The sequence below is a fragment of the Hippopotamus amphibius genome, chromosome 12, assembly GCF_030028045.1.
Source record: "Hippopotamus amphibius kiboko isolate mHipAmp2 chromosome 12, mHipAmp2.hap2, whole genome shotgun sequence".
Classification (NCBI taxonomy): Eukaryota; Metazoa; Chordata; class Mammalia; order Artiodactyla; family Hippopotamidae; genus Hippopotamus; species Hippopotamus amphibius.
In genome coordinates, this window is record NC_080197.1 from 100,898,465 (window position 1) to 100,970,553 (window position 72,089).

At 44.0% G+C, this 72,089-nt stretch overlaps 1 protein-coding gene across 4 annotated transcripts; it reads right to left on the reverse strand.

The window, feature by feature from the left end:
• Nucleotides 1–4,525: 4,525 nt before the first annotated feature.
• LRIG3 (leucine rich repeats and immunoglobulin like domains 3) lies at nucleotides 4,526–53,997 on the reverse strand. 4 transcript variants are annotated; one of them, XR_009048327.1, is made up of 20 exons: nucleotides 53,663–53,997; nucleotides 48,281–48,352; nucleotides 47,998–48,072; nucleotides 26,904–27,035; nucleotides 26,204–26,347; nucleotides 25,030–25,173; nucleotides 24,571–24,714; nucleotides 24,011–24,154; nucleotides 23,022–23,102; nucleotides 21,632–21,703; nucleotides 19,385–19,456; nucleotides 18,731–18,894; nucleotides 16,300–16,620; nucleotides 14,213–14,494; nucleotides 12,782–13,234; nucleotides 11,845–12,003; nucleotides 10,098–10,241; nucleotides 9,732–10,007; nucleotides 8,111–8,501; nucleotides 4,526–7,785 (listed from the first exon to the last, which is right to left on the reverse strand). XR_009048327.1 is itself a non-coding variant. In XM_057701006.1 (19 exons), exons 1-19 carry the CDS (start codon nucleotides 53,872–53,874, stop codon nucleotides 8,257–8,259), a joined length of 3,336 nt encoding a protein of 1,111 aa, XP_057556989.1. In that variant the 5' UTR covers nucleotides 53,875–53,997; the 3' UTR covers nucleotides 7,807–8,256. The 4 variants fall into 4 exon arrangements, 3 of the variants coding, with proteins under 3 accessions (XP_057556990.1, XP_057556989.1, XP_057556991.1); XM_057701006.1 differs by lacking the exon at nucleotides 4,526–7,785 and having other exon boundaries at nucleotides 7,807–8,501; XM_057701007.1 differs by lacking the exons at nucleotides 4,526–7,785; nucleotides 10,098–10,241 and having other exon boundaries at nucleotides 7,803–8,501.
• Nucleotides 53,998–72,089: the final 18,092 nt, after the last annotated feature.

The following is a 72,089-nucleotide window of genomic DNA, read 5'->3' on the forward strand; positions in this document are numbered from 1 at the left end:
GCACAGAGTGACTTCCCTGATGGTGCAGTGGTTAAGAATCTGCCCACCAATGCATGGGACACGGGTTCAATCCCTGGTCCGGGAAGATCCCACATGCCGAGGAGCAGCTAAGCCCGTGCGCCAGAAGTACTGAAGCCTGTGTGTCTCGAGCCCGTGCTCTGCAACAAGAGAAGCCACTGCACTGAGAAGTCCATGCACTGCAACGAAGAGTAGTCCCCGCTTGCCTCAATTAGAGAAAGCCTGCGTGCAGCAACGAAGACCCAACACAGCCATAAATAAATAAAAAATAAATAAATAAATAAATAAATAAATAAATAAATAACTTAAAAATTGCACAAAAAGATTGAAAATGACAGTACTGGAGAAGACTACACCAAAGAAATAAAAATTAAGTTGGTGTAGAATAAATAGATTGACATTAGGCACTTCAATGAAATTAAGCTCTGAGCAACATTGCTTTTTAAGGAGTAGGTCAAGGAGGAAGCTTCAACGAAGGAGACTGAGAAAAAACTGGTCAGCAAAACACAAGGAGAACTAGAAGAATGTAGAGATTCAGAAAGGAAGGCTCACGCAACAATGTATTAGTCCAGTCAACAAGGACTATAAACACATTATCAAATTTGGGAGTTAGGGGTTTTCGTGATCTCTTTTGGTGATCTTGGCAAAAGCAATTTCAATTAAATCTGAGCAAATTCCTATCTCCCACGTTGAAGAGGAATTATGCTTTTGAGAAGTTTGAGGAAAAATAGGAGAGAGGATTACCTAGAGGTGAGGTTAAGGAAGGATGAATATTGCTTTATGGGACTCATATACCCATATTTATAGGTTGAGGACAAAGAGATTAAGATGGAGGGATGGCAACTTCTCTTTTCAGATACATCTCGTTAGTCCCCCTACGTAAATCCCATTCTCTTTAACACGAGGCCACTCACTGGTACCTGAATAACCTTATGTCGTCCCCTCTCTTTGATATGGGTTGCTGTTTCCAGAGCCTAGAATTCCTTTCCCTCTTTTGCCACTTCTTACCCATCTCTTTAGACTCAGCTCAAATATGCTCTTCTCTGGTAAATCTCCGACCTCTCGGAGGAGAAACAAAACCTCCTTCTATCGTATTCATCGAGTTTGTAAAAACAGTCTTTTCTTCTATAATAAGATTAAATGTTATTTATATATGGAATATAATTACAAAGAGTTTCTAAACATCCTACTAATTTTATTATGTGTCATTTCTAGATATGATTCCAGCGGTGGATTTTTCCAATAGAGTCATATTTTCCTGCTTCTTTGCATGCCTGGTAATGTTTTATTGTATATCAAATAGTGTGAATTTGACCTTGTTGAGTGCTGGTTATTTCTGAATTCCTACACGTATTCTTGAGCTTTGTTTGGAAAGACAGTTAAGTTCCTTGGAAACAACTTGATTCCTTCAAGGCTTGCCATGGAAGCTTTTACATATTGAACAAGAGCAAGCTTCAGCCTGAGGTTAATTTTGCCCCACTGCTGAGACAGTGTCCTTAGTATTCTACCTGCTGCCCACTGAACCGTGAGGCTTTCCACTCTGGTTGGTGGGAACAACTACTGCCCCTGTGGGAGCTTCGAGATTTGTTCCTGCTAATCTTTCAGATGGTTCCTCTTTCCCTGGCCACGTTTCCTCACATGCAGGTGCTGACGGGTACTCAACCAAAGACTCAAGGGGACCCTCTGCAGATCTCTGGGATTTTCTATCTGTGCAGCTCTCTCTTACGTCGTGCCCTAGTGGCCTTGGCCTTCCCAGACTCTCAGGTCTGTCCCCTTGACTCAGATAGATGGCTGGCTCCGTTTTCCTTCTCTTCCCTGTGCTACCGCCTGGAACATAGGGCTCACCTGGTATCACAGGGCCCACCTTGTCTGTTTCCCTTTTCTTAGGTATCGCTGTCCTGTGATGCCTAATAGCATAATGTCTGAAAACGATTGTTTCAACAATAATTATGTTGCAATGAGGAAGATAAGGGGAGGGCTAGGCGCTAGTCTGTTTCAGATTAAAAAAAAATAAATGTCAATAAACTTTTTAAGTTATAAATGTATAACTATAAATTTTAAATATTATGGAGAAAATTCTAAATTTTGATCACAAGGAGATTTTGCACAGATTTAGTAACTTTTCTTTTCCTACACTGCTGTTCTTATTATCAGCATAGAGTTTCTTGGATATAAGCATCCATGGAACATATGTGAATTACAAGTCCACCCAAAGGAACTATGCTCTGTGGGCAAAGCACTTTTTATTGTTTTTTTGAGCAGTGATCAGTTGTGTCATAAGAAAGGCAAATAGCATCCACTAATCAATTGACCATATTAATATCTTTTATTATGACACACCTAGCCACCTGTTTACCTTTAGTAGATCTGCAATATGTGACTGCATGTGAGCTGATATTCCTGATGAGTGATAGACCAAAACATCTGGTGCGTTAAAAAAATAATCCACTGATCTTATAACTTACTTTATTTCTTCCTAGAAAACGTCCTATTGACATACAAGTTAATGGTTCTTAGCATTTCTCATACAATGACATCACAGCTGGCTCTGTAATTAACAGCTTCCCTGTGGTTTTTCTCACGATGGTTCATAGACAGTCCTAAGGGAAGAAGTTGCTATGCTTGGGGTAAAAGGAAAGGCTTGGTTTTGAAAAAGGAGCTGGATTCTGCCAGATAAGAGAAAGAACATTCCAGGGTAGTAATTTTGCCGTCCATCTAGGAGCTTCTTGGGGGAAGAATACCTGTTTTAGTGGTATTACAGCTCAAGCATCTAAGACAGCGCCTAGCGTAGCAGTCACTCAAAAAACGCTGAACCAAAGATAAAATACGTACACAGACAACTGACAGTGTTGTCACCAACGTCCAACTCTGAGCTGTACATATTTCAAAATAAAACCACCGAGAGGCACAGGGGCTGGTCACAGGTACTGTGTGTACACAAGTTGGGAGCTGAGGGGTGGGGAAGGGGGCATGGTTTGAAGGGTGGACTGGGATCAACATGTGAAAAGGCCTACACCCTGTAACTAGGACTGAACCTTGAGCCATTGCAGGTGTTTACACAGAAAGGTGACCCATTCAGATCTATGTTAGAAATATAATTCTGGTAATAGGGAAACAATGAATTGGGTAAGAGAGAGACAAGGGACAAGAGACAAGGGACCACGGCAAGAGACAGACAAGGGCCTGAACTTGGCTGTGGCAATGGGATACGAGGGGAGATATAAACCGCCTTGAGAAAATTCAGGTGCAAAACAACAGGCATGGTGAAGACTAAGAATCACACAAAAAAGGGGGCACCAGGTCGGGGATTGTTTTGGGACGCAGGTGGGAAAACCAGGTACTCAGCTTGTTCTAGGACATGCTGCGTGAGTGCACGTGACACGTGCAGGTCGTTCCGTGAGAATTAGACAAGCTCAGTGCCAGTGACAGGTTCCCTACTAATCCACAGCCTTTAACACACCGAATTATAAGAATTTATTTACGAATCTGCTTCCTGTCCCACTGGTAATTAGGACAAGGATCATTTTGTTTCACGTCACCTATGCAAAATATACAGCTAAATACATAAAGAAGTTTGACAACTGATAGTATGTTGTTACCAAATTCCAACTCTGAGATGTAGGTAGGTCAAAATAAAGCCATACTGGGGGCGTGGGGGATAAATTAGGAGTTTAGCACTAACATATACACAACTATTATATATAAAATAGATAACCAACAAGGACCTACTGTATAGCACAGGGGTCTATACTCAGTATTTTGTAATAACCTATATGGAAAAAGAATCTGAAAAATATTATATACAAAAACAAATATATGTATAACTGAATCACTTTGCTGTACACCTCAAACCAACATTGTGAATCAGCTATACTTCAGTTTAAAAAAAATTTTTTAAAGAGATAGCTCTAGATGATATGTTAAAAAGTATGGGATGTACATCTATTATATGCAGTTTTACTCTGTACTGTTTATAGAAAAATACAAATAGAAAATATAATGGGTGGGGAAAAAAGTCATATGCAGAGATATTAAAATAACCACCAAAACAAAGACAATACTCTTAATGAAGGCACTAGGTGTCATATTCAAACATAATTTAAGGAAAAAGTTAAACTTGTTCTTTAAAAGCCAAATCGACCATGAAACCCAGTAAAGACAGAAGAAAAAAATAATCATAGAAGAAATCCAAGAATGAAATTGTAACAGTCGTGAGTTACTTTGCCTTATGCTTTAAAATGTTTTCTCAAAAATCTTTAATTAAAAAAATAATTCTAATAAAAACCTACATGTGAATATTAGTTATAATTTCTGTGTAATAAACTACAAATAGAACTACCATATGATCCAGTAATCCCACTCCTGGGCGTATACCCAAAGAAAACCATAATCCCAAAAGAAACTTGCACCATAATGTTTATTGCAGCACTATTTACAATAGCCAGGACATGGAAGCAACCTAAATGCCCATCAACAAATGAATGGATACAGAAGATGTGGCATATATATACAATGGAATATTACTCAGCTATAAAAAGGGATGAGATGGAGCTATATGTAATGAGGTGGATAGAACTACAGTCTGTCATACAGAGTGAAGTAAGTCAGAAAGAGAAAGACAAATATTGTATGCTAACTCACATATACGGAATCTAAAAATGGTACTGATGGACTCAGTGACAAGAACAACGATGCAGATGCAGAGAATGGACTGGAGAACTCGAGGTTTGGGAGGGGGCGGGGGGTGAAGGGGAAGCTGAGATGAAGCGAGAGAGTAGCACAGACATATATATACTACCAACTGTAAAATAGATAGTCAGTGGGAAGTTGTTGTATAACAAAGGGAGTCCAACTCGAGGATGGAAGATGCCTTAGAGGACTGGGGCAGGGAGGGTGGGGGGACTCGAGGGGGGGGAGTCAAGGAAGGGAGGGAATACGGGGATATGTGTATAAAAACAGATGATTGAACTTGGTGTACCCCCCAAAAATAATAAATAAATAAATAAATAAAAAAATCTTTAAAAAAATAATTCTAATAAAAACCTACATGTGAATATTAGTTATAATTTCTGCGTTCATAGGTACCAATCATTACATGGGAGGATATGTAATTCAGGATATAGAGTTCAGATCCTTGACACTAAAGAGAATAGAAATGGGAAAAGAACTTGAAATATTTGCAATAATAAGAATGTGTTTGGTAAATTGTATACCTTTCAATCTATAATAGACTTTTGTGTGTGTTTTATCTTGATAATACACCTCAGGTAAAATCAAACATCTTCATTAAAAGACACCCTACCAGTATCAGATTTCTCAAAACAAAAATCAAAAGTCAAATGGCCCCAAATATTGGGATAATTCAGTAAATATTGTGGGCAAATCCTCTTCTCAGTTAAAAGAAAATACCTACTGAAGTACCTCCCAACCGTTTTAGGTGAAATCTGCAACCTCTCCAGACTGTTTCAGTACTCTCTATACATGAGTTTAAGAAATGCCTCACAGAAATGATAAGTTCTGGTAACGGGATATTTCTGGAATTTTGAAGGTATTCAATTCATGAAGAAACTGTACCCCTCTTTGAAGACTTTAATAGCTTTCTTGGCATGACACTGTGTTATTCAATGTGTTAACAGAATGCTGTCTTAAAAAATAGTGAGTTCTAAGTTATCCCATTACACAAGTCCAATCACCGCAGATTCCAAGAGTAGGAGAGGCAGAGCAGGCATTTTGCAATGACATTTGGTTCGCATTCTCTTTACAAAATACCAGGGTAGCGCATCTATTGTAATGTTGGTTATAAAGTACTTCCTGTCGCATTATATCAAAAGGACTAAAAACCGTCAAGTGTGTACAAATCCCAAACCACCTCTCCTTTTCGCTATCAGGTTTTAAAAGTGGTACCTACCACTGGCTTTACTCTGAGAAATAACGTGGTTTCTTTCTGTAGGAACACTGTGAAAATAAACGGTGGTGTTCCACAGAAATATGATTTTTATAAAATGTTGCCTACCACAATTAAGGAAAATGTATTCCCTAATACCTTAAAAAAAAGAATAAGATTATACACAGTAACGATCCTATCATTTAGTGTCAATTTTGGAAATGAGAAAAAATATACAAAAGTTTTGTGAACATCTATTAAGATATGTTGTAAAAGAATTAGTTTCGTATCAGAAAGCACAGAAAGGTTAAACTGAAAATTTTAAGCATTCCCTCTCATAAATAAGACAAGTGACTTGATAGTTACCTACATTTTTAATTGTCTGTTATTTTAGGCTATCTTAATACCTACTAGACTCACTTTGTCAATGCAATATGGAGTCTCAAAATGATATACAGTCTTTTCTTACAAACATCAAAGGGAAATTAAGCTCCTGCTGTTCCTCCAAACAGCTAAAATTATATGTCATCCGTAAGTTTCCGCACACAAGAAGAATAAAAGAGAAAAATCATGTTAACGTAGAGAGAATCTAATTTTTGAATTTCAGGTGTTAATGATTTAAGCCTTTGCACTTAAGTCTGGAAACACTAAATCCTTTAGAAGAAGTTCATAATCCTGAGTAGACCCCTTATCGATGCCTGGATCACATCTGGCAAAAATGAAGACAAATCCACACGATTTTGAAAATCGGGCAATAGGATAAAGCCAAAGCATACAAAACCGCTTCTCCGCTCTGAGTCACTGGTGGTCCCAGGGAGCATCAGCTTCCTGCCGTGGACTCTGGTGTCTAAGTTAAAGGAGGAAAATCTTACCGCAATCTGGGTTCCAGGCTCCTGGCTCACTAACAACAAAGCTCTAAACTCACCAAGTAGGAAAACTTTACCCACGACATATCCTCTAAGGAGAATCTGCGTTTCTAATACGTGCTTTTAATTTAGTTCAAAGAACTGTCAATGACATAAACTCACACCTTCAACAGGTTAGTTGATTTTAAAGTTTAGTGTACTGTATTAACTTCTTCAATGCCAATTTTAAAGATTTACTAAGGGAAAAACACCAGTTTCATCATCTACATTATTAAACTTAATGTCTGTTTCATTCAATTACTTCAAACTATGTCACTTAATTTTGGAGATGACTATATTCTTTTTTGTATGTGTGTATATATGTCAGTCATGTAATGACATTTTCACCTAAATACTGCTTAAAACAAGTATTTTAAATAATTGTATATGTTTAAGTAACAGATTTGATACTCAGTTTTTCACAAGTAGAGTTGTGATGACCAAATTAGGAAAACATTTTAATTCTTAAAGAATGTTGCGGAATAGCTTAAGAGGACCTTTTTTGGTAAGATCTGCTCATCCAGCAGAAAATCGATAAGCACAGCAACAAATTCCACCAGCATCCCGTTATAACCTGGGACAGAGGATGGAACCCCACATCTGCTGCAGACTTTTAACTACAGAAATGTGCAGTAAGCCAGTATCTCCTTATAATTAAAGGGATGGTGGATGTGCAACTATTTGGAAAAGCACAAAGCATTAGACGACATAAAGCATTACTACAATTAAGGAAACATGGCGTGAGCAGTGATTTAAGCAACAGCACATCTTTTTGTTTGTAGAGTTAGGAATAAATTAATGTACCTCGAATCTCTGCAGCTCCCTCTCACTTACAATGTGCTTTCACAGACCCTCATCTGGTGTGAGTCTGTATTACAACCACCCTGGGAGGTATGCAGAATGGTCATCTGCTCACATTTTAATGTGCTGAATGTAATTTTCACCCATGTGAGACACGATCATATGAAATAATGAAGCCTAAAATGTGTTGGAAACAATAAAGATTGTTACTGTATAGATGGGGCTTGGGATCAAAATGACACATTTTATTAAATGTAATGTGCAAAATAAAATGAAGTGACCTGTATTCAAAAAACGTACAAGACAGTTATTGTTTAAAATGCTTTAGTACTCATTTCCAATAAAAAGGAATCTGGCATTATAAAAATACATAAAATAGTCATGGATTTATACCATTAATTTACATAAGATATTTTCTGCATAAAGCAAAGTTATAAAATAGTAAAATAGTTTTAAAAGGTATTCTTATATGAACGTTACTCCCAGTATAAAATTTTTATACCTTTTTGTAATTTTGGTCCATCTGTATAAATAAGACATTTTATCTTTTTAAAATTCATAGCTCCACTTAAAAACATAGGGTTCTCTCTTTTAAATAAAAGTCCACTTGAGGTAGTACGTTAGAACGCTTCCTTGGTCCCCTTCAGTCTATGTGTCCACGTCATAAGACTGAAAATTTGAAGTCCTGTGGTTTTCTAAGGTCTGTTTATAGGCACACGTGTGATTTTCTTGCTGAAAATCTGTCCTTTCTTTCCTATCTTCCTCTGACTCATAGTCCAAGTTCGGGGAAGAACGAGCTTTCAAGTGAAAGGCTCTGGGCTGGCAATCCGATGAGTGTCCAGAGCTTGAAAAGGCATCCAGGTGAGGTCTCCTCAGAGGCTTTCCAAATGTTCCTGAAAGAAAGAAACGCCTTGAGCACGTGGGGCCTCTTGGGCAATCAACAAAACGCATTCCAATAGAAGGCGCACCTTCCCCCGTGACCGTGGACGCCCCACGGATGTCTCCCGGTCCACATATGGCACTCGGGTGTGCGGCTGTGCATCTGTGCGAGGAGCAGGGCCTTACAGAAAGGAGCTGAGGGCACGCGCACCCCTCTTCCGCACCCACCCACTGAAGACAGGCAGCCCTTCCTGACCGCGTCTCAGGACCTACAGCGACGGGCATCGCTGAGCAGTGAAGCCCCCCAACACAAGTTCTCCCGGATCCTGGCTGTGTTAACCCGGAGCCCCCGATTCCCCAAAAAGCGCACTTGGGTAGCTACGTACAAGTGAACTGTTTCGGAGTATAGAACGTTTCTCTCAAAATAATTCGTATGTCTTACCTCTTCTTCCTTAGTATCAAATTAGTATTCCACTGACTCAAATTCTTGCCTCAGTCATATAAACAATATTATTTTCATTTTCTCAGGAAGGAATATAAAAAATTATACCATGACAAAACATAAAAATTTCTTCAAAGCTGGGTAAAATATTTTAAAATGCTATTAAAAAAAAAGTTGTGGTTCATTTTTCCATATTTCCACGCAATGAAAAGATGATCCCAGTTCCTCCATCCCGTGGTCCCCACGCACTGGACTAAAGAACCCACGAACGCATCTCGGTGCTAGCCGGTGTCCTCCATCGCCACCGCGGGCTTTCGGGCTCCGACAGCCTGCTTCTCGGGAGCTCGTCCAGCCTGGCTGAGGAGCAGCTGTGGCCAGGTAGGACGCCATCTGCCCTTCGGCTGTGGGTCTAGTTGCAAGCCACCAGACATTCCAAACCACAGTCAGGCCGTGCACGCAACTCCACCCCAAAGGCTGCTGCAGCCCAAAACCACTTCTTCCACATGACTGACACACGGAGCTCCTGAGTCGCTTCCAAAACTCCTGCCTTCTAGATGATGCCACACACGGAGTCGCCCAGAAGGTCCCTGAGGCTTAGCGCTGAACTGAGGACATAACCAAGTACAATCCCTCACGTCTGCCTTTGCTTTTAGAGACAAGGATGCTAATAGGATGTCACAATAGCATCATTTAAAGAAAACGCCAAAAACTATTTTTCACCAGTCTGGCATCCAAAGCTCTCATGGCTCTCTCCCCTGCAACTCAGAATGAGCCAAGGTATCTAATAATTTAATAAACTTACCCATGAAAGAATTACTCAAAGTAACAGATGCTGGCTCTGGACTTGGACTAAAATCTACAGAAGACTTGTTCAGACAGAAGCTGTTCATCCCGGGTCCTCCGCGTTGAGCGTAAGAAGAGCTGAGTAACTTCCGCACGTGGGAAGGCCAGCCTGTATCACGGCCACTGTGCTCGCAGGATTCTTCTGAAGGATGAGGACATGGGCAGCACTCCTTCTTCTTTATGTAGCTGGGCTCACAGTGGTCCATTAAAGCTGTTCTCGGGTCAGGACCACAACCTTTTAAATTTGGGGACGAGATCAGGAGACAGAGTTAATGCTTTTAGAGGCGTCTCCAGGAAACGGAACGTAGGTAGGAAAAGCACATACCTGCGTGGTAGGCTTCAAAAGGGTCCGAGCCATACACACTCCCCTTCAAATACATCGGGCCTGTGGGTCCCAAAAAGGGACAAAGGAACGGGTCTGTGGCGGCTTCCACATCGGCCTCACTGCTGTTGTCAACGTGGCATGTCCCTTTAAAACACACATCCTAGTCACTGAACCAACTCTGTTCAGCACCATTCAACGTCTCTCCACGTTTGACAGTTTCCACAGTCACGGATGAACATGTAGACAGGCTATCGTGCAAAGGAAACCCTGCGGGAATTTAGGGTCGAGTTTCTTCCAACCTTTTGAGGCCTGTGGGTTAGCCGCTGGGTAGGGTAAACGTGCGGCATCTCAGTAGCAGAGGGGCTCAAGTAAGCCCTGAACTGGGTGCGCTGGCCTCGCGGCCGGCCCCGCCCGCCCTCCAAGAGAAACCGATCCGCGCGTGGACGCAGCCGCTGGGGCAGCCACGGTCTGGACCACGTGACGCCGCCAGCACGGCCCGCTTGCTCCAGAAGGTCAGGGCAAGGCACTGGCACTTCACCCATGCCCTCTTCACGCCCAGCTCGAAGGTGAGCTCGGCCAAAAACACCAAAACAAACACACGAAAAACAACCAAGAAACCCTATCGTGGTGTCTGAGCGACACGATCCAGCGCGGCCGTGCCGGGCAGCAGCGGACACGACGGCCCGCGGAGGTGAGCCGCAGGCCCTGGGCAGCCAGAGGGTGGGCGGCAGGCTCGGCGAGACGCCAACAAGCGCGCAGGGCGCCTCGCGCGCTGGCGGCCTCCAGGGCGGGGCCCCCTCCAGCCCCGGCGTGCAGGCGGCACGGCACCATCTACCCTGGTCCAGCTCTGTCCCTTCGGACCTTTGTGAACGTCTTTTCGGTAAACCCGGCTCCATGTGAACGCGCTTCGGCCTCTGCTCTCTGCGACCACGGGAGCCTAACCAGGACGACGGCTTTTACGCGCAAACCTTCTATCTCCACACCCTCCACCACTGCCTTGCCAAGCACTCGGCAGTTACCTGTGGAATTTTTGGACTCACCACTGACTAAACTGTGAACCTGAGAACCAATACTCCTCCCTCCCAACGACGGGGTCCACCGCAGAGCGGATATTCAATCGACACTCGTGGGAAAAGCGCGTAAGATGTTTGAAAATAATGTCAACAGCTTCTAACTCCCGATCCCTCCGTATGTGTCATTTTCCATCATCATTTTGTGTAATGTTCCCAACAACCTAATAGGGAAGGAGGACAGGTGCCCACGGCACACAGGGAGTAAGTGTCAGCAGTGGGTCCGGAACCAAGCCGATGCTCTCGTGTCATCCGGCCTCCGTTACTATTCTTTAAATTATACGGTTCTTAAAGTGAGAGTCAGAATCAGATGTCTCTCACAGAAAGATTTTGAAATGATCTGACTTTTAAGACCGTGCGTGAAACTAGTTAACGTCATTTAGGTAAGAAGAACGCGCGGGGCCAAAGAACATGTACAACGTAAAGGAGATAGTACATCGCACAGAGGAATTAAATTTTACTTAACCCACCTGTCTTCTTTCATTGCTAGAAACAAAGATTTTTCTAGTGTTTCAGAGAATGGCATAAAACTATTTAATTCCAGCTTTGCTAGGGATTTTGGGCCAGGCCCTAAATATATGAGTGTATCAATTTTTTGTGAAAATTAATATTACAGTTGAACTTTCCATCGGGTCATCTCAAAACAACTACAGCCCATGTTCACTGTAAACACGTACCGTTACTGTCGTGTTGTGGTAAGAAAAATCCGCCTCCTGAAGAAGTGACGAACTGGTGGTGGCTTCCACTTTCTGAGGAGACGTACCCATCCTGTCTGTCAGCTAATGTTCCCTGAGATGACAAACAACTTGGGATATCAGCTGGCAGGTTGGTCTCATCTGCAATCAAACAACGTATTCCAATAACCAAGAAGAATCGTAAAGGCCACACGCGCTTCCCTGATGAACAGCACGCACTGTCTTGTTCTCTGTTCAAATCAGATCAATCTGCTCTTACAAACCCATCTTGACGTAAGGCAAGCCGGGGCCCTGCTGTGCTGGGGCGCCTGAGCAGATTCTCTGCTTCGTGGCCTGTGGGATACTCCACCCAGATTTCAAAAGCAACAAACGCTGACGAAGATAAAGGTAAGTTTCAGGCGATAGTACCTAAGCTTTTGAATTAAGCTTGACGTCTGCCATATTCCCAACTTATTCACCGATATAGGAGTTTGTGCATATAAATCCAAGCCTCTCTCCCCCGAATAACTAGACTCTTCCCTGGATGCCTGTACACACATGCACACATGCACAGATGCGCACACGTGACAAAACAAGAAACCACGGCAGAGTGTAAGCCTCTCGACACAAGGGCTGTTCCCGGTCCTCCATCACCACCTCATGAAGGAGTCAGACTGGTCTGCGCTGTGATTTGGATCGAGCCTCACAGCCAACAGGAAACTCTGATGAGGTTTGGTGGAAAGCACTCATCTTTAACCGTCAGCTTTATTTTGGGCCGGGGTGTTATTTTTAGCTAACCGAAGTTCTGCAGCTTGAAACAAATGAGTCAGCCTGGGGACGCGGCCTGAGACTGTGAGACACACGCTCGGGAGGACATCACGGCGGGACCGCAAGCACACGCGCGAGCCCCGTGCGCCGTGCCAGGCACCTGCTGACACACCTGTGTTGGTGATGCTGCAGTCCTCGTTCCTCCGCCGTGTGTGGTATATGATGACCACCCACACGAGCGACGTGCCCACCACACAGCACACCACCGCGATGATCACGACACCCGCGGTGGCCCAGCCGTCCTCGCCCAGGGACGAGGCGGTCATCTGAGGGGAGTCGCAGGTGGGCCTGGGGATCACGCTGAGGCGCACGTGGCCTCTCTCGGTGCCCAGCGTGTTGGACATCTCACACGTGTACTTCCCGGCATCGCTGACATCAGAGTCCACGATGATCAGCAGCTGGTTGCCTGCTGCAAAAAAGTGCCTTTCCGTGACCACCAAGGGGCTGTCGTCCTTGGTCCAGTTCAACCTGGGAGGAGGGCTCCCTCCCGCGATGCACTGCAGGACGGCCGTTTCCCCTTTGGTTACAGTTCGATCTAACAGGGGCCGCAAAAACGATGGCGTCTCTGAAATGACACGTTACGTGTTTAATCTCCGACACGAAATGAGGGTTTGCACAGTGTAAGACCTCACAGTTAAATGTATTCAAATGGGAGCTGAACATTGTATTCTCCCACAACTTCACGTCCATGCCTCTTTAAGACCCTGAACATGTATACAGCATCTGGGATTTCATTTCATCCTTTGGCTGTCATTTACTTGCAACACCAGTTAAGGATAATAGTTACTTTTCCTTTCTCTCAGTCTCCCTCACTCTTGGCAAGGCTGGGGAATGGTGCAAGTGGGACAAAACAAACCATTTTAGACATTTTTTAGAAATAGAAAATGTATAAAAACAATTTCGAGCACAAGGATGTGCTGGTGGAAGAAAAAAATCAGAATGTTTAAGTTTTTAAAGGGAAACTTCCTAGTGCTAGATGTCCCAGCCTATATTAAAATTCTGAACATAATTTACTTTTATTACTTGGTGTTCATTGGTTCCCCTGATTTACTCTTTCGAAGATACACATATGATTAACATGCTCATATTTTTAAAAAGCATCTGCTTAGGTAAATGATAAGGCATGAACTCTGATTTCCAGACGGGTACTGCAGGCTGAGAAAAGAGGTCCCTCCCAATGTCTTCATATACTTATTTTCTTACATTCTTTATATTGTTGAGACTATTAGCAGAGATTGCATGATGGAAAGAGCGGAGAAAGGTGATTCTTGCAAAAGGGAAAGCATCCAAGCATTTACTTTTTCCCCTCCTCAGAAGGGAGGAAGCAGATTCGTTTCGCTGGCCACAGGCCTGAAGATGTAACGCACTCCCCACTTCAAAGCTTCTGAGAATCCATGTCCCCTCCAGGAAAGGGCCATGTCCTGAGGATCATCTCTCACCCTACCAACTTCCGACACAACGTCTCACAACTTCTTAGGGTCTTTGGGTGAGCTGGTATCTTTAAGACTAACGTATGTCACAGAATCTGAAAATATCCACTTACCGAGGACAGTCAGAGTTGCGTTTGCAGAAATGCTTCCTGCGCTGTTTTGAGCTGTGCAGCTATACACGCCGATGTCCTCTATCTTCACGTCCACGATAAAGAACACGTCATCCTCAGGCATGACGTGCATGCGTCTCTCCCTCGCAGCCGGGAAGTCCGTGCCCCCGTCCTTCTGCCAGGCTATCTGTGGGGCCGGGTGTCCCAGGGCAGCGCACTCCAAGCGCGCCATGGCGCCGGCACGGACGGTGAGGTCCATGGGGGTCTTGGTGAACGACGGAAGCACTAAAGTCAGAAACACGACGTGGGCATTAGCGTCCTGGAGACTGAGAGGTTCATTTTCATAGCTCCCCCCACTTTGATCCTTACAAATGTCCCTGACATAGGAAGACAGAGGTTATTTCCAGCTGCAAGCTGAGATGGAGCAAGTAAGGTACTCCTTCAGGGTTACCCAGGTACAGAAACGATGGAGGCAGCATGAAACGGGTCGCCTGAGCTTCAGATGGATGGCCCTGCTATTTTTCCAGTCACTTTTTAGTTCCCTCAATAATTATCTGTGAGACCTTAGGCAAATCAGTTTCTCTCTTTGTACCCTGACCACTCCATCTTTTTTTTTTTTTTTAAAGTCCCTTCTGGCTCTAACATTCTATGATTGTAGACATGTGTTTTGTCCTACAATTTTTGTGTTCTGTGTGTCAGGCCTCAGCAATCATTTGTTGAAGGAATGCACTGATGAATCATATCTTCCACATGGAAGATACAAACAAGTAAATGATACACTTACAACTGTCTGCCTGCCACACAAGCACAGAATGAGATACTTTTATGAACAGCAGCTGACACTTACTGAGCTCACCGAGCACTTATTCTATTCCAGGCATTCTGCTAAGTCCTTTACACAAATGGTTTTATTTAACAAGTACCATACCTCTGTAAGGTAGGTACTAACATTCCTAATTGAAAGATGTGGAAATGGAGGCACAGAGAGGTTACGTAACTTGCGGATAGTCCCACAGCTGTAAGTGGGAGTGGAGGGACTAAAACCCAGATCTCTGAGTGAAGGCTGGTGTGCTTTCTGTCGGTGGGAATGTAAACTGGTGCAACCACTACGGAAAAGAGTGTGGAGGGTCCTTAAAAAACTACAAATAGAACTACCATGTGACCCAGCAATCCCACTGCTGGGCATATACCCAGAGAACACCATAATCCAAAAAGACACATGCACCCCAATGTTCACTGCAGCACAACTTACAACAGCCAAGACATGGAAGAAACCTAAGTGCCCATCAACAGACAACTTGTTTAAGAAGATGTGGTACATGTATACAATGGAATATTACACGGCCATAAAAAAGAATGAAATGTTGCCATTGGCAGCAACATGGGTGCACCTAGAGACTATCATACTAAGTGAGGTCAGACAAAGACAAATATCATATCACATATCTGGCATCTAAACAATAAACTAATATATACATACAAAGCAAACAGACTCACAGACACAGAAAACAAACTTAACGGTTACCAAAGGGGAAAGGGAGAGGGGGAGAGAGAAACTAGGAGTGCGGGGTTCACAGATACAAACTACTATCCATAAAGCAGATGAGCAGCAAGGATTTACCGTACAGCACAGGGAACGGTATTCAATATCCTGTAACAGCCTATAACGGAAAATTATCTGAAAATATATATATATGTAACTGAATCACTTTGCTGTATACCTGAAACTAACACAATATAGTAAATCAATTATACTTCAATTTAAAAAGAAAAAGGTGATATCTTTCACCTCTATAGTTCACGGCCTCCCACATCAGACCACTACACTGTGAACTCTCAAAAAGCAAAAAGTGCCTGGTTCACCCGGGTTACCCAACGTGCTAACACAGCTCCAACACAGCACCTGCTTGCTTAGATACAAATAACCAAGCATATTAATACTGTGGAGTGAGAGGCAGGGAAAGGAACGGTTAGGTGGAGGACTACACGTGCAGAGGACAGGGCCAGCAATAAGAAAAAGAGAGCAAACCAGGTACTTTCTGTTTCTAAAACGTGTCTTTAAATGCAAAAGGAAAAGTCAGATCCCATACTGTTTACTGTGAGCTTGGCTTTGACAGAGTAGGATGAACCAAAGTGATTGGAGATGACACACTGATATTTCCCTTCGCTGGCGAATTCCACGTTGCGGAGCTGAAGGATGGTGGTGTACTCCATCACCTCGCCACCCTGGGCCCGGAGGTGCGCGTAATTTTCCATCTCAGCATCGTGCAGGAGCTCATTGTCTTTCTTCCAAGCAAAAGTCATTGGGGAGTCGCTGCTGCTGGCAGCCGAGCAGATAAAGCTCAAATTGGAACCTTTTATTGCCGACTGCGTTTCTGGCTGAACCGTGATCTGGGGCTTAGGAAAATCATCTGTCCAAAATGGAGAGGAGGAAACAATACAGTTTTAAAGCCTGAGAGTCCAATGTTACTCAGATTCAAACACCAAGAAACTCAAAACAAACAGTGGCTGAGGTTTTACCCTCTGTGTGTCTTTCACAGATAGACTACCAGGCCCAGTGTTGAAATGACAGCCTGAGAGTTTATAAAGTAATTCATCCAGTTCCAATGGAGTCTGAGACCTATTTATTCACCATTAAACTAAGAGGAGACTGATATTTTGGAATACAGTTTACTACAGACCTCTTGTGCTTTTTTTTTTTTTTTAACATAAATACAAGAAGAAATTGATTAAGATTAAGACACTTCCAGGCTCGTGGATCATCTTTAAATGCTACTATTAGGAACTGAATCTTTCCCCTATGTTCTCCACAAATAAGAAGAAAAATTAAGAAATCAAACATCAATAATGATAGTCGATATCACTAAAGACAGCAATTAACACCCCATTTACCAAAAACAGAACTCTTAGCATAGAGCAGTCATTTTTAGGTAGAGCAGGAAAAAACAACCCTGTAGTGAAAGAAAGAGCACCCCTCCAGCTCCCTGTGAGCCCCTGGTTCCAGCCTGGAGTTCAGCGCGGACGGCCCATCAGGCCGCGGTGCGGCACTGTCAGAGCTACATTATAATTACAGCTGAGCCACTCTTTCATTCCAAACAGTTATTTTTACTTCTCTGTTACTTTTTGGAAAAGTTACCTTTTTAAACTTCAGTTTCTCTAAGGTGGTCTAAACCCAGAAGCAAGCATCTTAAAGCAACCAAATGCATGATTTGGGTGCTATGAAAAACTAATGTGCACGTGTGTGTGTGTGTGTGTGCACACGTGTGCATGTGTATGTGCATGTGTGTGAGTGTGTGCGTGTGTGTGAGTGGCGTATGGGGGGGCCCTCTGATGACCCCAATGCAGCTAGTTTCCACTGTCACGCCTGCACGCTGTCATCAGGATAGTTTCTTCTGTATGACTATTCTAAAATTCTCTTCTGGTAAATCAATGTTCCGATTCACAATGGAGGGAGTGAAAACTCTATGGATATTATATATACACATCTAGTCTCAAAATAATAGAGAGTTCATATCTTGAGACTAGAGAACTGAGAAATAAAGACCACAGAAAAGGAATAGCTCAGGCCATTATAGATGAATGCCAAATGCTTATTTAGATCCAAAAGCTACATAAGATGTTTTATTTCCAGAAACTATTGGCACCATTTAATGCTGCAACCTAAAAAGAGAATATGTCTTTCTTGTACTTAACTAAACAATCATAGGCAAAGCAGTTTTAAATAAAATTGTAAAGGCCAATCTAGAATTAGGTTCTGTAATATCTTAACACACATACTAAAATTCAAGTGAATTTTGATTTCATGTTTTATACACACATTTAGTTTTACAAAGGTCTCCATGGCAGCAAACAGTAAACAGCAGTGTCGTGTAGCAGACAGAAGACTGCAACAGAGAGATGAAAACTTGGGGTTTTGAGCCAGATCTGCTAACTAGATACCTGATGCTGGGTAAGCAGATTTCCAACACTGAGATGCTTAGATGCTAAAACAATGGACCTTAAATTTATTCATAACAAACTGAAACTTTTTGCTACTTGTAATGTTTTACCCACCAATAGTAAAATTTTTAGCAGCCTATAAATCACTAGCTAATAATTTTCTCTTTCTAGTCACCATAAACAGCATTTGCACAGCATTTAAGTCAATCTCTTCGCTGAGCTCACGAGAGCCTCTCAACAGCCTGGAGCTGGGGAGAGCAGACAGCAGCGTTCCCATTTCATAGATTCAAAGACTGAGATTGAGGGAACCACAGTGAAGTAGCAGGGCTGTGACTATCCTTCAATTCTCCCAAGATCCAAGGTCATTCTCTTTCCACCCTGAAGCCAACACAAAGAGGAAGAAATTATAGAAAAAAGATTTTTTCATCAGTAAACCTGTGATCACCAGCGAACTGCAGATACATTCTCAACTACCTCAGCAGAAATAAGAGCTTTATGAAGGGAACACAGCCCATTATTTGGACAAATGAGTGAAAAAAAAGAAGAATGAATAGAAAAGGCTAAGGCCATAGTTCCACTCACCACACACAAAGCCATCTGGACTCACGGCAAAAATACTTCTTCCCTTCAGCAACTGAGGATGGGCGCAGCTGGCATTTACGAAGCTCTGAAAGTTGTTCTCCGCCACCCACCTCGGGAGCCATTTTAGCTGGCAATCGCACAGCAGGCTGGATGTATTTAAGTGCCTGAGGAAAGTCATTACATGCAATTTGTCCTGCAGGAAATGCAGATTGCTACAAGTATAAACTCAAGTAAATATTAACAAAGCAACGAATGGGGAAACCAAATCCACACATCCCATGGGATAAATACCCTACAGTCCATCTTAAAACGCAAGGCACGGAGCTAGCAGTGCTTTCTGTGGGCGGTGTCCTCACCGATGGCGCAGACAGACGTGCTGACGTGCTGACAGTACCTAACGACCCAACGCCGGCTGCTAGGAGGAGGCACTGTACTATATCGCGTCCCCATTTGTAACAGAAAGAAAAACAAACTCCTCTTTTCAACAAAGGCAACGAAAAACCGACTCCTCTTGCTTTCTGGCAATAAAAGTTAAGGAATGGGCCGAAAGCGCCAGACACTTTCTATGAATACATCATCCAGGATGACCCACACCACGACAGGTTCCCCCTCGATGCCCTATGTGAAACTCCCGGAAGGAAAAGAAGCGCTTACAGTTGTTGAAGTTTCTTCATCTGTGAAAAGGCATTGCCTTGTAAGGACATGATCGCGTTGTCACTCAGGTCTCTGAAAAAGCGACCAAATCAAATACGTTAGAGGCCGTTATGGTCCCTCTGTGTCCTCAGATAAAGGCTGCGCCCGCACTGCCCACCCCCACGCTCCACAAAAATACCCTGTGTGCGGAAAGGCACCCCTGGGGGTGGCTGGAAGAATGCGTGAGGGAGCTCGGATTCAGAACAAGGATATTTGCATCAGAGGCAGGTTCTGTCATGTGAGAGAGATGTGATATCACCACATACAGGTTTTCTGACTCTTAAGGGCCTAAGCGGGTCTGCCGCGTGTATTGCAGTTCTCATTATTCAAATGAGCAACCATCAGTAACTTTTAAATACACAAATAAAACGCCTCACAATGATGCTCTTAACAAACCATCACGTGCAGAATACCTTCCAGGACATGCAACCCCGTGAAGCGATTTCCATTCACCCGTTATCACATTTACTCCCCACAGAGACCCCAAAGAAGATGCTATCACCACCGTGGCTCGGCACGAGAGGGCCAGATGAGATCTGAACTCCATTATTTTCCGTTTCAAAGCCCATGCTTTCAGCCCCTGGCCTATGCTGCCCCACACAGCTCACCCACGGGGCGACAGGCAGGTGCTCGGACAAGAGGGACTCACGGCAACAGACCAGCACACAGCCGCCCAGGCGGGGCGGTCAAGAGAGGCCAGCGCAGGCCGGGCTGGCTTTACTCTTGGGTGGTGCTTACGGGCAGCGTGAGTTAAAGGCCTCTCCACGGCGGTGGCCGCTGTCCCTTCCTTTACAAGGGTCAGAGCGGACAACAGGGATGCTGAAGGAGACAAGGGGCGACCGATGACGGAATCAAGGGGCCAACCGTGAGCAGAGAAAGAGGGAGGCTGAGAGAGTCGTGAAGGTGTAGGAAACTGAAGCAGAGGCTGACACTGCACGGAGCCAAGAGTTCCGCCGTCCGGAAATGGAACGGGTCAGATGACAAACCCTTCTGGCCAGTTTCCCTTTGAAAATAATTTCTTTCGGTAAGCCCAGCGATACCCGCCCGCCCTTCCCGACGGTGCTTTGCAGAGTCACCCCGCTACAGCCTGCCCTGGGGCACGGCCGGCGCGGCTGGGGCGGCAGAGCTGCCTGCGCCCGGGGCTCCGTCGGAGGACGGTGAGGTGGTGGTGCCCGGGAACAGCCCCCCACACACACGGCACCGACGACGGGACAGAGCCAGCCTGTACTCTACATCACGGCCTCCTTTGTCCAGATGAACAGATCACAAAGCTTCTGGCTGTAAGCGTTCTTTAATAATCAGGGTGGACACACTCCATGCTGCCTCAGGCCCCCACGGAACACATACACGTGCACCCATGGTTCTCCGAAGCGGGTGGGCTCTGCGCTCCTATAGGCGTTGGCTCCTGTCACGGCTGGGTAGCGTGTGCTCCTAGTGTCTGAAAATATTCAGTCCCTAAGTGTGCCGGGAGTCACTGGGCGCAGAGGTTGTGAAGGCGAGAGGCGCTGTGAGAGCAGAGGCTGCCGCGAGCCCTGCTTCTGCCAACTGCTAAGGCGTAGGTTAGTTGCAAAGGAGAACGAGGAAAAGAATAACGGAGGAAAAATGGGCTGTCTGCTTTGTAATGAAACAGCCCCAACAACAAACAAAAGTTCCCCACGTAGTGTTAAAATTCTCCTGTCATCTCTCAAGGACTGGGGGGTGGACCGTCTTTTTCCATCGTTGAAATGCAAGTCACCTTCTTAACGGTCCAGCGGGGTCCATGGACCCTCAGAACTACCCCTTCTTAACTTACACGTCAAGATAACACTAGCTATTAAACAGTCTTCTCATGAGGATAAAATGAGAAAATATAAATAAACCCCTGGCATAATGCCTGATGTGCAGTGGGTGTGTGATAAATGGTAGTTTTTTAAACAATTAAATACACCACTGCTTGAGAAAAATAACTAAAAGAAAACTCAAAGGTGATGTATAGCAATGTTCTTAAAGGCAAAAGAAATATGTACCTATACACTTACACTTTCACAGAGATACACAGACAGATACATAGGTAGCTAAGTAGACAAGGGACGGATAGCTCTGTATGTATTTTATGGTACTGAGAGGAAACCAACAAAATTACAGGCTAGTTTGTGTTATCTTTCATGACATATAAGTAGATAACCATCTCAAGACTGCCTTCAGGCTAACTAGATTTCTGCTACTCACAGATGTTCTAATGCATCCAAACCAGTGAAGGCTTTTTTGGTAATGGATCGAATCCGGTTTCCCTGGAGTATTCTAAAAAAAAAAAAAAAAAAAAATTATAATGGAACAGTTAGTAACAGCCATTTGGAGTACAATTCTCATGAAAAGAACTGCTTTTTAAATCATTTGTGAATATTCTATTTTCTTCAATTAAACAATATATCCCTAAAAAAATGTATCTGTGTCTTCTATTTCAGTAATATAGTTCAGCATGGTGACAAAACATTTGACAGAGAACCCAGCAAAAACTGGTATTCGAGAAGTTACCCTGATGGTTAAATTAAAGCAGTGATTTTTCAAAGAGACAGAAACTTTATTCCAAGTAAAATGCCTCAGAACGCTAATAAATAAATCAGGTACTAGGGGAGACTTTCTCCTCACCCGCCCACCCCCACGGATACCCACAGAGGTTTAGGACTAAATGGAAGTCAGTTTGAAAATCACGCACTGAAAACACAGACTCTGCACCTGCAAGGCCGTACTGTGGCTAAACAGACCCATGCTTTTATCCTGAATTGCCTGGAACCCGCAGCAGTGTCACCGCTGGTCACCGGATCGCTTCACTTAAACACTTCCGCGAGGGACGTGCAACACTGGACGTCTCAAAACGCTGAACTGAGGATGTGTGCCAGCCTGCACACAACGGTACTCCCAAGCGCCTAAGCACGCGAAACAACCTGAAATTCTTATCCGGATGCTAAGAGCAGCGGCGCTCACCCAGGTGTTGCGTGAAACCACTGTACCCAGGGCAGGAAATCTAATTAATACACACCTCGCCTAACAGCGGGCATGAGGGCAAACGACAAACGGCAGCGAGCAGACGAAGCACCGATGTGACGGGGGGAGGGGAGGCTGGGACGCAGTGAGAGAGTAGCACTGACAGACACACCACCACGTGTAAAACAGATGGCTAGTGGTGGGAGGCTGCTGCAGCGCGCGGGAGAGCAGCTCCGTGCTCTGTGACGACCTGGCGGGGTGGGATGGGGAGGGCGGGGGGGAGGCGCAGGAGGGAGGGGGTAAGGGGATGTAGGTACGCACACAGCTGATTCACCTTGCTGTACAGCAGAAACCAGCACAACAGGGTAAAGCAATTATACTCCAATAAAGATGGATAAAAAAACACAGAAAACAAAGAACAAAACTCTTTAAAGGTGTCAACTTGTGTGTGGAACTGAGTTCCATTAAGACAAAACGTCCGGTGGTTAGGACTCGGTGCTGTCACTGCCAGGCCCTGAGTTCAGTCCCTGGTTGGGGAACTAAGATCCTGAAAGCTGCACAGTACGGCCAAAAAAAAAAAAAAAAAAAAATTAGGTCAAAGAGTGACGCAAATTATGAAGCAAACGATACTCACAGCCGCCTCAGTTTGTCAAGCCCAGAGAAAGCGCCATTCATGTCCTCAATGGTCCAGGAAATTTCATTATTCTTCAGATCCCTGGTTAAAAAAAGGACAGTTACTGAAACTGGTACTGGGTACTTAAAAGATACAGGTATTCTCATTAGCGATAAGCTAGAAATCTAAGATCACTACCCAGGTGGCATGTAATTTGTAATAAATTTCTCATAACTCCCTCTATCATCCCTGCCCCTTTCACAACAACAGAAAACTCCGCTCCCCAACGTACCTCTTACATCCCACCCTCCTCCCTCAACAACATTTTACACTTTTGCCCGAAATCAGGACAGTTGACTCTGGCCCTATGAACTCCTCTATCAAGATGACTAAATTCTGAAAGACTTGAGTAGTCTGAAAAATACATGAAACTTTAAAACCACTGCTCCAACCACAAAAGGAGTCGTTTGCCAAAGCACACAGCATGTCTTTCAATTATGTAATGCTTCAAATAGTGAACAGAGCAAAAGTTTCTGACAGTGCAAAACCCAAAGGCCCATTGCACAACATTAAAATGAACGTTTGAGAGATTTTTCAAAGATCAACTAATCCAGCTCTCTCTTCTTTCTCTTGGGACAGAGATCCAGTCTGACGATCAGGAGTCGTCCTCTGTTGCCCTCTGTGTATCTCTTTTGCTCTGGGTAGTTTTCAATCTGCGTTTTTACGAAGAGCAGTTTGTGGACTTAAAACTGGTTCCCTCTTGAGCAGGAGATCCTGAGAAGGCTGACTGTAATCACCGAACCCATCTGATCACTGTCCTTTTTAATCCCTTTAGGAGCACACATGGATGAAATGGACCGATTTTAATCAAACTGATCTGGGAAAGATTAAGACACTCCGTCTGAGGCTGTACACATTTCCTTCACAACAAAGGGGACCTGCTCGCAGAAAAGCGGGCACATGTAGGAACCAATCACGTTCATGGAGGCAGAGCAAAATGTGTAACTTACAACGTCTTTAAGCTGGAAAGCCCCCGGAAGGCACAATCAGCGATGTAGCTGACTTTGTTATTCCCAATGTGCAGTGTATTTAGCAAGCTGAGGCCCAGGAAGCTTGAATCATCCAACCTCGATAAGTGATTGAAAGTTAGGTCCCTGTAAAGAAAAAAGGAACAGAAAACCAAACAATAGCTTTTATTTTCCAGTTTAATGCAACGATTTGTTAAACACACACACACACACACCAGGTAATATATATTATCACAATAGTCCTTATTTTAAAACTCTGCCTTCTTAATAATACGCAGGTAAACATTATTTCTAATCCTAGCAATTTAAAAAAGAATTCTCCTTATTTGAGAATCACCACCATTGCTTTAGCCCAGGGGCCACAGGACCGAAACAGCAGAGCTGGCTACAACTGATCACAACAAAACTACGACTCGGTTGCCTGTGAAAAAAGCTGTCACCTTGGAAACTCTGTTATGAAAATTTCACAGATCGGTGGTAAGAAGCTCATGTCCTGGCATGATTCCTGCTCTCGAACCTGCGGAGAATGAAAGGCAACTCACAGCTCACTGAGCTTCTGGCAGAACTCCCAGGCGTCAGGGCTGATCCTGCTGACGGCATTCTGGCTGAGATGGAGCTCCTGCAGCATCAGCAAGCCGTAAAGCCAGCCTTTGGTAATCTCTGTGAGGTTGTTATGGTCCAGCTGCCTACAGTTACAACGAGAACCAAAGGCGGGATCCCCAGTTCATCATCTAGACTCTTCAAAGGGGACATGTGATTACAACCTATTACATACTCCTATTGTTACTAGACAGGCAGCTTTCGTTATACAAAGACATCGGCAGAAAAAACTACGCTTATAAATTCTCAGTCATGTTACCTGAAACAAAAACGAAATATTCAGTTCTAGAAGATTGTACACGATGAGATTTTCACAGAGGATTTCACATAAAAGCTGCTTCATGCTCACTGAGCGTCCCGTGATCATACCACCCAAGTGGGAACAGACCACCTGCACTTACAAGATTTCCATGTTGCTCAGCCCCCAGAAAGCTCCGTCCATCAGTTTTGTCACTCCGTTTCTTTGCATCTTCAGAGACTTCAGAGCACCAAGCCCTTGGAACGTGAGCCCATCTACGTTTTTAATCCTGTTTCGGTTCAGTTCACTGCATTGGATGTTACAGTTTAACAGTTAGCTTATGTGATAAATTCTGGAGGCAGTCATAAAATGTGACACAAGTACAATATAGTTAAACCAGCCTGTGTTAAATTACATCGAATGTTATACATTTCTAAACATTTTTATTGAGAGCAATTCTGATTGATTAGCAGTGAGCAAATTTCCTTCTGAAACATGTGATGTTCTTTTCGGAATAACAAAATACTGACACCAGACGGCACTTTAATTTCTCAACTATCATCCATTCAGTATAGAAGTAAACACATTAATATTGGTTTTTAAAGTATCCAGAATGGGAGTACTGAATATCACGTTAAAACACGAAGTCTAATCAGAAGCAGGGCTGTCAAGTATATCCTGTTCAACTGCTGACAACAGTTGATGCCTCTGTGTCACGATTCATTCTGTGCTTAATGCTTTCTCTTTAAGGCAGTCACTCTCAACCTTGGTTGCACCCTGGAATCACCTGGGGAGTTTTAAAAAACTATTGAAGGCTGGATCTTACCCCCAGAGGTTCTGATGTAACTGGGCTAGGGTGTGGCCTGGGCACTGGGATTTCTAAAGGCTCCCCAAGTGTCTGTAATATGCAGCCAAGCCTGGAAACCACTACGCTGTAGACGCCTGTTCACAGATGGCTCCACCGTGAGTAACGAGCCAGTTGTTTCCATCTCCTGAAGCTATCAGGGCCCTCCCCCCAGTGCTTGGTACTATCGTCACCATCCCCGGCTGTCCACACCTCTTCAGGGCCATCATGATGCCTCTGTATGCAGGCTGTTCAATGACGGCACAGCTCACGCTTTCAGGAGCCAGCCAGCCTGCCTCGTCAGGCAGAAGCCTGCACCAGGTGACTTCCAAGGCTCTTTCTGAATCAGAGATTCTACAACTCCAGCGCTTGGGGGACAGGCAGCTGTATCCTTACTTCTAAACTCCTTCTGCGACATTGTGGATTTTAGGGGGTAGATGCTTGGGGTTTAGGAGAGGTGAGGAAACAGTATCTAAGAGAGCATGTCACTTACAGGTGCTGCAGTTGGGGCAGCTTAAACATCTTGGGCGGGAGAGCTGAGATTCGGTTCCTGTTCAGCTTCAGCACCAGGAGTGTGTTGGCCAAATTGTCAAAGTACCCAGGTTCCACGGATGTGACTCGGTTGCTGTTGATGTACCTGTTGAACGTCTGAAGGTGAGCATCTCTTCCTGGCTCTTTTGGAAGTTAAAGTGCATGTATTCTCTGTATATAAAGACTCTCCAGAGGACCTACCCATCCTTTGTAACAGTGGACACTTAAAATAATTAATTCGTTAGGTCCTTGCTGGCCAATATCAACTATGATTCGCACATATTTCTGGGGAAAGAGTGACTAAAATATCTGAAAAGTACAAACATTTGTTAGAGATGCCTACCTGATTTTTCTGAAACTCATTTATGAATGAAACACACCAGTGGTTTAATGTTGATTAATTTTTTAAAGAAGAACTTGGTTTTTCTATAACAGTCAAAGGATGTCTCCATTTTTGTAATCCAAAAGTGTAAGAATAAAATGAAGATGGTGGTTATTCAGGCTTACAACAAATTACCAGTCAAAAAGAAGGTTACATGTTTGATCCAACAGCAGTAAAAATTAGAGTTCTGGTCTTTATCTTAATGTTGCTTCTTTGTTTTTAATACAGCACAATATTTTCATCACAGGTGAAAACTTTTGTTAAAAGCAACTTGACTTACAGATATTTGAGTTGTAGGGGTGGAAGTGCAGTTTTAAGCTCTGAAATATTATTGCCACTCAGATCCAAAGTTTCAAGGGACTGAAACTGTCTCAGATGTTCAGGTACTATTTCCACAATCTTGTTTCCAGCTCTGGATTTAAAGAACAGCACAGATGACAGGGTTAATGCTACAACAATCTGAAAGGTGAAAAATATTTCCTTTTTCTAATGTGTTCTTCAGAAATATGGAAAACTGATTGCTCTGAACAGTACTTTAAAAAGTTAAACAGCAACTCTTCAGTCACTTTAATGTTGCAGTAAATAGTAAACCATAATATTAGAATTATCAAAAACATTCCTATATAAATCTGGGTGTGTTTAACAACTGTGGTTATCTCCATGCGATGCACTTGAACTGATTTTTCTTTCTGTTATTTTGTTAACAGTCCTTCTCCCTCATCGTTTGGTGAAATGGGATAGGAAATGACTAGCACCACGTTGGCATCCAGGCACTGAAGTGTGAGTTCCCTATTCTTTCCTCTTGAGACTTAACCTATTTCTAACTCTTCTCTTGGAAAATATACATGCTACAGGTGCCAATGAGCTTCAAATACTCAGCAGACTGGGCTTTTTTTAAAGCCATCCTAGAGAAATCTCTTTTTCTTTAAGAAAGAGCAAGTTTCAATGCATTACCACAGTCTTCAAAACCAGTGGATGTGCTCCAAGGCTCTGAATATTTATAAGAGCACACCAGTCTAAATAATCCCTGGGAACAATGAGATTGTGAAGAAGTTTGACATTAACTGTCTTAAACACCAGACCATGATGTTCAACATGGTACCCACATGCGGCACTTTACATTTAAATAAAAATTCAATGTTACAGTTCAGTTCCTTACAGCCACACATCAGGCCCTGAAGAGCCACATGTGCCTGGTGTCTGTCAAACGGGTCAGTACACACACAGAACACGATATGAGCGCGCAAATGAAGATAAACAAAACAAAACAAAAAAGAGGTTAAGTCAAAGCTTTTAAAAGGTCATCAATACAACAGTTTTCAGGGGGCAGACTCAGCACCGAACGACAATTTTGCTAGAAAACAGGAATGAACCTGATGTGCAAGCCATCTTAATTGCCATCATATTAGATCAGGAAGCTTGAACTTTTCAGCCCATCACTAGGCAGGGGAAGAATAACACGTCAAGGGAGAAAGGCTAGGATGCAGCACAGTCCACCTACGAAGAAGGGGCTTCGCTTTACGGCTCAAGCAACAATGAAACAGTCCGAAGGCTCTCAGTAAAGCTCTGTACGTCAGAGGAGTCACGTGCTGCCACCGTCAGATAAACCCTCACTCAAGGGGAAAACTTAGAAAGAGCTTTCGTAGGTGCACCTTTCTTACCAATAACGGCATTTGTTTCGAGTCATTAAGCTCTTTCCCACGATGACCTGCAGGCCTCTCACCATCACCGAGGGTTCCTGAGGTAGGAGCACCTCTTACGTGCTTTCCCCAAATCCCCTGCTGCGTCCGACACAGCCCTTTGCACGCTGTTGGTCTTCTCCGTCACACTGTGAACTCCTTCGAAGCAGGGCTGGATATCTCTCCCCGTCTTGGAATGTATGTGGAATCTGACAATGCTGAGGACATATTAGAAGCCAAGTCCTGTGCTAGGCGTTTTTCATATATTATGCCATTTACCTCTAATAACATTTCTCGTGTTCAAATGTGGAAACTAATTTAACAAGTCCAAGCACTCCCAGGCCACCTCACAGAGTAAGTCCCTACTGGTCCCAAAGCAGCCCCTGAAGGCTGTTTCACAGGATACAGTTTTTGTCTTCTGGGTTTTTTTTTAATAAACTTATTTATTTTTGGTTGCGTTGGGTCTTCATTGCTGCACGCGGGCTTTCTCTAGTTGTGGCGAGCAGGGGCTACTCTTCGATGTGGTGCGTGGGCTCCTCATTGCAGAGCACAGGCTCTAGGCGTGTGGGCTTCAGTAGTTGTGGCACACGGGCTCGATAGTTGTGGCTCGCAGGCTTCGTTGCTCCACGGCGTGTGGGATCTTCTCAGACCAAGGCTCGAAACTGTGTCCCCTGCATTGGCAGATGGACTCTTAACCACTGAGTGGCAGGCGGACTCTTAACCACTGAGTGGCAGGCAGATTCTTAACCACTGCGCCACCAGTTTCAGATATAATTTGGCAATTACATCCTATGTGAAGCTGCACCTCCAGAAAGGCCTGCAACCTCCCACTCTGGCACTGAGCTACTGGTTCCAAACTCCTGTGGGAACCCCCAGCAGCTCACTGAGCCATCACCACGCCAACGCTAAGGACGCCTTGGACGCAGGAACCCCCAGGCTCTGCCTCCACCCCAGGCGCATGAGAGGGCCACCAAGAGTTTGCACGTGTTTGGCACCCAACAGAGCAGAAGACCAGCTTCCTGAATATATGCACATGCCAGGTATTGCTTTCCCCAGTAAGGGAAGAAAGCAGGCTGCACATCTTAAATCTATGTAAATAACAATACACCAACAAAACTTCTCAAAATAATGTTAAAAATCTTCCCTATGTTACTTTTAAGGGCTGCCTGGGAGTCGTCTTTTTTGACCCAAGTCAACCAAAAATCTAACCCCATTTTTAAAGTAATCCTATACAAGGTAACGGGCATGGGTGATGTATATCCTAACAGCTGAACTCTGTAAGAATAGCGAGGTTAAAAAAAGAGGTTGGGGATGGGGTGCGGTTAGCAGTCCCACGTACAAGTCACAACTATCAAGCCCCTCAGATTCCCATAAAGTCTTACAGACTTTGTTTAGAGTCAAGTCAGCTGTGACCTCTGATTGTGACCATTTCCCACATCTGGATTCGTCAGCATGTAACCCCCTTGATCTAGCTGTGAGGTACAGGGTAATGCAAGTGAGGCAATTAGTCAGTTTCTACGGCCCGGAGATGGATTCAGTCCAAGAGACAAGCCACGGGGCCCCAGGGTCAGGGTGTGTGGGTTAAACAAAACCACACTTTAGGGGACAAAAATGTTCTCTTAAATACATAACCCAAATGTTTGCATTACCAGGAGGTCCCCCCACAGACAGCAGAGTAACCCTGAAGCATCCCACTCTCATCTCCTTCCCCCCCCACCCCCCGTCCGGTCCGTCGCCACTGCCTCCCATCAAATTCTGCATCTGGTTTTGGTCCCCAGGTTGTCTGGCGCTAGCTAGTACAGCTGCGCTTACATTTAACAAGAAGAAGAAACAGCCACAGGTTTTCACAATAAATGGAGCAAACCGGTTTTTGGTGGGAGGGAGTGGGAGACCCACAGGTGTCTATCATGTTGGTCAAAGAAGGCTACAAGTTAGATAACAGGCCCTACAGTCTTTGGTTTGTGTATTCGTTTGTTTATAAGGTAATTATGAACAAGGTATTAAAACTGCCAATTACTTGAGTGACGGATAAAATTTTCCTTGCCGTTAAAGTATGCGCCAGCCAAAGCCAGCAATTTCCTGAGCTGCACACCTCCTAAACTGCAGTGTGAAAGTGCCTGGTTATAAATGGAGCCTGTACAGGGCGTCTTTGTCAGCACTGCTTCCCAGCACAAAAATCCCTTACAACTGCCAGGATAATGGTCCCTGTATCACAAAATTTTAACTCTGTTCTAATGGAACTGAATTAAATCCAAATAGCAGTTTCATATTAGCTCTCGGACTAACTGGCAAATAACCACCTGATACGTACTAGTTAAAAAAAAGACTTGCTTTATATCAACAAGAAGGGTTTAAAAAAAAAGAACTACATTAAAAAACTAGGTTAAAAAAATCTTTCTATCACCTAAAGCCCTCAAAATAAACATCCTTCATAATAGAGTCGGTCATAAATAACCACTTCTAGGAGACAACGACTCCATTCAACTCCAGCTTCAATTCTTCTCCAAATATGGATAAATGCCCAAATTGCTGAACACATTAAAAGCGCTGCAGTTAATTAATATTTTTGGCAGGAAACGTGCAATGCTTTAACAAAACAAAACAAACCAAACTGTGTATCTTTTTCCATTACTGAAGTTAACGTGGAAACGCCATCTTTCCATTGTTCAAAAATCTGTCCTCTGAGCACTGGAAGGCATTTCAGCCTTGGGCAAACCCATCTTAAGGACCAGGAATATTTTGGTCATCTATGTTTGTTGATAGTACAAGGCGTTCCATGGTCCAATCATGGCTGAGGTCAAGTATAATCAGCCCCTTGTGGACAAACACAGACTTGGGGGCCTGGTCAGCTGGAATGCAGATGGTTCCCTCAGGAGGCCCAGGTATGCCAGCCTTGGCTTCTCAGGGCCCAACAATAATGGTTTCACTTTGTCGCTAATTTCACCTTTCAGCCTACTTTGCCAAATACCTTTAAGCAGAAGGAAACCCGACTTAGCATTTTCACAGGGTGATGTTTGCTGAAGACCTGGCAATGAGCAGATGGATACGGTCCCTGACCTCACAGCGCTGAAGCTCTAGTGGGGGGAACAGGTACGCAAGAGGGAGCGGCCACAGAGAGATACGTGCAAGAAGAAAGGACAGTCTCCTAAACACCGGTGGGAGGGCTGTGGGCGTCAGCAAAACCTCCCACGGCAAGGAGGAGGCCAGCGTGCAGAGCAAGGCAAGGCTTATTCCTTCCCCTGGAGGAAATGGAAGAAAGCCCTGCCGGCGGGAGTTCACGAGTGGAGACTGGAGAAAGAGGACGTTCAGGACTGAGGTGCCGGAAGGAGATGAGGGTAGGTCAAGTGCGACCCTGTAAAAAATATCAGGCACTTGGCCTTTGTCTCAAGATCAAGTGCAGGGAGGAGGACAGAGGACTTCAAGTGGTGGGGTGACAATATCTGATGTGCATTTTGGAAAGGCTGTTCTGGCAGCAGTGGGGAGAAGGACTGGGTGGGGGACAGGCAGAGGAGGTGCGCAGGACCGAGGAGGATGGATGGAGGGATGATGGCGGCGGCTTTGGGGCTGAAGCACCATTCTTCCTCCGGTTTCCGGGGCACAGGCTGTGCTTTCCTCCTGCCCTGACGCACAGGCTCAGGCTTCCAGCTCCGCAGCCTCTGGACACAGGGACCAGTTCAGCACTAGCGGAGTTCCCATCCATGCTACTCACTACCCCTGTGTCTTGTCTGCTTATAGGAGAGGCCTTCTAAAAGCATGGGGTCCCCTTCAAAAGCAGACGAGCGTCCCCCCTCGCTCAGGTGCGAGATGCTACAGCCAGAAGAGCCCAGTTCTGGCATTTTCATGTCTGTAATCACTAGAAGAACACACGGACAAGTGTGTTATTCTTATATACAAGAAATGTGTCCATTTGTTCTGATACTCGGAACACCTGCAATGAATGTAAACCCAGACTAAATTAATAACAGTAAAATATCATCTACGAGGCTACGGACATGAGCACGTGGTGTGATGATGGTTGCTTCTTTTTGACTCACTGTGATCTCCAGAAAGCACGAGAGTCTCAAAAGAGCTTCGGGCACTCCGAAGTGGATGTAAATGGTATTAGATTATTTCCGGAGTCGGAGAGGAGAGTCCCAGAGTGGAACATTCTTCGTGAGGAACCAGAATATCAGGTTTTCTCACACTGGAATTCCTGAAACCAATTAAACTGTAGCTTCTTGGTGAATAAGAAGTATCTGTCAATAGTTGCAACTGCCTCCTACCTATTGCACAATATGAAGGCAGCGGAAGGCTTTGCAGCTTGATGTGTAAAGACGTACAAGCTTGGCTATTGAGAGAAGGTACCCACATGTGGCATTTTCCTTTTAGAGAGGGTATGTGCGGTGAAATTTAATCTGAAACCACTTTTTTAACATGTTGCAATGCCCCCTTTTCTTAGAATGCATTACACTGACCACATCGCTGAAGTCCAATTCAGCTATTGCAGCCAACAAATTGCTGAATCCGTGGTCACGCCACACAACCATAGAGCAAGCACACTAACTATACTGACTGGGACAGTCAGCCCGGCCCCAAGGAAATACTGACTGCTATATATAACTTGCAAACAACTGCTTTAACGTCATTTATAAGGGTATTACAAGTTGTTAAAGAAAACACTACATTTTGCAAACACGTTACAGGTCACTTATATTTCCAACAATAACTCGTCTTCCCCTCCCTACCCCCCCCCCCCACCAGAAAAAGGCTTCCTTGAAAACTACCTTGGCTGAAATACCTAACACCCCATAATATTAGGCTTCTTTTAGCAGGGAGACTTGGCACGCAAAGAACCTCTCCCATGCAGATAAAAATAAACTGTCTCTGCTCATCTTTTTTTTCTTTTTTCTAAAAAGATAATTAAGTAGTTTCATTAAAAGAACACGTTTAGACTGGTCCACTGGTCCTGTGGCATCAAAGGATAAAGCCAACTGAGGAAGCTTCTGCAAGGAGGAAGATTCTTGGAAGAATTAGTGATAACTACGCAGCAAAGGAGCCACTGTAAGGAGCAAAGAATCCATTCTTTCAGCTAAAAGCCAGGTCAACATAAAATACAATTAGCTCTTGGATCGTGAACATGATAAAGTTGCCTACAATGTTTTAAAATACAGAAATCCTCCAATAATCGGGGCTCTAGTTATGTGCCAATTATAATATACACAAGCATGAAACAAGAAATAACAGGTAGGAAACTCATTCATATCACATGCAAAACAATCTTTCGTGATCCCCAAATATAAATTGTTTAGTCCTTTTATGTAAACAGAAATGGAAGGGCAGGTCTGAGGAGACAACAGGAGCCTAAAGAACGCATTTACTGGACATTTTAACCTGAAATAACTGAATTCTATACAATAAAAATTAACTCTACTTTTACTTAGTAAAAGTTAAAAAACTTCCCCTACCTCTCTTTTGAGGCAGGGCCTGCCACAGCCATGTTCACAGGTGAATCCACGGCTCTGGTTCATAAGCTGTGAGTCTGAGTCTCCCCACGAGTGTGTGATTTACTTGTGATTGAAGAACATCTCTGATCCACTTTCGGTTCCCAAAACTCAGGATTAAATGAATGGATTCAAGACGCTGAAGTGACCAAATAGTCTTAATTGGTCTTGAAACTCTCGATCAAGCTTTAGATTGGCCTGTAAGGATGTACCTAAACTGCGGTCCAAGAGGCACATGTACATCAGAAAGCGGTATGACCACCACAGCTGCCAGCCAGAAAAAAGTAAACATAAAACTGGGATTTCATATATCAATCAACCTGTCAAAAGCAGGAGCTCTTCGAAGCAGCAGTTCATACCACAGTTCCCCAGCAAGGAGAGTCTGATTCTGTTCCCAGCTGTATGTCTTGATCTACCACACTGTGTGAACCTCGGTTTTCTCACTGTCAGTGGGAGGAAATGGGAGGAAATGTCCTCTTCTGGCTCTAAGGAGCTGTGGATTTGGAAGACAGTTCTTCAAAAGACCAGATTTGCTATAGACGCTTCACATTATCATCATATAAAACTGAGGCCTCTAACAGATCCTGGCCTCACTTTGGGGGGATTTCTTTCCTGTTGGAGTCCCACGGCCTGGATGCCCAGTCTTCCTTGGCTTAATCCCTCATTTTCCTGGGGCATATCCTCCATTAGCTTTCTAAGAAACCATGCACAGAAGTACTTTTTTTTTCATACTTGGAAATGTCTTTATGGGACTGACAGGTGGGTGTGCACAGAGTTGAGATTAGAAATCACGTTCCTTAGGATTTTGAAGACCGTTTTACTCTATCACAACATTCAAGGATGTAAATTTGAGGAGCCAGCGGTCATTCTGCGTCTCAACTGCAGTTTCTTAAATTGCAACAGGCATCGGAGCTCAGGGCGGGGGTCCCTTGGAACACAGACTGTTGGCCCCACACTCAGGGTCTCTGTTTCAGTACACCTGGGTGCGACCTGAGAATCTGCATTTCTACCAGGTTCCCAGGTGATGCTGTGAGGCTCACGCTGGGAGAAACACTATTGATCCTTATAGGTGACCTGCTTTGTACTTTATCTCCTCTCAGAGCTTCTCTTTAACCCCAACATTCTAAAACTGCAGTGATGTCCCTCCGTGTAGGTCTTTTTTTTTTTTCATTTGCTGGCATCTAGTAGGGTCTTTCAACCTAGAAATGTGTGTTCCTTGGCTCTGTGCATTTTTTTTTTTGTCTCTTTGATAACTTGCTTTTTTCTATTTCCATAGATGCCTCTTTATGGAATTCCAATTAGACAGACTTCTTAGTTTATCCTCTAATTTTCTTATTTTTCCCCTCTCCTGTTTTCCATCTTTTTGTCTTTTGGTTCTTCTTTTTGAGAGTTTTTCAACTTTCTTCCAACATGTCTCTTACCTTTTTAAAGTGTCTGTTATTATACTTTCAACCTTTAAGAGCCCCTTTCTTATTTTCTGAAATATTCCTTTTTACTATTATTATTTACTACTCTTTTCTTAACTTGTGGATATAACATCTCTCTCTCTCTCTCTAGAGATATTGAGTCGTTTTGAAGTTCCCTTCTCCTTCCATTGTCTCTGGAAAGTTCCCTCTTCCTATGTATTTCAGACCCTGACTTTATTCTTAGAAACTCTGTCAAGAGTCTGTGATCACTGGCTATCCACTCATCTTTAGCAGAAAGCAGCCCCGGACAGCTTGCTGAGGGCTGTGAGATAAAACCTTGCCGACTGGTGAGTCTCAGCACAGGTGGCCTGTTTCACGATGGGTCCACGTGCACCTGTCTGACTGCTCAACTCCTCCAACCTCCAGGCTGGCGGAGATAAGCCTGACTGCTCGTGTCCGGGAAGGCAAAGGGGAACGTAAGCTGAGGGGATGACCGTCACCCTCATGTTCAAATCTGCCTTAATTTCCCTGATACTACCCTCCATCCCCACCCCTTGCGCAGCTGGGCCTGCGCCCCACGTTCCAGAGATTTTGTTTCGACTCTCTGGAGAGTAAACCTCTAGTTTTCTGCCTCCGTCAAGGTCGGGTCGCGGGGCTTTAAGTTTTGGAGGCGGGAAACTGGAGGTCCGCTTCTTATAAAAGAGTTTTCACCGATCCCTCGCTCTCAGTTCTACTCGGCACCCCTGTCTTTACCGGCTTTGGGTGTCCGAAGCATCCTGAGCTTCTGCAGCAAAAATGGGTTTGCTTTTTTGGGTTTCACTCCCTCTCCCAAAATCATTTACAATTTGCGTGCTTGCTTGAAAAATGTGTAGGGCCTCTTTCACTCGGACTGTCTGCTCTCCTGTTTTCTCTGTGTCGCTGCCTGTGTGCACTTCAGTCCCTGATTTTCATTTTAAGGGGGATCTAGGATGGGGCAGCGTGAAACAAACGTGCCCCGTCCGCCATGCCTTACGGGACGTCTTCAACAGGAACCTGATCCGTGAACAAACCCAGCTTTCCTCTAAAAATGAACATGAACAAAACCTTCCTTCACAAAAGTTACTGTCATTTCTTTTATTGAAACATTCAGCGTAGGTAGCCTAAGAAAACATTAGCCCGTGTAAATTTTACCTTAAGATGATACTATGAACCAGAAAACATGGCATCGTTATTCTTGAACCTCAAATGAATAAAGTTATCACACAGAGGATTAATCCTGTATGAACACATCAGGCTAAATTCATGTCACTTTATTTTTCTGACGTGGTCCACAGACCGACAGACCAGGAGCATCGCAGACAGAATGTCCTGATCTCACCAAGCGGTTAACGTTTGTCCTCGCGAATAAGACGCACAGCACGGGGGGGGGATGATCACACACGCAACTGAGTCTGCATCCCTCGTCTTCCCAGTGGTTCTTCAGACGCTGGCATGGACCTTTAGGGAGGATGCTAAGTGGCTGCTACTGGGTCTGCCTGTGGCCTTGTGCTGTCCGTGTCTGTGTGGATACGGACAGAGGTGTGAATGATCAAGTGCAGCTCACCCGTTAGGTGAATCCTGATTCCAAGCCTCTCAATACACTCAAATGATGGCCCAGAACCAACGAGAGAAAGGAAGCTGGGGAGGAGCGGTGTTTGGAGTTTCTAATCCATCATTTTAAAAGGCCCACTTGGAAGCCATTCTTATGAGAATGACAGCAGACTTGGGGATCTCAGCTGAGCACCACTCACTATACGCCAATATTACAACACGGTCCTTAAAAAGCCAGCATGATCTTACGTTTCGTGTACAGTCCGTACTCTGGTCGAGAGACAGGGTCCACCGTATTCTGCACGAGACCACATGTCAATGTCTGGCTCTGGGCACTGCACGTCAGCGTCATGCTAGGGACGACTGTGACGGCAGGGCTTTCAGAGTCTAGACCTGCACTGTCCAGCACAGTAGCCACTGGCCACGTGCGGCTCTTTTTAAATTTAAATGACGTTTAAAATGTACAATTCAATTCCTCCATCACACCAGCCACACCTCAGGTGTTCGGTCTGCATGTGTCCAGCAGCTACCTCGGTGGACCACACGTTTCCATTATCGCAGAAAGTGCTGCTGGACTGCACTGGTCTAGACCCCACATCATATAGGAAATGGGAACCGGAACCTGAACCAGAAGAGGAGAAAGCTTTAAGAGGACTTTACAGGCTAAGACGACGATGCCGAAAACAGACGGAAGCTGCTCTCCCCAGAGCACAGAGTTAGCACAACGGGCAGAAGCTGCAGAAAGGCCCAGCTTAACAAATGGAGAGTCCCAGGAATTAGAACTATTCCAAATGGAACGGCTCTTCACCGGGAGCGCGCTTTTGCCCCTGGAAGGGCTCAAGGGGAGGTTGGATAACCTCTCTTCTAGAGATCGCTCCACAGTGAGAAGTATCTCTTCGAATTCGAAGTTACAAGGATTGCATGCAGACACTCAGAACTAACAAGACATAACACAGCAAACCATTTCTAATTACCTTCAGCTTTTTCTTGATATTCATATGAGGATGGAGGTGAGGAAGTGAACGTAAGACTGACAGGAGGAGAATAACAGAAAAGAGGGATGTATGCACTGAATTGACGAGTGCCCTGACTCTGTAAACACGCGTTCACCTTTAAAGAATCCTGCCCTCTGTTCCCAGGCCAATGTCTTACGCAGGGTGACATGGCCATTGGGGATGAAGTACAAAAGCGTCTTATTTTTTCTAAAAAAATTATGCTCATGTTGATTCTAACTCCATATGTTCATTTTTGTTATAAAAAGTTTAAAACTGCTTGTGCATAGTAAAACTGACAGTCCAAGAATATATACCATGTTTATCCTGTGCTGAATGGTACTTGCAGTGATTACCTTAATATCTCATGCTGCCTTCAACCTCACTCTAGAGACTGCTCTATCTGCCAGCTAAAGCTTTCTGGAGGGGGAGGGAGAGGGCCAGGCAGGTGATTTTAAGTGCTAGAAAGGAGGTGCTAATATTTATAATTGCCTTTTCTTTCATGTTTTGAATTTAGTACTTAAGCAACTTGCAGCCAGAGAGAGAAAGGGCAGGTGCTGGTTAGAGCCCTGTTTCGTTATTCTGGTCGAACCAACAACTAGAGCCTGAACCTCTGGGCTATGGAAGACAGAAGAGGCAGTAAAAGAAGGAAGAGAAGGAGGGAAAGTAACCAGGCCAGGATAGAGACACGTGTTGAATCTTGCCTCCCCAGTCACAAAAAGCAACTGGCTGTAACTTTATTGTTTTGTCTGTCACCAGCCTCGCTCGGCAGAGAGAAGCCTCTGGCAGGAGTTGTTATTGATACTTCAAAGCAGCCAACAAAAGGCCAACGTGAAGCTGAAGGGAAGGATGACCAAATGGTGTAGGTTCAGGACAAACACTGGTAATGCAGGAGTTCTCGTGGCAAGGGACCCCGAGTCCCTTGACTGGAAGGTCAAGTTCAAGGGACTCGGGGTCAATTTTATGGGCTCCCAAAACCACCATTGAAGAAAGGTGCCCAATGGGTCACCAAGTCAAATCTAAGAATGCTGTCACCTTGGAACAAAGTTTTATTAATGAAAACAATTTTAAGTGTGTACGGAGAGGCAGGAACAAAAAGGTTAACTAACTCGTCTCTTCTGCAGTTAATTATATATTAACTTGATTCGGTCATTCATTCAGCAAACACGGACTGAGTATCTACCATATGCCAGACGCTCAGTTACATGTCAGGGCTGCAGCCGGGATGAAAACAGACATGGGCTCAGCTTTTACAAAGTTTCACTCTGGTGGGGGAAATGGACGTAAGAGAATCACACATATACGACTGAAAAATGGGACTGCACTTACGACAACTACGCAGACACTGTAAATAAAGGAGATATGAAAATGTGTAAGTCTGATTTAGCAAAAGCTCGGGGGCGGGGGTGAGCATTCTAGGCAGAGATACTTTGGAAGAAGCTGGCACTTTCGCAGAAGGGAGAGAAGGCTCAACGGGAAAAGAGGACTCAGGTCACGCAGAGCGTTGTCTGTCTTGAGAAGCATGTTTGCTCCTGATCTAACAGCCATGGGAAACTCCTGACGGGCTTAAACAGCCATGACACGATCACAAATTTACGTTTCCAATACAGCCGTTGTAAATGGAGAATTCAAAAACATGCATTTTGGGGACCGGTTTATGATTAAATGTGAAGACAAACAGAGAGTATTACACATACGGCTCTGTGTGCAGTAAGCTCTCATGTGCAAATCACATATAAACATTTTAAAATCCAATGAAAGATTACAACGTATCATATTAAGATGTTTATGTGTTTGTTCTGCAACACTTGGGCTTCAAGAGCTTACTGCCATTAAACATAACACTGTCTGGCTTGCTTGTGATGGTGAAGGAGGTGGCCCTTGAACACAACACCCTTCACGTACGAAGACACTGGTCCCTTTATCCTCACCTGCAGGGCACACATTTGGGGATGAAGCTTTCAGTGAAGATGGTCAAATTCCTTGGGCTCCTCTACACCCACATGTGGGTAAAGATGGGAGACGGTCTGTGTCCACTTCATTAGAGCCTGATTCCCCAGAAACTTAGGTTCTAATTTTGACTGAAGCGTCTCCCCAATTTCCTTACGTTACACAATAAACCAATGACTATTTTCAAATACTGACTTCTATAGGCTTTGGTTTAAAAAACAACTTCGTTTTTACCTTTGAGCTTTACCTCATGGTTATAAAATTACTTGGCTATACCGTCACTTGAAAACCTATAAAAATGCTTGCCTTTCCCACATGTAGCTTTATTTCTGAGCTGTGAGCTATTAAAATATCAATATATTTTAGATTGGGATTGCCATATATACATTACAACTAAAAAAAGATCAAATTGTACACTTTAAATACATGCAGGTTATTGTATGTCAATTATATCTCAATAAAAGTTCTTAAAAAAATCAATATATTTTAAAAGTTATAAACAGAGTTCGGTGAGCCATTTAAATAAATTCTGTGTCAAGCAGCCAGGCAGCAGTCTGTTAAGTCTCCCAAACTGACTTCTCGTGAGTCTGATTTTGCGACTGGAATGAGAAATGCATGCTCGGGGCTGGAAACCCCACTTGGTGCGGCGCTGGGCTCAGCGCACTGATGACACAACACCGCAGACGTGGCCTCTAGTCATCAGCTCAGCTCTTCCCCTTTCAGCACGCAGAAGCCCGTGCTCACGCGAGGCCCCCTCCGCGGCCAGCGTCCCCTCGTGGGAAAACGAGGGGTGGCCCTCACACACAGCAGGGCTCAGAGCGCAGAGCAGCTCTAAAGGCGGACGGCGAACAGGCGTCTGGCACGTCATCGCTGTGAACTATCAACCTCACGCTACTGAGCGTCTCTGGCACTTGACTCTGAATGCGAGCACTGTCTAATGACTAGCTGAAAAAAAGGAGAGAAGCAGATTCGGTGCTTCACTGAAACGTGGTCATTTCATTGCTCTGCTAAAGAAAAGTCAGCCCCCCCCACCCCCCCCCACGCAAACCTGTAAAACACCTAAGCCGGTCACTGTGAACGTAGCCAACTCTCCTTCCCGGTTAGCCCTCACTCGCCCTCACGCTCTACACACTGAGATGGCAGCCGTGCCCTGCTTCTGTGTGCCATCCAGGTGCTGTCCTCCCGGAGCATCTCTTTATTCTCTGCTGTCTGCCTGCCCACATTTACTCAAAGCCCCTGGAAGGCAGAGGCCGAGCGCTATCTTCCTTTGTTCTCCAGCACTGAGCACATAGTGGACGGTGTTTGCGGGCACTTGAAAGAGCACAAAATCCACCTTATAGAAATGGAAACCCTCTGGCTGGAAATGTTGTTCACTGATTCACTATCATTGAGTGCCCACTGAGTTTGTTCAACTATGTGAAGAGAGCAACAGTTTTCCTGATAAGTCAACCCAAATGCCAAGTTCCTCCTCCCTCCCTCATCTACTGCCGCCAGGATAATGTTTCGAAATCCTGCCTTCCTCCTGGGACCCTCCTGTTCGAGAATCCACGGTGGGGACCCCCCCCCCCGCCACACACAAGTCTCTGCGCCTCCGCCCGGCCCCCTGCAACTGTATCAGCAGCTGCGGCTGCTCACGCCTGCCCGAGCCCTTTCATGTACAAGATGCCATCTGATACTTCACCGGAACCGCGGGAGATAGACGGGCAGACATCTTACACTGTTCCTCCAGATAAACAAAGCAGAGTTCATGAGCTCTGCCTGAGGTCAGACAGGTCATCAGCGTGAGACAAGACAAAAACCTGGGGGCCCCATTCCCCGCTCAGGTCTCTCTACTTCCGCGCAAGGGCGCGAGATCTCCCGTCCGCTCAGACATTCAGTGAGAACCTCCTACGTGCCGGAGGCTGAAGATACGAGCCCTACCCTGGGGTGACACGTGTGGCAAATGCCTCGGGAGAACCACACACACTGCACGTGTGGCAGTTTCAAAGCTGAAGAAAGAAAGGTCACCACCTTTCTCTGAGTTCTACCACGACTACTGCTCATGCCATACAAACTGCTAATACTCCCTACTACCCAGGGTTGCTCTCCGTAGCATATAAATCGGATCAGACCTCTGAGGGAAGGTGGGACTCTCATACCTTCCTGCACCCCCAAAGCATCTCCCATGCGGCAAGACACATGATGTGAGGGGACCACATCTCAGGCAGCCTCAGGTTCTGAAGCCCATGGAGGGGAAAGATCGTCTATCACGGATACACCGTTGAAGAACCCTTAACACACCAGCAAAGGTTGTTTATGCAGACGTGTCTTCCCTCTCTCTCTCTCTCTCGATTTCTGTAGGGCCAGCTTTTCCTTTTGTGTTAGGACATATCAATTCGTGTTTTGTGGTTATTGTTGTTTTGTATTTTGAATTTTTAATTCAGTACCTAATGAAGTAGTTCACGTGCATGTCAGACACAGGGGCTAGGAAACATCTCTCTCTCTGAAGACCAAAGTCATCCTCGGTGGGCTGAGATAAACTTCAAAAGGCCAACGCGAAAGGGGGCTTTCATTTCCCCCATGCTCCAGGGCCTGCGCTCACTGGCTGGCGTGGTGAGCTGAATCCTTTGGCTACTTAAATTAGTATTGCTGTTGTTAAAATTTTATTTTATTTATTGCTAAGCACGCATAGCTGAACACAAGTAAGACACAGGTATGCTTTTTCTTCACTGTACATTTTTAGCCTCTGGTATAGACTAAGTCTCTGGGAGGAGATCCATCTGAATAATGCTAAACGCATGTGGTTGTTCCAGAAATATTCCTTAATTCAATTCATACACTAATTAAGCACCGATCGTATGCCATATAACCCACATTGAGTGCGAGGGAGAACGAGAGTCAGCCCCAGAGGCCTCAGAGTAGGGGAGGAAAATGCAGACAAAATCATCTCATGACCAGGTAGCAGCCGGATACACAAGGCAAGGTGGGCCTGCACAGGGCAGGGGAGGCTTGAGGAAAGGACCCCCGCCCCCGGACGCCCCTCCCCTCAAGCCCTGATGCAAGTGTCGCCTTCCCAGTGAGCCCCTCCCCCCAGCTCCACTTACACCTGCAACCCCCTCCTCTTCCACCACACACACTCCTGCACCTCCTCTCTCCCTAGCACTTAGCACCCTCTGACCACACCTCTTATGTCACTTTCTTTCTCCCTCCAGGAGAAGGTCAGCCCCCTGAAGGCAGGGGTTTCTGTCTGTCTTGTTCACTGCTGAACCTCGGCCTTAGAACAGCACCGAGCACACAGCAGGATTTGGTAAGTCTTCAGAAGCCGCCTTCCTGACCACCCTAGAGGCCACCGACCCAGCTCTCCATCCCTGCGCCCTCCTTTCTTTTCCTTCACGGCCGCTATCTTCTCTGCTAAAGTTTGTTTACTTATTTTTCTCTCACTCCTCACTCGGGCAGAAGCTTCACGATAAGAGGGAGTTCCTCTGCTTTGTGCACCGTGGTGTCCCCAGCACTCGAAACAGAACCGAGCATCGTCTGCTTCTTTGATACAGTTTCGCTGAATGAATGGCCATCCTCCCCATGCGCGTGGCTCACGTCCACTGAGCACTCAGCCTGTGCCAGGCAAGTTTCACTGTATTCTCTCTCCCAATCCTCACGACACCGCGATGAGGTGGGTGCTCTTATTATTCTCATTTTATAGAGCAGGAAGCACAGACAGACTGTACCTTGACCAAGGTCACAAACTACCAAAGAGAAGAGCCAGCAATTAACTGCAAGCCATCCAACTTGAGATTTGCTTCTAGTCACTGTTCTACTGACTTGACGGAAGCTGCACTGTGGGACAGGAGGGCCACCACGGCTCCTACCTTGGTGGCTTCCTCATCATCCGGCCCCTCTAAGCCCCTCTCCTGCCGCTGCCAGGCCATTCTCCACACGGAAGCCACAGTGACATTTTCCAGTAGCAGAACTGATCACTTTGCTCTGCTTTAAATCTCTTCAATGGCGGTAGAGAGCACACATGTTGGGGTCCCACCGGCAAAAGTGATCAATATTTATAATAATCTCTCGAGAAGGATTATTATAATGACACTGCTGTCTCTGAAAAAAATGACGGGTTTATGAAGAAGAGGATGGACTTGGGAGAAATGCTCTACCCTTGAGATAATGAGAAAAGGCTTATCTGGTTGGGATAAATTGGCCTCTAGCAGTAATTCAGAAATACGTATGTGATATCTGATCAGAATCTCAGGTGGATGTGTTAAAATGGATTTACTCGGGTCCCACCCAAATGCATTAATTCAGAATCTCTACGAACAAGGTCAGGAAATCTACCTTTTAGCCAGTAACCTAGGTACCCCTTTGACATTCCCTGACGTAAACCTTTTCAAGTCTAAGATACCCATGTATCTGCCTGTTGGCCAAATACCACATAAACAATCAGTGTCAAGATAAGACACAACTAGCTCTGTTTTATGATCAATAAGGCCTCCTGTTCAACGGTAATGTTACATAACTTATGGATTCAAACCTGCCCTAACTCAGGCCACAGGTGTCAAAAATGTCCAATGCTTGGGCAGCTCGTGCCACACGACAAGAAGCCAGAACTCTCACAACTGGTAACATCAACCTGCTTATGCCAGGTCAACAGTTTTAGTACAAGATACACTCATCCCGAAAGTTACTCGACTTCTTCCCTTAAAACAGCGGTCCCCAAGCTTTTTGGCACCAGGGACCGGTCCTGTGGAAGACAATTGTTCCCTAGGTGCGGGGCAGGGGGTGGTTCAGGCGGTAATGAGGGCGATGGAGAGGGCAGAGGAAGCTTCGCCCGCCTGCCACCTCCTGCTCCGCAGCCCAGTTCCCAACAGGCCGCGGGCCGGGGCCTCAAAACACACCATCCTGCCACGCGCGGCTGGGAAATCACAAAAAATAAACACAAGACACAAACTGCGTTTTTGCCCACAGTGTGCCAGTTGGCTCCTGAGCTAGTGATGTGTGGGAAAGCTTGTTTTCAAAGGAAAGCAAGTCTGTTCAGGTCTTTTACACCCTGAAGGCGCCCATGGTCAGAGATGAGCCTTGTTAATGTGGAAGTTCAATGCTCATCCAACCTTCAGCCCACGATGCTGGCATTTTGCCACGCGTCCCTGACGTTATCAGAACGGGTCCCTAAGTGAATTCATCTGTGGCCACGGGGTAACAGTTGACCCAATATTTGTTGCTGGCTCCTGCAGCTGAGAGAAGAGGAGGGTCTTATCAGGTACAGTCTTCCCTACATCCAGCCCCTCCAGCTGGGAGGGCCCCCACCACACGGAGCAGCAACGGTATGGGCGCTGACATTAAATCTTATGCTCAAGACTACAAATAATTTTTCCTTTTCTTTAACACATCTTCAAATTATTTAACGTGTGCCAATTACCCAGAAAAATGTTTTCCTCCACAAAATGTTTAAAAAAAATCTTGATAGAAGTCAAATAGCCTTGGGAACCACCTAGAAAGATGCTGGATTTAATTGCCGTGCTATAGCAAATTTCTAATCTGAGCCATGTTCTGTGGTTTAATGATTTTTTTTTTTTTTTTGAAATTTCAGAAATGTATTTAAGTACTGACTTTCGGCTCTGGTTATTTTCAAGTGCTTCTATACAAACGAAAACAGTCTACCCTCCACCAGACAGAAATTAACAGTGCTTTAGAAACAATGACTATGTGTTACAAAATCCAAAGAAGTGTACAGAAGAAAACAAAACATTTATAGAAGAGAACAGCCAGAGAAGTTAATTTTTCAAGATATTTCATAGGTATAAGAACAATTTCTACTATGTACCTGGAATTAGCAGGCCTGTGACATAAATTACACTTGCAGAGTCTATGTAATCTAGGTAATAAATAGGATCTATCATTATATAAGAGGCACAAAGCAATCCCCACTTGGGTGTATTATGACAAATTAAGGGGAGAAAAGTGAGATTATTCAAGTTCAGTAAAGATTATTCAGGGGCTTCCTAGGTGGCGCAGTGGTTGAGAATCCGCCTGCCAATGCAGGGGACACGGGTTCGATCTCTGCTCCAGGAAGATCCCACATGCCGTGGAGCAACTAAGCCTGTGTGCCACAACTATTCAGCCTGCGCTTTAGAGCCCGTGAGCCACAATTTTGAGCCCGTGTGCTGCAACTACTGAAGCCCACATGCCTAGAGCCCGTGCTCCACAACAAGAGAAGCCACGGCAATGAGGAGCCCGCGCACCACAACGAAGAGCTCCCACTCACCACAACTAAAAAGAAAGCCTGGGCACAGCAAAAAAGACCCAACACAGCCAATAAAATAAATTAATTAATTAATTTAAAAAAAAAGATTATTCAGCACTCGCTAAAGTGAAACACATAGATATAGAGAAGAGTTCAAATACTGAAGGTTTCTAATTTTCCAGATTTCATTTCAGTTTTCTAATTATAAACTACAGCTTCAAAGTGTAAAAAATAAAAAAAAAATAAAAATAAAAAAGTGTAAAAAATCACTAGGTTATTTATTCTGATCAAACTTTCTAATTTCCCTACAAGTTCTTAACGCTTTCACCTCTGTATACCATGCCAAAGAGGTTTCCTCACCCCATCCAGATGTCAAAACTCCACTGCAGACACTCTCAGCCCTGAAGTATGCAATGACCCTCAAGGCCCCTTGAGCATGCTGACAGAATCTGCCAACACAGAGCACAAGGACAGCAGGGCAAGGAAGTGGCGTTCCCTGGGGTTAAATAGGCCCCACTGGTCAAATGAGAATAATGACAGACTTTAAGGATACCATAAGCAGTGCTGCATTCAGACTCCAAAACTTTAAGCAATTGGGAAAGGCAAAACAGGTATTCATGCTAGCATAAAAATCTTTTTTAAATTCAGTGTTTATTTGTCAAATACCAACTGCTCTTTCTTTTATTCCTTTCTGTTTCTGATCTTTGGAAAAACCACACCAGTATCGAATGTCACTTCGTTCTTATTCAAACAGAGGAAAGCAGACACAGCGGCTGCACCGTGACTTAGCTGACCTGGGCCCTCCGTAAAAACAAACCTCTATAAATCACCAGATGTAAGCAATTGGGTAGTGATCACTTTAATTAATTGAACAGCCTTCCTGAAATTTACTGTATTATTTCAATCCCCCAACACCTTTCCCAGATGCAACTAACAATGGTGCTTTTTTCTTAAGTTGTTTAAAGGAGGAAAACATTTTAAATTTCATGGCTTAAATATGTATATATTTTTTTCTAAGTTTATTTATTATTTATTTATTGGCTGCGATGGGTCTTCGTGGCTACACATGGGCTTTCTCTAGTTGCAGCGAGCGGGGGCTACTCTTTGTGGTGGCGTGCGGACTCCTCATTGCCGTGGCTTCTCTTGTGAAGCACAGGCTCTAGGCATGTGGGCTTCAGTAGTTGCAGCACATGGGCTCAGTAGTTGTGGCTCGCTGGCTCTAGAGCACAGGCTCAGGAGTTGTGGCCCATGGACTTAGTTGCTCCGCGGCATGTGGGATCTTCCCGGACCAGGGATGGAACCCGTGTCGCCTGCACTAGCAGGCAGATTCTTAACTACTGAGCCACCTGGGAAGCCCCTAAATATATTTTTAAATTATTTAAGATTAAAGTGGTAAACTATTTAATTTTAGAAATCAAACCATGCTCATTCTAAATGCTATCTTTAAAGGGCAAAAGTCAAAATTATTGCAAAACATCCTCATTGCATGAATATAAACACGGGATCTGCCCTAATAATACACAAAAGTTAACAATTTACTCTTATTTGAAAACTCAGAATTGCAAAATAACATGCCATGGTATTTTTAACTTCAGTGACCTACTGAATTTTAACTGTATCAAGTCGATGTTTTAATTGCTGTTTCGGAAACTTGACTTCCACCGCAAGCACCACACTTAAAAGCGGATTCCCCAACGCTTTGTTACCAACTCCATTTCTCCTCCCCAAAGAACGCCAGTCATTCTCCACTAGGAACTGTGTACTACCTAGCCCATAGATCCCATGCCAACCATTGAGTAATACCAGAATTTAAGTCCTAGTCTGTCATAATCAAATACATGTCTCTAGGGGGTGAAGGTGGTGTCTCTGAATCTTGGAGGCCGCAGCAGCAATGACAGCAAAGTGTCAAGTGTTCTTGTGACGACGGTACTTAAAATTTAGGAGTGAGAGAGCCTGGGAAGTAAGTCAACCAGTTTCAAGGAAGCATATTTTGCTTGTGAGATCTGTACTCTGGCCTATACGGAAACGCTCCCCATGGTCCCTGCAAACACACGTGCGAAACCCTCCTAACACTCACTTACAAGGAGAGAAGTGTGATATTTGCTGAGACTGGTCCTAGGTTTGGAATTGTCTCCAATTCATTGTTGTTCAGCTTCCTATAAATGCAAAAAAAAGAGAGAGAGAGAGAGAATGATTATGTAATCTGTAATCCATAGAGGTGAAAACTTTATAAAATTATTTAAAGATCCCTCCCAAGTTAAAAGTTTTAAATAATTCATTGTACCCCAAATGTTCTTTACAATTAAATACTGTGATGGGTAGTATATTCGATCCAAACCTCAAACAGAAAATAGCTGAACTTACACTTCTCGAAGGCTGTGAAGGTGGCTCATGGAACTCGCCTTGATGAAAGACAATCTGTTGTGACTTAAGTCCCTATGAGAAAACAAAAATAAAATTATAAGTAGTTTCCAAAAATCACTAATAGCGCTTAATGATGTGCAAGACAGAGTGGATTTATGAACTCTCTCTCTCAACTCTAACAACAACATAAGAAATAACTGGCCCATCCTGTCCATAAACTAGAGGGCGAACTCCAAAATACAAACTCTGAGGACAAAATCACTTTAGGAGGCTGGCAGATTCAAGTGCTCCAAGTCTGCAAGTGTCTTAGGAGATGGTTTTTGGCCCAGGGTGAACGGATCTTTTGTGAACCGGCTGTTCTGCTTCACCCTCCCCATCTCCTACCATCCCCTCACTTCCAACTTGATAATGATGAAGTCACAGCTTATGAAAAGTGGCAAATGAGGCAGGCTGTTGAAACTAAAACCTCTAAAGAAACCTTTTCATTAACATAAAACTAAGCATCAGAGTCCTTACTGCAGTCAAACTAGAAACTGCTTTTCAAACATTTCTGTTTTTCTGGGTTAAGGCACCAAAGTATATAAAGTACTGCTGTGTGTGTGTGTGTGTGTGTGAGAGAGAGAGAGAGAGAGAGCAGGTAACAAACTGAGCAGGTAGGAAACAACCCAAGCTCTCTGCTCTCCTGAATTCCCCCGAATCTCAATATAACGCATAATTTAAAACCCATCAACCACCTAACAAGGTAGACTTCAGAAACGCGTGATCAGGTTTCCTTTCAATCGTTAAAATAAATCTGCTTCTCACTCAGAGACTCCATATAACTTAGCAACCATTTCCACAGGACATCACTATTTAAAAGAAAGCAAAACCAAACTCCCACGTATGGAATATTTTAGGCCAGGACATCAGCTCAGCATTTAAGATTGAAAATGTGAGACAAAATCTGGCTAACACGTGGCTACGTCGGTCAATACGCTGTGTGCCTTCAAGCTGGTCTAAGGAAAATGAAATGGCTCAACAGCTATTGAAAATCAAGCTGACAAACAGGAATGGCTGAAAGCTCTCCCACTGCTAGTGGCACACCCACCCTTGCTGGACTAATTCCTTCAGTGTTTAAAAGATTTTAAAATAACCAAACTTGACTGTAGACAAGCAGGAACAATTTGCCATATATTAACACAAAAGTGTGCCCCCCACCCCCCAAAGAAAAGGCAGAGAAATCACATCCAGAGAAGCATAGTGTTACTCTGTGCACATCCATTAGGTAACAATTAGAAATCAGAGATCCTTTCAGTCTTTGAAGTTTTGTTTTGCGAATAAACCTGGATTTCTCTATTTTACCTAAAAGGAAAAAAAAATTTTTTGCAAAGGTTTTATTTGAAACATGTTTGCCTAAAGACCTACTAGACAGTAACAGACATGAGTAGATTTGTTCTGGTAGAGTTATAACATGAAAAAATCTGGCACGGTCTTGAAACTATAAAAATCCTGCAATTACAACCACTGCTGTGCCGGCTCCCCACGCTGGAGCCAGACACTTTCCCTCACGGCCCAGCTCGCGTCCATCTGGAGCTCATCAAGAAAACCGTGGGCCCGGCAACTCACGTTAGGATTCAGACAAAACCTGTGTGCTTTTAGCACCACAGACAGTCACAGACTTCCCGCGGGCTTTAAAAAACAACCAAGGAAAAGAGGCCTTCACCTGGGAGGTTGCCTGAATCAACAGAAAGGCTCCTTTGGACCCACTCAGCTAAGGAATGCTGCACCAAGCCTACATCTGCATCCCTTATTGGTTCAAGTATTCAGAGGAAAGGGGACACCCATCTGGCATGCCCAGCTCACACAGGTGATTCTCTTTTTAATTAGAAAAAACTAAAATTCCACTCATCATTTCATTTTAAGGCTTATTTCTCAGGGCAATCCCTGTGAGAGAGAGAAAAAAAAAAGATGGCATGCTTTAACTTTTTTTTTCTTCCGACCAGTAAGGGGGTGGGTGAGCTCTCCCACAAAAGATCTTTAAAGTGAGAAACTGCCTTCAGAGAACAGGACACATGCTGGGGACCCCTCATTTCTGATGCAGAAGCAGGAGCTGGCAATGTTAAATATTTCAGTTATTGCGACACACTGTCATTCCTGAGTTTTGTGTACTATTAAAACCACATTATATGTGGGAGGAAAAAAAAAATCATCCCTGCAGTGACTTTTACTGCTAAATACTTAAAGCCATGAAACTTTTAATGCACCTAAATTCAGATTTAATAGTTTATGTTTCAGAAATGATGAAAGGATGTCACATTTTCCTAAATCTTCCTTGTATTGTTTTTTTATGGCTAGACCATTAAAAACACATCCAAGTTGTACAATGTCGATGTTTTCTTAAATCCCATTACATTCAATAAGGAGGTGGATTCTTCGTTTTTAGAGTTCCAGCAATGAACATCTTCACCAGGAAACCTTTTCTAAAAATCTTTTCGTAATGAGGTTAATAATTGGGAAAGGTGGCGAGGCAGGGAGGTGTGAACTATTTACCCAAAACTCAGCTGGCCAAACACCTGAAAACCAAACTCCACACAGGAGAGAGACGTCTCTCTTCCTGCATATTAGCAAGCGAATAAATATATATAGAAACTAATTAATTCACAACACTTGGTTCCAGCTCTCATTTTCTTCCTTTTAGCATTTGGAAATCTGACTTGCAAGTCAAATTTTAAAATGTAAATCCAGCACAGCTCCTTAATCAATCCCACGGGGGCCTGCAGAGCTGCTAATTCAGCACAAATCTGGAAAGTTGAAAAACAAAAAGCCAGGCTGTAGCTGTTTTAAGACACTGATCCAAAGTGACTCATAAATCAGCCTGCTCTGTTCAAGTTTTAGTCTGGAAAATATAGAAAAACAGCTGTGAAAACCGTAAGGACTACTACCCCCACCCCCAGCCCCAATTCTGGTACGGATCAGAGGATTTATAACAGGCAGACACTAAATAAAGAAGCCACACCAGCAGAATACCTTTTACACTTTTCTTTTTGCCTGAGCCCAGCTAACTCAAATCTTTCTACGTGTGAAGACAAATAACTCTGAAATTCCAGTGAGATTTTAATAATACTTGAAGCTCTTACTGACAATTGGGCAACTTCTCCCTCTTTTGGCTAAGTAAACATATTCTAATTAGCCCTCCTCTTTGGGTTCAGAACTCCTTGTAAGCACACACTCTAGATGTAAACTCAAGTCTGCCTTTAAAGGCAGTTGTAAGGAACGCTTCAAATAGTGACTGTTTTCAGAGCCACTTTCATTAAAGGATGAGAAGTTCCTTTTCGAAAAGAGAACTAACTACAATATTACTATTTCACAGCTCAAACAATTCAACTTTTCACACATGGGATTCCTATGGCTGTAAATAACAACTGAATAAAGTGGAAAAAATACATACACACCTGGGTATTAAGTAGATTCATTTTTTAACTTGCCAATTCAACAAATGAAACAAAAGCTACACACCAAACTTCTGAAGAGTGAGCTCATGAAGTACTCCTGAGGCAAACTTTTACTTTCTTAATTACCTGAGCAGAAGGAAGTTAAGATGTGGGGAAGAACAATATGCATTCTTCTACTTATTTCTGCACTCTGGGAACAGTCTGCTTAAAAGGTATTCTAATTAGGTAAAATGTAAGAAGGCGCTATCTTACACCTCCTGTTCCAAACAGCAAGTAACAGAGAAGTTAAAGCTCAATCCCACGTATTTTTCTGCTCCTTTCCATGGTGGAGAGAGGAGACCTCTAGAGCTTTAGGCACAAACAAAAGAAACATTTACAATAAAGAATTTGGACCACATGGTTTGGTGAAAGTCACACAAGCACACGAATGACAGAGCTGTCCAATGAGTGATCACAGCGGGGCTTCTGACAACAGATCTAGCGCTTATTTGTACAAGTGGAACTTATTTTCGCGCACGTTTAAGGAATGTGGACTTCTACTGAGACAATTTACTGCTGGCGGAAATGTAATTAACGATTGTGCTAACCAAATAAACCGTAATTTGTTTTTAGTGTGCCCCAAATTATCTGCAAAACAAAATCCTAATTAGGCCAGCGACTTTTAAGACAACCTGTAAATAGGTATCGAACCCCTTTTGGTTTAACTCAGTTTCTCATCAAGAGCAATGCAAGACATCCAACTTTTAAAAAAGACATTCACACACACACCCCGCACACCGGCATGCTCCCATAGGCCGCTGAACAATGAGAAACTACCGAATACGCTCTGGGTCTGGTGGATGACCAGAGCTTCTCCAAACCCACCGCGGGAAGCACTATGTCCATTCTCTTTCTCATCCCTCTGGTATTCATACGTGCTCACCTCCAGTCATTCAAACGTTCAGCTCCACATGTTGTCAATAGAGCCATTCACATCTCACGAATGACCTCCACACGAGGCAACTGAAGAGAATTAGCCACAACTAATTGGAAGCCTTCCTGCTCTAGGTTAAAGCCCTTATCTCCTTCACTTGCAATAAAAACTCCTAAACAAGACATGCCACGATAAGAGATTACACGTCCATCAAAAAGTCTCTAAGTCTAATTTCTTTTCAATTAAACTGAGACACATTAACACAAAGAACATGCTTTTGATGGTCGACAATCCTACGCCTCACAAATAAAGACTCTGCTGAGCACAGCGATTTCAAACCACAACTTCTTCAACTCCCCGACCCAACTTTCTCCCACTAGCATTTGGGCGCTAGGATAGCCCACTGGAGTCGTCTCAAGAGTTTCCAACTTCCACCGCACTTCTGCCGCGCCCAGACCTAAGGAGGAAAGACGGACGGCACTTTTGTCACTTTTCAACGGGCTCGCCACTTAAAAACAAGAAGGAAACACACGTTTTGCCTGTTTACATTTTGCACCGGTCTCCCAATGCTAAGCAAACGAGGGCTGGGAGAGAAACAGACGCCACTGGGAAAGAACCCGCCTTTCCAACCAGACTACATGTGCCTCCTTGTCCTTCCACGCAGGCGGCAGCGCGCTCAGGTGCTCAGGCTTCACGGCCGGCATCCTAAACCCTGCGCCGTCCCGAACCGGCGCTCCCTCCCGCCCGTCCGGACCTGCCCAGGAGCTACAGACATCCCGCTCTCGGTTCCGGCACAAGGACTCCCGTTCCTTCCCTTCCTGAGGTACTGATCCGCGTTGCCAACTTTTTCCTGGAACGGGGATGCGCTGGGGTTTGGTCCGAGGGGGGCCCTGAGGCACGTCAGCAGGACGACCTCCAGCGCAGGGCCGGGAGCGCCCCGGGCGTCCCCCCGCAGCCTGGGCAGGGGCCGCCCCCCGGGCCGCCGGGAGGCACAGCCGAGCCGCGGCGCCCCGCGCCCCCCGCGGGAAGGACACTTACAGCCGGGCCACCCAGGGCGGCAGCGGCGCGGGCAGGCGCTCCAGCCGCCGGCGCGCGCAGTCCAGGAGGCCGCCGAGGCAGCGGCACGGAGCCGGGCAGGGCGGCGCGGAGCGGGCCCCGGCGCGCGGCCCCAGCGCGGCGCCCAGCAGCAGGGCCAGCGGGGCCAGCGCGGCCAGCGCGCCCAGGGGCGCACGGGGCCGGGGCGCGCCCATCGCCGCGCGCTCGCGCCCCCGGGGACGCCCCTGCCCGGCAGCGCCCGGCGGCCGCGACGGAGGGAGGGAGGGCGGACGGGCCCGGCCGCTCGCCTCGGGAGCCGCGTCCGCGCGCGCAGGCCTCCGCTCGGCCGCGGCCGAAACCCTACGGCGCCCCGCGCGCGGCCGAGCCCAGGCCCGGCGGGGGCGGGGCGGGGCGGGGCGAGGGGCGGGGCCGCCGGGGCTCGCGGGCGCCCATTGGCCGGCCGGGCCCGGCGCCCCGGCGCGCTCCGGCCCCTCCCCGCCCTGTCCCGCGGGCCCCGCCCCGTCCCGCGCGCCCTCCGCGCGGGTGGAGCGGAGGAGGAGCGCGGGGCGCGCCCAGGTGAGCGCTGGGCGCGCCGGGCCTCGGGCTTGGGGGTGCTGGGGCGCGCGGCGGGCTGGGGAGCCCGCTCTGCTGTGAGGGAGCGCTGCGCTCCAGACGTCACCGTCCGTCGTCCCGGCTCCTCGCAGAGGAGACAGTGGTTTGAGTGAACATGCAGGGTTTGGGGGCTGTTTTTTTTTTAAACGTTCACGCTGGTGGGGTGTTTTCCGTACGTCAGCTCCAAGAGCGAAAAGAGTAATAAAATGTCAGTGGCGTGGTGCTGGAAATGCTGTGCTGAGCGGCAGACAGCCCGCCTGAGGGCCCCGGACAGGGCTGGGGGGACCGTCTCACGTACCTGGATGGCAGCCATAGGTGGCACGCCGTGGGGGAGAAGAGTCAAAGCAGTCAGCGCGATGTCTCACAGCCCAGTGAGAGCAAGGACCTGGAGGAGCAGGGAATGCGTGCGCCTTGCGGGGCGACACGTCCTGACTGAGACCACTACCAGGCTGGAGGTGGCGGTGCTGCCTGCTCCCTCCACGGGGGCAGGATTCGGGCCTGCAGGGCTTCGAGGGCAAGTCCGTGCCTCGACTCACTCTTGCACGTGGCTGCGGCCACGGGAAGTGATGGAGACCTCAGAGATGCCCTGGGAACGCCCTCCTCCTCTGGGCGGGGAGGTGCACCCCGAGAAGGTAGCTGACTTGTCTGCGGCAAAAACTGAAAACGTATTTTCCGCGTTCACCTGCACGGGTGGTTTCCTGCCTGTTGTCTAGCTTGGAGGGTTGAGGCTCTACCTCCCACTCATGCCCGCGGATTTCCACTGTTGCACGTGACCTGTCCGAACACTCGGATCGCTGAGGGTGGGGAAGGCCTCAGCTTTTGTGCGGCTGGAGCACGCCGCCTTGGGTACGGTCTCCCGTGCTCTGCTTTCCAGCTACCCTTAACCCCCACCCCCACCACCTTTGTTTTGATGATGTACAATTAGAAACTATGTACAGGGAGGGCTCTTCAGCTTTGAGTGGTTGTTTTGCCTGCTTGGGAGTGGTCAAGGCGCACCCCCGTCCTGGTGTGGATTTTCCAGCTCGGTCTTTCTCGTCTGTGTCATGTGCGGAGAATCAGGCGTAGTGCACTGGAGTTTTTGAAAAGAAGAAAGGTGCCATTACACACGTGCCGTTAGGTGTAGGCGTGGTGCTGCGGTATGGTGGCCTGCTCACCGATATGCCACGCATGTGACAAGTGATCAGAAATCGTCTACCATTTGGGGGAGGGCTGGCTCACTTTCTTTCCCCATTCTATACTCTCCTTATACCGTTTCATATTCTTTTGTGAATTCCATTTACCCCATTTACATCCACACACTGATATTTACCACATCCATATGTCCAGCCCAGGTCTTTCTCCTAAGCTCTAGACCCACGTATTCAACCACGCGTAGATATGTAAAAACATATCTAGAATTAAATCTCACCACCCCTGAAACTTACTCCTTTTCCTCGTGAGTTCGCTATCTCAAGGCGTGATGCCTGCCTCCCTTCAGGTGACTGCTGCCCCAGAAGCCTAATTCACCCTGCACATTGCCTCATCCTCACCACCACCTCTACAGTCAATCAATTAGCACGGCCTAATGAAGCTAGCAACTAAATATGTCTCCTGTCTCACAGACATTATGCAAACTCAGCCCCTCATCAGCTCTTGCTTGGAGTGCTGTCACAGCCTCTTTCCTGTCTGGCATTCCAGTCCCTTCTCCACAGTGCAGTCAAGTGATATCCCAAAAGCTCAAATCTGCTCCTGTGACTCAACGGCCTGATTCCTTTCTCAGGCTCCCATTGTCCTCAAAGGCACGTTTAAATTCTCTAGGGTGACTTGTGCAGCGTTTTTGTGTGCTTGGCCTCTGCCTGCCTCTTAAACGCGTCTCATTTGCTCTTCTCTCTTTTACTCTGGGACCCACGTGCAGTTCTCTTCCCATGCTGGTCCCTCTGTCCAGATCACATTCTGCCCCCTCTCCTGTCTGATTGGCTGGCCCTTCAACTTAAGCATCCCTCTTTTGGAGAAGGTTTCCCTGAGTCCTATTTCAGCTGTCCCTGTAATACACTCCCAGCACATCCAGTACTCACTGCAACGTAATTGGCCATTTTCACTCTGGTACTTCCTAAATAAAGCTAAGAATTGTTTCCACATAACCATGTGTCCTATAGATCCTTTAAGGGTTTTACCCGATATGGGATGTTGATTAAGTTACTTATATTCTCAGCACCTCAATTTCTTCATCGGTAAGCTGGGAATGTAATAAACACTCTCCTGTGTGATTTCCATTTATCAGTTTCCTGGATTAGCTGCCGTGCTCTGTTCCGTCTCTAAGGTTTATGGACCACTGCCTAAGACTAGCTGAAGTCGAGTGGCTACCAGCCCCTGCCCAGCACTCTCTTTGCAGGTTGGCTCCTACTCATTGCAGTTCCAGACTTGTTTATATCTGTAATTACATAATTAAGCTAAATATTGCGCCCACCAAATACAAGTGCAACCAGAAAGTAACTTCGTTTCTATGATTATGAATCTGAAGCGTGGGAAAGATTCTTTACGGGTAATCACTGCCACGCAATGCTAGCAGATTAGATTTGGGTGAGACAGTTGTAAAACCTGGGGAGAAATTGCAAATCTAGATTTCTTCACACAGAGTGCTTTGCAAGCATCTTTAAATTCTTGTTCCACTTTAAAGCCGTGTAGTTGGGAATCAATTAGCAGAGGCTGTTTTACGGATGTGGCTTGTGCTTACTCAGAACTTTACGTGCTTTCTGAGAAAGCAAACTAGGATGCTGTGGAACGGGTGTATCTCACGTGAAATATGGCTGTTCTCCATCTCAGTATCTCCTGAACTATGCAGTCAATAGAAAGAGGAACTAGTCCTACAGGGGAACTTTAAATCAATGTAATATTTTCACAGACTTCCCAAACCCATCACAAACTCCAGGGCAGAACCTCCATGGTGTGTCTCCCTGAGCAGGTGAGGACTGAATGTCTTTGAGGTCTCTCAGAGCCCTGTGCAGCTTCTCTTAGTACCTAAACAATAGAGATGAAGGCACAGTGCCAGGAAAGATGGCCTGTATTAGCGGGAAGAAAGGAGACTACAATTTTGTTTAATCTCCCAAAATTTAGCAGTGAATAACAGTGACCCCCAAAACAGCCTTAATGTGTCGCTGAATTCTCTGATCCTTTCATGGTGTAGTTATTCTGTGTACACACACACACACACACACACACACACACACACACACACACACACACACAGAGTACAGTAGTATCAAATGGCAATTCTCAGTGCTTGTGGCTAATCTTTCATAAATAAGGATTTGGTGTGAGGTGATCAGATTCATTTTGAATGTAGGCCTTTTAACATTTGGATTAAAATGCAATCAAGTGTTGAATTTCTCTACTCCTTAGAGGTTTATACCGGTTAACTGGGTAGTTGAAAATTGACTCTCCATTGGAAATGACCTAAATCACACTGGACGGTTTCTCGTTTATAACTTTGTCCTGGACAATGGCAAGGCCCACCCATTTTTACAACAGCCTCCTACGGTCCATTCTGTGGTTCCTACAACCCAGCCCCAGGGCTCTTTTCAGTTTTCCTTTTTTTTTTTTCTCTCCCTCTGGCAAGTGTGAGACTCTCTTATCTTGAGTGCTGGCAAGGGCAATGACTCACCGATAAAAAGTAATAGAGGTGCTAAGCTGTCAGTTTTAACATCCAAGGACAAGAATGAAAGCTAAACACTCAGTACTTGCTTTATCATTACAATGAATGACACACTTTGTGTAAGTGTGAACTGTGAAAAGGGAAAAGAGATAAGGCGAAGGAGGAAGAAAAGCACAAAAACCCCCAGATAATGATGCCAAAAGCAAATGTTGCTGTACTTTGTAACCTAACCATATCTTTTCCCATTCATTAAGGCATTTTAGAAGAAATAGATAACCTCCTTTTCTCACAAAAAATGCCATGTTTCTCTTAGAGAGCAGGAGAACAGAATCTTACTTTGCAGAACCCTTCCAATGAACATGTCTGAACTCTTTAGAAAATATTTAGAAAAATGAAGATAGCCACCCATCTGTTTCTCTCAAGTTGGCCAACTGTGCGATATTGCTTGAATTGAAAACAAACAATGTTATCTGCACTTTCACTTAACTATAAATTAAACATATGCTAGCTTTTATTCCACTCATTTCCTAAGCCACCCTCTGGGAATGATATGTGAAAACTCACATGGTGGACAAAACTGGGTTCCCTGGAAATCAGCTCGGTGGAGGATGGAGCTCCTGGGAGCTGTGAGCCCTGGGGTGGGGGTGGGGAGTGGATGAAGGCTCAGGGCAGCTGTGACCCTCAGATTTTCCTCAGTGGTGCGTGTCGAGCCTTTCTGTGTGTGGTCTTCAAGTTTCTCCACTCCTTGAAGGATATTTTCTCTTCTTCCAACCCTGTTCCATGTTTTTGTCTAGCCAGCGGTAATACTAAGACTCCCCTGGGAATCTCAGCACAGAGATAATAGCCCACCCTGGCAGAAACGCAGAAGTCCAAATGCTTGAGCATTCCTTACAGAGGATGCAAGGTGGTCTGAAGTCTGACACCGAGGTCAGAAGCCCTGTAACCTCGGCTGACGTGACAACTCTATGCTTCATCTTCCTTACCTGCAAAACAGGGTGAAGAATGATACATGAGTACCCTACAAAGTCCCTGATGGATTCTAGGGTGAAGAATGATACGTGAGTACCCTACAAAGTCCCTGATGGATTCTAGGGTGAAGAATGATACGTGAGTACCCTACAAAGTCCCTGATGGATTCTAGTTCCTATTACTTGACTCTCAAGTTGCTGTTTTCTTTTCATTATTCAGGGAGATAAAGTGAGTTAACTACAGAAATGTTCTCCTGCTGGGATTATTGACCAGTGGATTGTTGGAATTAAATAAACCCTCAACTGTTTGTCCTAAAAGTAACAGGAAGAAAAGAAATCATATTAAGATGGAAAGCCTTCAAAAAACATTTTATAACTTTCATATAAGACCATTAATCTGTGAGTTATGACAGCATACTCTACAGATCCTGAGATTTTTTTTAATAGGAATTTTGTTATGCCATCTCAAAAAGTTGCAGTTTGTTATGATTTGTGCTGTGAGGTTAAAAAAAAAAAAATGATTAGGTATATTTACTAAAAATATTCCCATATCCCTTCTGGGAACTTTTCTGTGGGGTATTTTTCTCCCACTTCACAGATGAACAGTTGGCCTATATACTATTCTAAGAATTAATTTGCATTTCCAAACCAAGAGAGGGCTCATAAATGAGTTACTTACTGCTTTTACTCATAGTTTCATTCTCTTACACACTGGATATTTACCCAGGCCTGACTATCAAATTATTAAGGTGACTTTGTCATGAATATCTTCAAAATCAAGTTCCTTGCATTCAAAACTCTGCTTCTGTTTCTAAATCTAAGGATTGCTGTCAAGCTACAGAATTCACGATATCGTTCTGCATAAGTATTTTCAAATACAGAATGAGGAAGGATTTTTGTCTCTATGGGGTCCGTTTCAACGTGACATTGTGCTCCTGTTACATTGAAGGCAGACCAAATACTGTTCTGTTAAAATCTTAAGTTTTTAGCCCAGAGCTTTATATGCTTCTATTATGTTTAAACATACCTACACAAAGATTTCCAGGGAAATCCTGACACAGAGCATGAAGGAGATTTCAAGGGCACCTTGCTTATCTGCTTGCCCCAGGGCACAAGCATGTCTGCAGCAGGCAGCCTCCTCCACTCCCAGGGCAGTGGTTTCAGTCTTGAACAACTTTTTTGGTCTGAGCATTCCTCTTCACAGCCCGCATAAATGAATTCCTTCTGCTCTCTTGCTGCCATTTGAGCTTTTCTGCTTCTTCTGGGCAAAACAGAAGCTATTACCAGAAATATTCCTTAGGTTTCCTCTCTGCAGGTTAAATAATTGCAGTTCTTTTTTTTTTAATTTAATTTTTTTAAAATTTTATATTGGAGTATAGTTGATTAACAATATTGTGTTAGTTTCAGATATATAGCAACATGATTCAGTTATACATATACTTGTATCTATTCTTTTTAAAACTCTTTTCCCCTTGAGGTTATTACAGAATACTGAGCAGAGTTCCCTGTGCTGTACAGTAGGTCCTTGTTGGTTATCCATTTTAAATATGGCAGTGTGTATACGTCAATCCCAAATTCCCAATCTATCCCTCCTCTTACCCCGTAACCATAAGTTTGTTCTGTAAGTCTGTGATTCTGTTTTGTAAATAAGTTCATTTGTATCTTTTTTTTTTTTTTTTTAGATTCTGCATGTAAGTGTATCATATGGTATTTGTCTTTCTCTGTCTTACTTCGGTTAGTATGCTAATCTCCAGGTCCACCCATGTTGCTGCAAATGAAATGGCATTATTTCATTCTTTTTAATGGCTGAGTAAGATTCCATTGTATATATGGACCACATCTTCTTTATCCATTCATCTGTGGATGGACATTTAGGTTGCGTCCATGTCCTGGCTACTGTAAACAGCACTGAGTGAACACTGAGGTGCACGTAGCCTTTAGAACTGTGTCTTTTTCTGGGTATATGCCCAGGAGTGGGATTGCTGGATCACATGGTAGCTCTATTTTTAGTTTTTTAAGGAGCTTCCATACTGTTCTCCATAGTGGTTGGACCAATTTATATTCCCACCAACAGTGTAGGAGGTTTCCCTTTTCTCTACCCTCACTCCAGCATTTATTGTTTGTAGACTTTTTGATGATGGCCATTCTGACTGGTGAGAGGTGATGTCTCGTAGTTTTGATCTGCATTTCTCTAATAATTAGCGATGTTGAGCATCTTTTCATATGCCTCTTGGCCATTTGTATGCTTTCTTGGGAGAATATCTGTTTAGGTCTTCTAACTGCAGTTCTTCTTAATTCTTTCTCCCAAGTACTACTCTTCCTCTAGCACCGTTGTGAGGATCAGAAATATCTTCTTTCTGTTTATTTGCCTTGTAAGGTGGAGTGGAAGTTAGAGAAGCTTGCAACTCCGCAAAGGAGAATATTCAATATTTGTCAGGCTCTCCCCATTCTTACTGTGCTCTAAATATTCAGGATGTATTAACTCAGTTATTTCTTGCAACCACCATCTAAGGTGTCATCCCTGTGTTCCCTGGTAAGGAAACTGAGGTATGGAGATGCTAAGGAATTTGTCTGTGGTAGAGGCGGGATTCAAACCCAGTCAGTCTGACTCCATGCTGCACTCTCGTGACCACTGCGCACACTGCTTTCCGCTAGCATCAGAAGAAGCAAGGGTGTCCGAGGTCTTCCTTAGTGCTCAAGAGGAGAGGGCTCCACCAGCAGCCTGGGATCAATAAGGAAGCAAGGGTAACTCTTGGAGGTGATCGATTGCCGTCACTCCCTCTCCTTTCCTTCCTTCCTTCTTCCCTCCTTTCTTCAGTGATCCAAGTTTGGGAAAAAATATTTGTCTTATGCAGATGTATGAATTAGTCGCTTTAGGTTCTGGTTTATAAAGGCTGATGTCCCTGTCTGGGTATCAGAGTGGTGCTTGAAATCTCACCATCAGAGGTTAACTGTACATGCTCAGGCACGCCTGTCTCCTGAAAGCTCTCTTCTATAATGTCAGTACACCCCCGCTTCCGGGACTGTTGCATGAGGTGGGGTTGGCATTTGAGGGTCCGTGTTCTATAATACTACATGTGGCTTGCAGGAGAACATAGGTGGTTGGTAGTCAGGCGAGGAGAAAAGATGTAGAAAGGGAAACAGGCTTTGCTTTCTTTACAATTTTGTCTAGGGCTGTACCTAATTAGGGGAACCATGAATGGCATACGTGTGATCCAAGAAGGCCAGAGAAATGAAATATTAATACTAGAGATTATATTTCAATTGTTGAGATACTTTACATGCTAGTTTGTATGCGTTTCTAACTCTTGTGTAGGATAAGGAGAAGCTTTTTTAAAGTGTCCCAAATTGGCTAGTTTTGAATTCTAGTTTCCCAAACAGCTTTTTGAAAAAGGCTACCCTTCAAATCCATTGCACCAGGAACAACTTGAAGGCTTTGCTTCTTTAGGGGACTCTGCCCAAGTCCTTTCAGCGATGTTTGAGGTAGAATCTTTCTCTCATTCAAAGACCCAGCTCAAGTTATAAGATAGTAACTTTCATTGTCTTAATTTATACTTGTTAAGCCAGCCATCACCATGACAGATAATTGTATGATGAATAATATAATAGACATCATGAAAATGAACTTACTGGAATTCTGATAAAAATCTATATTTTCTAATATTATAAGAGAAAATGCTTCAGATATAAGCTACTCTATGTTGAAAGTTGTGAATTAGTTTTTTAATGAATTAAGAGCTCTCATCTGTGATTTCATGAGGCTGTACACAAAAATAATTAATATAGAAGGATATTGATTTTTTTCAGATGTTTCTTAAATATGTTATTAAAAACAAAGTTTATTTGAACAGTTTGTCCTAGAACATTAAATTATTTAATGTAGTGGTAAAATTTTTAAAAGCCAAGGAGTATCTTAAAAACAGAAATTTGGGCATAACCTCTATTTTACCTAATGAAAGTACACCTGGGAAGTTAATGGAAACATGGATAATTAACTACCTTAAATGCTGGCGGATCTGTCCCGAAAGGATTCTATAGCACTGGAAGTTGATGAGCATTTTCCTGAAGTTTGTGATTATTCACTGAAATTCATATGCTAGTGAAGGGAACAATAAAAGGTACCACATTTTTTTCCTTGTAACTTTGGATCTTTTCCTGTAGTGTCAGTGAGAGTGGATGCTAAGTGTCTCAAGGTGAGGGTAGAATTCTCTGTCTTGTTAGTAATTGTACTTGACTTCCTGTGACCCAGGAGGGGAACGCTAGAAACAATATTAGGCGTAATGTGGACATACTGACTGCAGTCACACAAGCTCTTCCTCAAAGTTGTGCCCTGGGTAAAAAAATAATTTTTTTTTTAAAGCAGCTTTTTAAAAATCACTCAACTGTAGCATGCTTGACTCTGTTAAAAATAACTGAAAGATTCAGAGAATGGGCTGGAGGACACGGGGTTGGGGGGGCGGTTGGCAAAGGGGAAGCTGGGATGAAGTGAGAGAGTAGCATTGACATGTATACACTATGAACTGTAAAATAGTTAGCTAGTAAGAAGTTGCTGTATAACAAAGGGAGATCAACTGGATGATGGGTGATGCCTTAGAGGGCCAGGACAGGGAGAGCGGGAGGGAGTCACGGGAGGGAGGGGATGTGGGGATATGTGTATAAGTACAGTTGATTCACTTTGGTGTACCTCAAAAGCTGCTACAAGAGTGTAAAGCAATTATGTTCCAATAAAGAGGTTAAAAAAACATAACTGAAATATCCTAAGACAGTCCATATTTGGGAACTCAGATGTATTTTAAATGTGACTAGATCCGAAATTAAGAGCAATCGGCTTCTTGAAACTTTGATATTTAAAAGAATAAAAGAAAGTTTAGGTCATAGAATCTTTAAAATAGCTATCATCTTTTATTATCCTTCACTCTAAAACTTTTTATTGAATATGAGTCCTCTTTTTACCATTTAGAAGGACAGGATACAACGAAACAATTCATAGACAATAGTGTTTCTCCCAGGGTGATCAGAATAACTGTAGCGTCAGATACGGGGGAGGCATATTAACATAAAGACCATTTGGCCCCTTTCCCAACTTACTGTATCAGAAATTCTACAGATGGGTTCTGAGGATCTGCATTTCAACACACCTGTCAAAGCTTGAGAATCTGCAAGTTGCTTCTCTGGAATTGCTGGAGACAAATTTTCCTGTATTACCATGCAGCCTTTCTTATGGTTTCTTTCCATGGCTGATAAAACCCTTGCCATGGGTGCATGAAACTTTTCTCTTCCTACCCTGCTCTGTCAAATATAGGCAAATCATGATTACGGAAAAAGACACTATGATTCTATCTTGAGTGATCGAGGTTGCCTGGGACGAGTATGGAAATTTGGAAAAAAGGGGGATACTTTCTCATATGTTTACATGGATGAGGAGAATAGATTCTGTGGTGCCAGGCAGTAGATTCGTAGATGGTGTAGAACAGAAAAGAATATGCTGCTGTACAAACAGATTTGTACATTTAGCCAGGAGTGAAATACCAGGTATCCCAACAGGCCACGCTACTCAGTTGTCTTAGACAAAAGAAGCGCTTAAATGTAATAAAAGTTATGAAAAGTCCAGAGATCAGGAAATTCCTGAGTGTATTTCTGTTACAGTGCTCATCAGAGAATGTGTGACTGTGTGTGTGTGTGTGTTGGCTTCTTCCCCGTGATGGGAGCTCCTTGAGTCTTTATGGCCCTGGACAGACCGACAATGATCCCTGAACACCCATCTCAGCTGGTAGCACTACCTGTCCCCCAGCCACTGACTTCTCAACTCTTCTCTTTCTCTGGCAGCTTGCAGCCTGCCTCCCCCATCAGCAGATTCTGTCCGCTGTGCTCTCAGAATGTGTCTCAGTGCCTCCTCTCCCACTTGCCTATTCCAGCCGTCATCCTCTCTCACCCGGACTCGTGAAAGAGCCTCTTACCCAGCCGCCACTCTTGCATCCTCATAATCAGGTCTCCACAAAGCAGCCAGTTTTAAACATAAGCCAGATTCCTCTCCTCTCCTGCTCACAGTCTTCCCGTGGTTTTTCTCACACTTGGAATAAAATCCAAAGTTTTCACCATGGTCCGTGAGGCCCCCAAAGATCTGCTTTCTTCCCCAACCTCATCTCCTAGCACGCTGCTGGCACTGAACCGCTCTCCCTCTGGCAGCACCACCTTTGCTCCCCTTCCGCTTATTTCTGGAACCTACCACGGTTATTCTCACCTGAGGACGCTTTCCGCTGCTGTTCACTGGACCTGGGGCGTGCTTTCCTGATCACGCTGTGGCTGGTTCTTACCCCAGATTCAGAATAGCTTCCCACCCCTCCCTGCCCCCGGGGAATCTCTAGTCCTTACCAGACCTATTTTTCTTCTTTGTAGTATCACTACCTGAAATTATATTGTACCTATATATATGTGTATACTGCTTACATCCTTCACTGGAAGTAAGCCCTCTGGCGGAGTGGGAACTGGTCCTGTTGACCACTGAAACTCCATGCTAGAAGAAGGGGCATGGCTTAATAGTCAGACTGTATTGAAGGTCTGCATCCTCAAAGTTGTCACCTAGTCTGAGGTGTGTATACCTGGCTGAATGTCTAAATGAATGCCTGCTAGAAGCTTTGTTTTGCAAATATTTCCCTTGAGCAGAACGTGCTCCTTGCAGGTGAGTGCTCTCACGTGCTCCTCCCCTCTGCCTCCTTAATTACATTCTCCCATCAGAACACACTTATTTTCTCCTATTGGGATGAAAGAAGCCAAGGAGGAGGCTAGTTCTCATTAACTGAAGAACAGTTTGGGGCTTATTTCATCCTGTAAAATAATCTGATGTCGCCCAACAGAAGGATATAGGGTGACGTTCAAGTTATCATGAAACAAGTCAATATCAGAGATGAGACAACAGAGACTTTATAATGGGCCTTTTCCATTTGTCTCTCTCTTTCTTATTCTATATCATGGAGAACCCAAATGCCCTATAAAAATCCACCTGTTATTGGTATTCTTCCCGCTACAATTCCAGAATCCTCATCAAGATTCTCAGAGGGTACCAGTTTAGGTTTCAGGCACTAACAGCCTCACTGTCACATTTCTAAACAGAAAGTCTTTATGGGACAAAAAAAAAAAAAAAGAACCCTTTAGAACATGGGTAATTAAAAAGCCGAGGAATCTTGGGCGGTACAGTGTTCCTATGGAAAGGTGTATTCCTATTTAAATACTTAAGAAGTATCTTGAAAATTATCATCCACTGTCACAGGGGGAGAAATATGACCTTTGAGAATCTCATCCAAAATATTTGGAAAATGACATGAATGGTGAATGCAAATAAAATCATAAAATTACTTTATGTTACAATTCTCCCCCATCCTTAGAATCGGTTTGAGTATGATTTCACATTGGTAGACAACTGCTTCCCGCATGTGAGTTAAGGTAAATTATACCAGTGATGCCACTGACATGGAATAGAAAGTGCTGTGATTTTTAGGGATGGGTATTTCACCACAGCTGTGAGCAATGTGTACCATAAAGACCGGTATAGTTCTCCCAGGAGCCACGTTAAAATCTTACCTTGCAACTCTTTAGCAACATAATAATGATTAAAACTGGATATGAAAGTCATTTACCCACAAGGGCAGTATTTTATGTATTTCCTAGTTAATAAGTAAGAAAAAAGGTTCCGATATTATTATACACGTGATATATTAGGCTACAGTCCAGCACATACTTTCTTATTAAGCAAGTGTGCAAATTAAAATAAGAGGGTGATCAAATACAGTAAGAGTGACTTTCTGGTTTGAAATAAAAGTATAAGCTCACGGTGCCTTTGAACTTTAAATATTTGAAGAAAAATAGCCTGGGTCAAAGGGAGAACTAGATTTTTTTTTCCTTTAAAAGCTTTAAGGCTGCCTACTCTTATTTTGGTTGGATTAAAGCACATCTTTAGCATTCCTGTAACCTGGGTCAGAGCCGGCCTGGGGGGCATGGCCGGGTGCCCGGCAGACCCGCTCTGCGGGAACTACCATGGTGGCCCTCCCCACAGGTGTCCTCCGCGGAGCACAGTTCTCTCCTTGTGGGGTCTCAATGATTCACCTCTGAATTTTCATTGAAGAAAGAGTTTCTCAAAATGGGAAAAGGAAAACAGCACCCAGCAACGAAAAAACAAGCAGCGGTATTCAGCACAGAGAAAGGGAATCGTCCCTTACATGTGCTGTCCTCCTCCCGCAGGCCCAGATCTGATGTGACGTGACTGTGCAGATTGCAGCCTTGCCCAAGACATCTATCTGTCAGGGTCCTACTTGGCCACATTTTCAGAAGGACTATTTATTTGCAAAAAAAAGACTCCTGGGGTTGTCTGGGGAGTGATGGTTATGCAGGATGGTTGAAGGCTCAAGAGTGAGTGTGGATCATGCTTTTGCCAACTGTCTTCCGCGTCCATGTATTCATGAGTTCCGAGAACGCACAAATCTTTAAATGATTTGTCGCCGAATCTCCTGAATCTCGCCAAGTGCCTAGCACCCTGCACATTTTATGTACTCAAAAGAATGTGTGTGTGTGTTGAAATGAATAAAAGGAACATAAAGAAACGAAGTGGGAAAATGAAAATGATGCTAAGTATTAGGTCTAAAAAGTAGCATGTGGCCATTTTCAGGGAACTACACAGAACCCTGACCTGGAAGAATGAGGCTGTCGAGCACAGGACAGATCAGGTGGGTGTTCAGGACTAAGATGTAAACTCTGCAAGGTAAGGATGTTGCATGCCTTTCTCCAAGGTCCTCATAGTGTGGAAACAAGGCTGGCCTGACAGTTTACAGAAACTGTTCGTGACAGCACAAACTCCCTAGTGGATACGTTTCCTCCTACGGTAGGTCCCACCCAGGAATACCTGCCTCCATGCACAGTGCACTCTTTCCTTGTGGCAGGCATCCCCTCCTTCTGCTTTCCCCACCAGAGAGGACATACATCTTAAGAACAACATGGATTGGCCTCTAGGTCTGGAAGATGTAGAATGGGTTCCAAAGACACTTAATTTGCAATCAGGAAATAGTTCAGACATCCAGCTATTTTGGCTTCATTAAGAAAAAAGATCTTTGACAGCTACAAGTGGAAAGTTCTTGGGATGGGACAACGTTTAATAGCCCCAGACTTGGCAACTTTCAAAAGAAATGCTGCCAGTTCTTAATTTTAAAACCAAGGCTATATTTATGCAACATTTAAACAACTCGTTGATTGAGTGAAACTATCTCCCCAATTTAATTTGATGACATGTAGATGAACAGACCTTTGATTAATTCATCTTCCAATCACTTGTTAAAATGTTGGAAAAGTGGCCTGATTTCTGTTTCACACAGCCTAGATTTATGGTATCGTTAAAGAGCTAGGGGTCAGTGACTTTAAACTATGCTTGAATTATGACTTAAAACAATGTCTTATATTAATAATGGTGGGATATGAAGATTTGCTTTCAAACGTCGTGCGACTTTTTTGGCTTTTATTTCAGTGACATATTTATCAAGGGTACGCAGGTGCTGAGTGCTCAAGTGCACTTTAACCATACCTTTATCTTTTGCTTAGAAAACTACAACAGCCCCTTTGTTTTGCATTTTATAATGCTAATCTCTCTCCTCCAACCTATCCTATACTGTTAAGCAAATGTCCTTAAATATTGTTTAATAGTATAATATTCCTCCTCAAAAACATCAACACTATATATGTGTACAATCTCATTATAACCAATCTAAGTGAACATATGAAAAATAATAAAGGTATGGGCAGATATACATGAAGGTAATGAATATGGAATGTTTGCTTGCATTTTAAAAATTCTTGTTTCTTATCTGTGTTTTCTTATTTTCTGCCATGAGTACATCTTGCTTATATAAAAATTTTTTAAATTTCTTTTCATAATTTTAAAGTTTCAGTAATTCCCATTTCCTTGATTAAAAAAAGAAACAGGAAAAGTAGAAAAAGTCCAAAGCACCGAAGAAGAAAAATGTAGAAATAATCCAAATATATTGGTAATCACGATCAAAGTAAGTAAACTAAACTCTCCAGTTAAAAAACAAATGTCAGGTTCAATTTTAAAACAAAAAAATTCCAGCTATATTCTTCTCATAGAATATACGCTTAAAACTTTTGGATGATTTAAAGTCAAAGAACAGAAAAAGTTTATCATTCAGTAGTAAACAAAACAAATTTGGTATAGTTATTTTGTTATCATAAAAAGTAAACTTTAAGTCAAGAGGCATTACTAGGGATGAAGGCTTTGTCATCCCTAAGATACAATAGTTCTCTTTTATATGCACTTAATAGTGTAGTCTCAAATTGTACTAGGGGATCTTATAATATATCTCTCAGTAGCTTATAGATCAAGCAAACAAAACATCAGCAAGGATATAAAAGATTTGAAAAGTATGATTAACAAGTTCGATCTGTTTAACATTATCAGAGAACATTGTACTCTATAACTGAAAAAATTTTTTTCAAGCATACAAGGAACATTATGAAAACTGACTGCATTCTAAAGCATAAAGATACTCTCAACAAACATCCAAAGGTTGATATCATAAAGCTTAAACACAATCCGATGAAGTTAGAAATTGATAACACGTTTGAATGTAAGTTTCAAACTCTCAAACCACGTAAAAACACACTTTCAAAGAACCCAGTTTAAACACACTTTCAAAGAACTCAGATTTAAAAAACCGTAATTAAAATTATAAGTATTTAGAAATAAATTGTAACAAAAATATTATATAACAAAACTTTTGGTAGAAACTAAAGTAAATCTTGGAATGAGTTTTACCTCCTTAAATGAACCTTCATCAGAAGTAGGCTCAAAATTAATGAGCTAGATTGTTTATCCAATAATACAGGTTGGTTTAATAGTAGAAACTAATTAATATAATTTACTATATTAACAGATTAAAGGAGAAAAAGTATTTAATTATATTAATAAAAATAGTTAAAAACAAGTTTGACAGAATTCAGCATTTATTCATGATAAAAGGTCTTAGCAAGCTTGGAATAAAATTGAACTTTCTTAACCTGAAAAAGGTCCTATACAGAAGTGTACAGTAAGTGTCATACTCAATGTGAAATGTAAGAAGCATTCTTTTTCTAACCCAGAACAAGCCAAAGATGCCCACTGTCATTGCCTCTAACCAAAATTAAATCAATGAGAGAGTTTTGCAAGTTTATTTGATACCAAAACAAAAACACAAACTCAATTCTGTATCCATGTACTTATAGCCATCATGAAATGTAGTTAAACTAAAACAGAAAAATATACTTTTTCTAGTATCCCCCAAATCAACAACAGTAATTAAACACTACCACCAAAAAACCTGTCAAAATATGCATGCCTTTTATGGAGAAAATTATAACATTTTGTTGTAAGATGTTAGTAAGACCTAAGCAGATACATATATACTATGTTCTCAGGCCTTATGAAAAAGTGAATTCTCTCAAATGTTATCTAAACATTCAAAGTAATTCCAACTTGGTTTTTCATGGACTTGAATAAACTAATTCTGAAATATATATGGAAGAGCAGAGATGATCAATGTGATGTCACTTGTTCAACCAGATGTTGCGATAGTGTGTGTTGTCATAGAAAAAGACAATTAGACCAACGGGCACAAGTAAAGAAACTGGACCGATCCTTTTCTATTTGGAATTTGAATTTTAGAAGAACAGGCATTGTAAATCAATAGGAAAAGAAAGAACAATGCAATAAATGATGCTGAAAAAAGTGATAATCCCTGTGGAAAAAAAATAAAATTGGAGCTCTATCTCATCTCATACACAAAAATTAATTACAGGTAGATTAAATGAAATGCAATATTTAAAACAAATACTTTGAGAAGACAGTATAACAGTATCTTTATATTCTGGTGTTTGGATGTGAAAGTCTCTCTTAAGATATTTAGTTTCTTTACTATTTATTTTTTATTATTTATTTATTTATTTTTCGCTGTGTTGGGTCTTGGTTGCTGTGCACAGGCTTTCTCTAGTTGTGGTGAGCGGGGGCTGCTCTTCGATGTGGTACACTGGTTTCTCATGGCTGTGGCTTCTCTTACGGCGGAGCACGGGGCTGTAAGCGCATGGGCTTCAGTAGTTGTGGTGCATGGGCTCAGTAGTTGTGGCATGTGGGCTCAGTAGTTGTGGTGCATGGGCTTAGCTGCTCTGAGGCATGTGTATAAAGAACTCCTGTGGCTCAAAAAGGCAGAGGGAAAACTGAACAAAAGCTAATAGAAAAGTTGGCAAAAGTCATGAATAAACATTTCACAGAAGGGGAAACAGGAAAAGCTCAGGAGCATATGAAAAGATGGTAAACATCATTAGTAATTAAATCAAATTCAATTTGGTATATTTACATGGTAAACTACAATGAGATATTTCACATGCCCCAAACTGGCAAAGGTTTTAAAAGTCAGAAAACACTAAGCGTTTACAAGGATGTAGAATAGTGGTGAGCAAACTTTTTCTAGAGGGTGGTTAGTAAATATTTCAGGCTTTGCAGGCCAGGAGGTCTCTTGCGAGGGCTCAGCTCTGCCACTCTATCACACAGGCAGTTGCAGGCAGTATGTAAGCCACTGGTGGCTGTGTTCCAGTAAACCTTTATTTAAAAAAAAAAAAAAAAGCAACAGCTTGATTTATCCCATGGGCCGTAGATTGCTGGTCCTTGATGGAGAGGAAGGATAAATCACATCAGAGTGTAAATTTGTGTAAGCCTTTCAGAATTATCTACCAGGAGCATTTATGTCCAGTCCACTCCTACGTATGATACCGTAGAGGTACTCCAGCATGTGTACCCCAGAGGCCGGTGCAGAAATGTTCATAACAGGGTGCTCATGATAGCAACATGCTGGAATCATCGCACGTGTGTATTACCAATAGCACAGAGACATATTTTTAAATATTCAAACAAAGGAATGCTATATAACAGAGACTGTGAATGGACTGCAGCTAGAGGGGGTAACGTGGGTGCGTCTCAAACACATAGTGCTTGAGAAAAGCAGCAGGTCACTGAGGGATAAAAGAGGCAGCACTAAGAATACGTATATTTTTAGAATGTCATGCCAGGCGGCAAAGCAAAATTGAGACGCCGTATCGGGACTAATGCAAAATACAGGACAATGTTCCCTTCTTGGGGGGCTCACACAGGGGCTTGTAAGACACTTGGGGGTGTCTTTCATTTTATTCTTGA

Bases quoted from the DNA above. Each gene is read 5' to 3' on its own strand.
- LRIG3 (XM_057701006.1), bottom strand. From the start codon at position 53,874: ATGGGCGCGCCCCGGCCCCGTGCGCCCCTGGGCGCGCTGGCCGCGCTG. The intron at 48,353-53,662 runs GTAAGTGTCCTT...GTTTTCTCATAG, and splicing joins CCGCCCTGGGTGGCCCGGCT to GGACTTAAGTCACAACAGAT. The intron at 24,715-25,029 runs GTAAGTGCAGGT...TTGTAACTGTAG, and splicing joins CTGAGCAACATGGAAATCTT to GCAGCTGGACCATAACAACC.